Here is a 56,036-nt window from a genome sequence, read left to right as displayed (position 1 = left end):
TAAGAATTGACAGACACACACTACGCACTTAACACTACTCAGTGGAGTTCATAGCCTTATATATATTTCTTTTTTGAAGATACTCACATCCCTAAATGATTCGGTAAAAGTCATGTATGATTCATGACAGAGATTTCACAAACTTAAAGACTTAAAGTCAATGTAGCACACATAAATAATGCAGTGAACTGTGAATACAGAAAAGAATTCTGATTATGATCACATCACAAGAAGCCTGTGATGTCATTATAAGAAGCTTAGACCCACATGGAAAAAAAGAACCAATTTCCAAGATAAGAGACACTTAGAAGTATTCAGTAAGATCCACTATCCCAATACCACAGTTATAAACAATGAATATCCCTTAGTGTCCTGACTGCTAAAAGAACTACAAACTCTATCTCAAAATTATAACTACTCCCTCCTTCCCGATTGATTTGCACCACTTTCCGTATAAAGCCGTCCCAAATTACTTGCACCATTTCTATAAAAGGCATGAACCCACTATTTATTTATTATTTCTTTCACTTATGTTGAGACCACTTTACTTACTACTTCCTCAAAAAACATTAAAAAAAAGAAAACCCCAATCATATTTCAAAAAACAACAACCCACTTCACACTAACTATAATAAAAAAAACATACTCTACTATTAACTACTCTACAATAAAATTGTTCCGATCAAAGTAGTGCAAATAAATTGGGACGGAGGGAGTACAAATGGACTTTGGTGATCAAAACAAGTAAAATTTGACTATTAATGTCACATTATACCGAATTATGATACCAAATCGTCATGCTAGGTAAATCTTAAAACGTACTTGGGATGGAACTAGGGATCAAATGTCATGCTAAAACGTACTCCATCAATTTGGGACTAAGGCTTTCAGGCTTGGTTGTTGTTGTTGCAAGAATTCTAGGACTAGGGATCGAAAGTGTGAGTTTTAATCTATGCTATGTTTTCTTTCTTACTTTCTCTCTCCTTATGGATAAAGTTCTAAGATTGAAAATCTAGATTTTCCGAAACATGTAATTTGGAATTGGATTCGAGGATTTCAATTTCAAGAATTGAAACGAATTCCTTTCTCCAAACACAACCCAATAGTATTTGAAGAGATGAATGGAACATTTAGAATGTCTTAAGCTCTGTTCTCTTCACCCTATTCTTATTGCTTACTACTCCCTCCGTTTCTTTTTGTTCTTTACGTTTTCCTTTTTGGGTGTCTCAAAATGTTCGTTACATTTCTTTTTATATTATCACATAAATGCTATTCTATCAAAATTTGTGTCCAATAATTATTTTAACCAATTAAATTCATTGGGTCATTTAATATTTCTCACTTTTTCATTGGGACATTAATTTTTTTCATTTTCCCAATATCAGAATTTTAAAGTGAAAATATTATAACGGATTTTTCATGAAATGACCCCGAGGTTTGCAATAATTCACCAAATACCCCTAATGTTTCCCGAATGCACCAAATACCCCCGAGGTTTAAAACAATATCTTCAAATACCCTTATTGACCGTTTTCCGTCTATTCTGTTAACTTTTCCGTTAACCTAACTCTATTTTTATTTTTTTTTCTATTTCCCTTTTCTTTCTTCTCTTCATTTCTTTTTTTTATTCTTTATTCTTTCCTCTTCACAGGGAAGTCTCTCTCCTCTTCTTCACCATTACCATTATCTGAGAATCACCCCCACCACCACCACCACCCTCTTCCACTATCCACCATTGAAATTGGCTTCTTTATAGAGGCCCAATTATCAACCTCATCAGCCTTTGAAATCCGCTCTTTTCCGTCTCCAATCATCATCGAACCCACGACGTTGGCTTTTACGATCCGAAAGATGAGAAACTCTGGGTGTTTGTTTCGGCGGCGGTAGCGGTTGCAGTGGCTGATTTGCTCTCTCCTTCTTCTCGTTCTTCGGTGGCCCATGAGTTGACACCACCCCAAGGCATCGGCGGCCCAAGAGCCGACACCACCCCAATGCCCAAGAGCCGACACCGCCATCTCCTTCAAATCGATCCACATACCCGTTTATTATTTGAGAGTTTTGTGATTGTGAAATTGATTTTTGGGAATGAAATTTTTTTCGAGGGTTTGTTGATTTGGGTATTAAATTCTCAATCAATTTTTTTCGAGGGTTTGGTGATTTGGGTATTAAATTCTCAATTGATTTGGGAATTAAACTCTCAATTAAATCGTTATGAGGGTTTTGAGTATTATCTAAATTCAATTGATTTCAGAAGAATTGGGGTGAAATCACAACATTAATAGTAAACTAGGGAGGATTAAAAGCTTTGGAAATTTGAAGAAGAAGAAGACAGAAATTTTGAAGATGAAGAATTGGGGTGAAATTTTGAAGATGAAGAATTGGGGTGAAATTTTGAAGATGAAGAACAACTTCCATGGATGTGAGGAGAGAGAAATTAAGAGTGAATTCCAAGGGGAAGCAGGAGAAAAAGGACGACCACGAAGATCCAAAGAAAAAGAGTAAAAAGGAAAAAAAAGTTTTGGGTTATTTTTTTTTAAAAATAATAGTAGTTAATTAATTTTTTTTGGGTTTAATTAATAAAATTAAGTGTTAATATTAGGATTAGTAGAGAAAATGGTTGAGTAAGGGTAAAAAAGTAAATTCATGCTAACGGAGACTTAACGGAATAGATGGAAAACGGTCAATAAGGGTATTTGATGATATTGTTTTAAACCTCGGGGTTATTTGATGCATTCGGGAAACATTAGGAGTATTTGGTGAATTATTGCAAACCTCGGGGTCATTTCATGAAAAATCCGATATTATAAATAAACGTAATTTGCCTTGTTTAAATAAAAAAAAAACAAATAGAGGAATCTCAATGCACAATTGCACATTAATTAGTCGTTAATAACGTGTAAAAAGACAAACGTAAAGAACAAAAAGAAACGGAGGGAGCAATTTTTCTTAAAGTCAGACCACAACAGAAAAATTCAAATCAGACCATACCAAGAAAGGCAAAAGACTCGCATAAAACAACCAGACCAGGAAGAGACCATGCCAGTAAAATTTAAACAAGACCAGACCAAAGACCAAAAACTAGTAAAATCAGACCACACGAGGTGAAGAGAATAGAGCCTTAGTATCTTTATTCACTTCTTAGAAGTACTTAAACTCTTGCTTTCGGTGAGGAGGAGAAGAGAACAGAGCCTTAGTAACCTATGCCATACAGAACCAAACATGCATTTTGATAGCAAAGGTAATTTTACATAAGTTGACGTCAGAGTAACTTATAGAAAACCACCAAGAACAACAACAAATTCACAACAGAAATATCTTCATTTAACCTCAGTCACAAACCTATGATCAGTGGCAGTGTATAGCCTACATGCTCTCAACCATTTAAAAGAACATAGTGGGAAATTCTTCAACAAACAACGTAAGCTTGTCTCCTACATGCCTCACTTCAGGAAAAAGCCACAACGCATGACAATATACACACAGAACAGAACAAAACAAAGCAAATAAAGAAAAAAAAGGTAAAGAGGTGGTGAAAGGGAAATGAAAAGCAAAGAAATTGATTGGGTAACGAGAGAGGTAGGGCGGGAGAAAGACTGAGAAAAGGAAGTCATCTAATAAGTGGGACTAAAAGGGTAAAGATGTACAAGCCAGAAGCCATCATTAATTCACATGGGAATCAACGGTAAGGGCATTGATGGGTAAATACGTTTGTCCATGTATCGGATTCAACCATTCAAAAAACTTAGAATGCTATGATTGCAATTAGGAAGAAGACTGGGAGATTGGAAAAAGAATCTTCAAGGGGACGGGGGAAAAACTCAGGGTCAAACATGAAGGTTCAATCCAGCAAAAGGAAAACTGCATTGAAATCAGTTTTTAGCACAAGCTGTGTATGCCATTTAGCTCGAGAGAAATACTTTTCGTATCGCTAGGGATCACAACTGGTTACCTCGGTAATTTTTATTTTTCTGAAGCCACTATACTTATCAAGAAAGTCATTACGACTACATTCATTTGTCGGATTTTTGTTGGCTGCCTAATAACAGCTCTCTCAATTTCTCAAGATCACCACAATGGCTTTGACTTTTGATCAATGTCCTTCCTAGATGCATATTTAGCTGCGAGTACACATTTATCCTTTATGTTGAACCATTGTATAATTGAATACATTAAGCATTTTCTTCAGTCCATAATATGAAGTATCAAATGCCCAAACAGTCAAACACTCAAACACTTTTGACAGATTTCAGAGAATTGTAGTTGTCTAGTTGAAAAAGATCCCAAGTAACATAGGGATGGCCAAAGAGAAGTTGGTAATGTGGAGCTTGACATCAAAAACAAGCAACTATTCACTTCTCACTTTCTCCTTCGCATGCCAAAATGTAGTGATAAAAACGAAGAATTCAGGGGCGTGAAAAGGGACATCATGGAATTACAAAGTTATCAGGGAAGAAAAGGAGGGGAGGGGGGGTGTTGGTGGAAGAATTGTCTTGAGGGAAATCAATAATCAGTTACTGTAATATGTTGAGCTCTGATTACACAGATCTGCATAAGCCATTTGGATTAAGAGAAACACCAGGGTTTTTCAAGTAAGGGGTATAATGTCACTATACCTATCAAAAGGATCATTCAAAATTCAGAGTATAGTAACCTGAAGATGTATCCCCTTGGCTGCTCATCAAAACTTCTATTGGAATTGTAACTAGTTTTTTTTATATAATCAATTTGAGTTGACAAGCACACATTTTTTTTCTTTGTTCTAGCACGCAACACTCAGATGCTCTTATTGCTCTCCATAAAATTGGGTTACTCACTTACTCTAACTTGTGTTAGCTTGGTTGCCTAATGCAATGAGTGAACTGATTGCTATTGAGCTAATGTTCAACATCTCTTACCAATCAACTTCTAAAGTGTACACACACGGATCCGCCACCACCGCCATCCCCTTCTCCCCTGCCGCACTTATCCATTCCTATCAATAATCAAACTTGTAAGGTTGAGTACATCTTAACCTCCTGACCCCTACCAACCTTGAACTCCTATCAATTGAACTTCTCCCTTTGTCCGAAAATATAAGCTTAGTACTACTCCCTCGCTAAAATTACAATTCGGCATTATTTATAATCTCAATAATTATAAAAATAATCAAATCCACAAAAGCATAATCAAACACCTGTAATGCCCAATTTTATTATTAGCTAAACTAAGTATGAGGATGAAAATAGAATAACTAAAAATCATGACAACTAATCAAACAGTAATAAGAATACATGATAATTAACCAACAAAATAGTAAATTGTTGAACTCACAAGAACATGGAAGATGATGACAATGAAAGCAGCCAAAACCGCCTGAGCACCACCGTGGATCAATATAGGCCCCCAAACAAGGACGATGACAGCCCAATAAGAGAGGGCAATGATAGCTAAAACCATAAAGATCATCAAGTAACCCAAGTAGCGGAGCCCCGAACAACACTTAAACGGGTTGATATCCATTCTTCGTCGGAGCATCCGAGTTTGTGGGAGTGAGAGAAGTGGCGGGGATTTAGTCCTTCTGTGTGGAAACAGCGATTTACAGAAGTCGGAAGCCAGATTTTTGTCTTTGAAGATTTGATGAATTTTAGTTTCAGATGGAAGTTGTTCTTCGATTTGCGAAAATAAAAGGATAATCTTGGGTGGATTTGTGAAGAATTGAATCTTAGAAATTCCGAAAGGGGGAAAAATTAGGTTTATATTGGGAATTTTTTTGGTAATCAATTGCGGACGAATAAACTAACCCATGAGTAGTTGAAATCAAAAATCGGGATTATAGAGCCTATAGCCTAGTGATTAGTAGTAGTAACCATATGATTCTATACCGTCACATCACGCAACTCTACCATAGTGTAGGGAAGTCTTAATTTATACTGGGTATATCATTGAAATGGTATACTAATATTCTGCATTTTTATTTAATACCAAAACACATAGTTTAGTATTAAAAAAGTAATTGTATTTTCTCATTTAATACCAAACAACATAGTTTGGTAACATGGTTTCATTTTTATTTGTTTTCAAACAACATAGTTTGGTACTCACAAGTCAAATATAAATGTTATTTATCGTGGGCCAGACTCAATTTATTACATGAAATTACCATTTAGCCCTTAATATACCAACTGAAGTTACTATTTGACCCTTAATATACCATTTTAATGGTATACCTAGTATAGATTCAGAAAACCTTGTAATGGCCCAATGGTAAGGATTGCGGGTCTATATGAATGTGTGTGATATTATACGTTCGGATCCCTCTTTTTCCAATAGTTTATACTCTAATTACGGATGGAAATATTCAGTGGACGATCCATTAACCCGGTCACCCGCTATAATTAAACAGGTGAAAACCCGATTTAAATGGATGAAAAGCAGGTGATGGGTGAAGAGGGTGATGGATACGGGTTGGATGCGGGTGATGTTTTTTCATCCATCACCCGTTTATCACCCTTTAATTTTAAATATATTATTTATATTTATATTTAAACATAAGATGTGTTGATAAATCTATTATTTTTTAAAGTTAGTGCTTGTTTAATTTTTTTTGGTTATAAGTTATGTGTGTTAATAAGTAATTATATGTTTCAAAAATAAAAGTAGGTATATAACCTTTTTCTTTTGGTTAACTATTATGCATATTATTAGGTAGTTAATTTTTAATAGTTACTGATTTTCACCCGAATATCACCCGATCCACCCGGTTCACCCACGGGTGATGGATGGACGGAATGCGGGTGATGAGTAAAGCGGGTGACGGGTGGACGGGGTGGAGCGAATGGATGCGGGTGATGCTCCACCCGATCAAAATTAAATCCCACCTATTTCCATCCCTAACTCCAATGCTCTGTAATGTTCGATCTTGGCCTCTTGTGGCTTATTTGCAACCAAAAAAACAACATCAAACTCTTTTTAGGAAAAATTACTTTAAATAATCCAACTTTTCGACGATTTTTCGTTAATAATCCAACCTTTAGATTATTATCTAATAATCCAACATTTGCATCCCATTAACTTTCAATGTACCCGAATGACAGAAACCTGGCAAAAAGGTCAACTTTTTAAAAAGAATTTTTTTTTAAAAAAAAAAAAACATTTTCCCTCCTCCTTCTCTCTCCTCCCTCCCAGCCTTCTATGGTCTCTCCTCCTACCCCCTCTAAGCCCTACCAAAAAAACTATCACCATCAAATTCAACTATCATGGCACCTAATTCAACCAAAACCATAATGGAATTAAAAGGGCATAAGCTAGGTTGAAGTTTTTCGTCGGGTAGATGATAAACCATGGTTTTGAGTGGTATAGATAAGGGTCTTTGAGGAAGAAAGAGAAAGAGGAATATAAGCGTCGAAATCCAACTGGAAAGATGAATAAAAAAGTCAAAAAATTGGGTTAATTGGGAATGATCTTGTTGGTTCTATTTGTTTTGGGGGTTTTTTTTCCTCTCAAAATCCCTATCATCTTATTCAACAAAACTCATTCAATTTCCAGGCTATTCAACATGTAATTTAACTACCGCTCAAATTATGTCAACTAAAGTCGTGCAGTTTCTGGTGGCACGGGTCGTGCATCAGCTGTTACCCAAACTCAGATCGTGCTCGTGCACAAAGTGCATGGGACGTGTAGAGCTAAAGAGCCTCGTGCGATATTTGACGGTAACCCCACCTTTTGGGCACACGTTCCCCTTAGTTTAAATAGAACGCTACCCCTCAAGTGTAAGGTGCGGAGTGTGTCTTTAGGTTTATTTCTAATAGTTTAGTTATCACTCTTAGTGACACACTCTCACCAACCTTTAATACTTTCTAGTTTAGTTCAATTGCTTAAATGTCGGTAATTTCTGAATTCGTTGAGCAAGGTCTCCATTTTCATTTGAATTAACTATTTTAGCTTTCATGTTTCATATATTTCTTTACATATTTTATGTCCTTGCATTAGTTTTAATTTCTGAGTTTTTAGTTCATGATTGTTGGTTGAAGTTCTTTACCCAAAGTGGTATGTTCTTAGAGTCCACCCCCAAGTTCATAAGTTAGGTTGAGTTTTTCACCCAAAATACTAAAATCATGTTTTCATGTGTAGTTTACTTAAATCTACTTGGTTTAAGTGTAGCTATGTGTGAGTAGTTAGCTTGGGCTTAGGGGTTGGGTGACCCCTAGTAGAATTATGGCATGATTGGTGTTTCTCTCTACTTGTGTGTGTTAGTTTGGTGTTCATTTGGCTTTGCTAGTTGTTGTTGGATTATGTCCTTGCTTGAGATGTGTGTGTGAGCATGTTAGGTGCCTTACACCCTTGCTTGCTAGATACCTTAGTTTGATTGTAGCTTGCATGATATACGCCTCAGGATATAAGGTGAACTAACAGAGTCTTATAGGAACTTATAGGACCTTATTGGAACTTATAGGAACTTATTGGACCTTATAGGAACTTATATGACCTTATTGGACCTTATAAGACCTTATAAGACCTTATTAAACCTTATTAGACTTTACTTAAAGTTTATTAGATTATTATTAGACTTTCAACCATTAGAATATTGAAAATAATTATCCAAAATTAATATTTTGATGATTGAAGCAATCAATTGGTAAGATATATAAGTATCATTATTATTAAGAAACAAAACATGTTACCTGTAAATATTTACAAGCGGTGATGCAAAACTTTGTGATTACTACTACGTACATGTTATTTGTTGTATGTCTCGCCAAAAAGATCGTCAATTGATTTGTAATGTACACGTAATATTTAAAAGTAAGTTTTTCCCTTAAAGTTATATTGATAACAATTAATAATAACATATTAATTAATACTTACAAATAATTTATAATTATTAACTTCAATTGATCACAAAGAATTTTAATATAATAACATAAATATGATGTACCTTGCTTGTTTGTTGCCTTGTTTCAAACCCCGATAAGAGCGATTCATGTGCTATACTTTTTCTCTTAGATAGGCATTGAGCACGAAGCCGTTGACACCGGAAACGCTCCCTATTGACACGGAAAAGCGCCTGTTCTTCGTGTCAACTTTAGGAGCGCGGGTATAGTGTGTGTTGAGCCTCATTTCTATTTACCTAGTTGTCACTGTGACCACCGAGAACCAAGTAGGAAATATGAAACACAACGCTAGACTCTTAAACCACACCGTGACCATCGAGTGGGAATGGTTTGTAGTAGTGTACAATGCTCCCTAGACTAACTTATAATTCGCAAAATGTCCATGCTTGAGTAGAGTAGATATACCTTCACTTGCCATAGCTATACTAGGTGGAATCCCTCTTCTCTAGTCCTATCCCTCTTATATTGTTTACACCCCTCATTTGTACGATTAGTGACAAGTTTTGCAAAACTCAACATTGATTGTTGTGACCATGTAAAGTGTCTAGTGAATGCATGTCTCTTACTAGTGTAGAAAACGCTTAATTTCCAAGAGTTCGACCTCTTACTTACCCCTTTACTACTATACAATGTGTAGTACCATAGGATTGAGTCGAGTGGAGTATTATCACTAGTGTGACCTCCTAGTGCTTAACGACCGCTGGGAGGGCATCAATGTCTGGTAACACTTCTCTTTATCCCAAGAGAGAACTCGTGACAAAAGTCTTAAGAAATTAACACAATAATTTCTCAACCACATGAACCATGCTAAATAGAGATATTTATATGCAAAGAATAACCAACGACTACTTTTACAAACACAAAAACTAATCGTTTTACTTACCCAAAAAAAAATAGTCGGTGAACATCAAAATGGGTACTTTAAACATATGGGTATTTTGTGAATTAAGTTTCCAAATAGGGGTATTTAGTGAAATAAGTTTAAAAATATGGGTATTTGGTGAATTTAAAATTTGGGCTAACGGAGCACTAACGACACGTTAAAAGTAAGGGTATTTGGAGTATTAAGTTTTGTTTTTGGGGTATTTTATTTATTATTGAAAGTAGAGGGGCATATGGTGAATTACGCCAAAACTCAGAGGTATTTCATGAAAAAACCGTAGAATATAATCGTTGATAACTAAACTTCATATAATAGTTTGTTTTTTTTTTTGGTTTCGTGTGTGCCAATGAGTCACAACTCACAAGGGAAACACAAATTATAAATTGGGGGGTGGAGATTCGAACATGTAACCTGTTACGTTGTGTACACTACAACCTATGAATGTATAGACCCTCAATCTTAAATACTAACTCAATACATCATTGATAGGTACTAGCTGGTACATAATTATTATCTAGCCCCCCAAAAAAATTAAGGAAATTTTGAAAAAAATAATCCAATCGTTGGCCGCTCTTCTATTAACAGTACGATATATCGATTAATTTTAAATAATCCAAAGTTTATGGGTTATCTTCCCAAAACAGTTCATGACCTGTTGGTAACCAGATGAACAAGTCAAAACGACATGTGCCTTTATCTAATTGGTTTTTGTTCTTTTAATTTTTAAGATTTTGTTTTTAATCTTAACTTTAACTTATTTTTTTTTGAAAATCATTCTATTTCTCTCTTCCTCTCTCCTTTGTCTGACTTCTTTCTCAATCCTCCATTCCTCCTTCTCCACCCTCCTTCGATTCCCCTTCATCTCCTCTTTCATCTCCTCTCCTCTCCCATAGTTTCATGCAAACCCCTTCCTCATATTAGTTTATACTCTATGCAACAATGGTGAGTTTAAAAATCACCACCAACCTTCTATCTCCTCCGTCCATCTCCACCGTTACAACCACCATCTTAGACTCATACAACCACCATCTTCGACTCACCCAGTCCCTAGAACTGTCGCAATTTTCTTACCCGTATTCGATATGTCCCCTCCCTCACTCACATTCAAATCTCCATAATGTGGGTCTCCTTTAAAAATCTCAAAAAAAAATGTAATTTCTGTTGAAAATTGGAGGAGATGGAGATTTGGGGCCTTTGGGGGGAAAATTGGTTGATTTTTGGTGGTTGTCGGTAGCGGCGCAACATGAGTGAGAAATTCGGGGATAGGTGGTGCGAAAAATCAAGGAGGGAGTTGGCTGGAGATGGTTTTAGGTTTTGGCAAGGGAGGTTGTTGCGCGCGTCGCACGGTGGGTGGGAAATTTGGGGAAATTGGTTTGGTGGTTACAGGTGGCGGCGCAGCTGGAGTGAGAAATTTGGGCATATCGAAGAGGGGGTTTGCTGGAGGGTGGTTTTAAGTTGTGGCAGAGGAGGTGATTGAGGTGGGTTCAATATGGTAGGACACCGAATGAGAAGCAGGAGGGAAGGGGGAGTATCTGGGTGGTTGCTTGCAATGGGTTTGGTGTTGATGGTTGCAGGTGGCGTAGAACCTAGAGAAAGATTGAGAAGGGGAAGCAAGAAGAGAAGGAGATTTTTTTTTTAATATGAAAATAGATATTAAAACCAATATATAAGCGACATGTGGCATTATTAATCTTAAAAAAAACTTGACCTGCTACTAAGGTTGTAGGTAAGATGAACTGTTTTGGGAAGAAATCCCCTAAACTTTGGATTATTTAGAATTAATCGATATGCCGTACTGTTAACAGAAGAGCGGCCAAATGTTGGATTATTTTTTACAAATTGTCCAAAATTTAATTATATAGGCGTGTTGTATTCTTTTAATTAACTCGGAATAATTACATGTTGGTGATTTTGATTTTCAAGTACTCATATAAACGTATATACTACTACGTACATATTAGTAATAAGCTACTACTAATAATAAAGCGGGACGAATAGTAATTTTTGGCAAGGAATAAGGATGCAAAAACACTTTGTAATGAGATAAAAATGCTCAAGCTCAAAGGGATATCAGATACTTATTAAATCATAGGCTTACATCAGACATTCAAACTACATATACTCGATCTTACGTATCAACTATCGAAAAATTGCAAATTCGATATTATTTGTGAAATTAAGAAATGCTATAGTCGAAGCGCATGGATAAGAAGATGATCGAGAAGCTTTGTAATCTCATAATCCAGAGCCAATGGCACGCCGTCGATGCGATTAATACCTACAAACTCCACCGGCATAAGGGTTTTGGGGATCCAACAAAAAGCAGATCATATTGTCACAACAACCATAAGCTCCAGGTATTCCACAAGTTCCCCCAACCGCCGTACATAAAAACCTAGTATTATCTCCAATGTATTGGGCCAATGTTGGACCTGTAATCATCAACAAATTACCACTAATGTTTAAGCTATAAATAATAAGGTAGTCCTTAAGAAATGAAGGAAACCATTTTTTTTATATCTACAGTAAATATATATTTCCTTTTATCTTGTAAATTAAAAATTGAAAAATAGAAGTTACAATCTAATTGGATACAAGAAACTTACTACACGTTGTTAGAAAAACTGCCAATATGACGCTAATGATGAAGAAGGTGGTGGAAATTTTCGCCATATGCTTAAAATTTGATAGTAAAATATTTAAACAAATTATTTAACGAAGAAAAATGTATTCTTTGTGATTACAAGTGTTGGTATGAACTATGAAAATTGCAACCTCATTTCACACTCATTTATAAAAACTAACTGTGACTTAATTTAGTAACCTATCTCATAAGTATTCTATTATAAGTGAATGTTTCCCCCTTTAATTGCTTACTAGTTCAACCCATTAGTTTCGCATTACCACATTTATTAAGTCTTAATAGCTCTATTCCTTGAGCTAATTCAAGTATGAAGTAGGAAGTAGAATTTTAGCAATATAGAAGTTAAATTAGTTGGATCAAGATTACAAATCAAGCATTTAAAGCTTGTTCTGGCTTGGTGATGTCCATGATCTGGTGGAAGTTCAATGGACAAATTTATGAATTATACTTTATAAATAATGGTCGTTTCAATTATTATCAACAATTTTTGTGTAAGATCGACTGACATAAAAAACCTCTTTGATGGCATCCTTAATGACAACATGTTATTGGGACACACGTTTGTGCATACATCCTGATATCATGTTGACATTGGCATTTTTTTTATAAAAAAGTTCATTGATTTTTTAAATTTGTTTCGTTATAACTTTTTGTGTTTGTTATTTTAGTACTAACTAAAGTAATGTAAAACATAAGCAATGCACCCTAGCTATGATGGTTGTTATATTCCAAGGCTCACAAAAGTGACAATATAACGTGATTCTTTTTGACTCAAACGTACGAGACTATAATGAATATAGTAGACAAATGATAAGTAACGGGACAAATTCTCGGGGATCAAACGTTTTATATACTATCTACAAACATGAAACTAAAAGTACACTTCATTTCAAATAAATAACAGGTTGACTGGGGGTTTTTGCAAAACTTGCCACTAATCGCACACAGTGGTGGAGCCACGAGGATGCAACGGTGGTCAACTGACCACCCAAAAAGTCTTAAAAATTTATGAAAAATATTACTTGATGTGGCCTAATTGAAAAATTCCACCCTGAACCTACCAAAGAACGACACATGGCCTTTACATGCTAGGAAAGACCACACCCACGTAATAAACCTTTTCTAAAAAGTAGCAACGGGGGCCTTAAGACTATCGTTGGCAAGCCCACAATGAAAAGGCACACTAAGCCCTTTTATCCCAAAGTAGACCAGATAAGGACACATGTCCTTATCTCTGAGGTCAGTCAATCATATAGCTAAGGTTTTGGGACCAATTCCCAAAACCCTGGGTATATATATAGTTCAGATCCCAAGGTAAAGGGGCATTTAGTTCATTCCGACTTACCTTAAACTATTCTGCTTTACCTTCTCTCTACAAATTACTTCTCTCTCTAACCTATACTTACTTAGGCATCGGAGGGAATATTCCTACGGGAATATTCTTGTTTTGCAGGTTGCAGGAAATTGTGTCAGCGCATACTTGATACCTCCGAGGAAAGAGTGACACTTCAGCACCAACAAAGTTCCCACAACATTTGGCGCTGTCTGTGGAGAGGTATAGTATCATGGAGGAACTGCAATCTGACGGTGAGGGGCATCATGGCAACTCAGGAGAAAGGCATCCGCGGGAGAGGAGTCAACACCATATAGAAGAGGCTAATCGGATTGCCAATGCAGGGAGTACTCCCCGCTAGGGGTGTTCAAAAATACCCGACCCGTTGACCCGTTGACCCGACAAAAATAAACCGGGTAATTTTCTTATTTTTCTGAAATTAACGGGTCGGGTACCCAACCCGGGAGTTTATCCAGGGATCCGGGTCGGGGCATGGGCCATTACTTTACTGAAACGGGTACCCGGTTACCCGCTAATTTGTTTTTCTAAAAAAGATGTTGAGACAGTTAGCTATACTCGGTAGGGTTTATTTTCATTTCCTTTCTTTTAGCCAGCCGCACAAACTCACTGACTCACCCAAACTCCTCTCTAAACTCATGTCTCTCTCATTCTTCCTCTCCTTCTCTTCCAATTCTCATACACACTCAATTTCACTCACAAACTAGATCATCGAATACATCGTACAACACCACCACCACATGTTCCGTCAGCTCCACCACTCCACCACACAAATGCATCAACCCCCTCCGCCGCTCCACTGCACCAGCCCCACCGCGCCGCCGCACTCCCATTTATTGTTTCTTAATCAATGGTTGGTTTCCTTCTGTTTATTTTCTCATGTTCTTTTTCAAATTATATGGGGCTATATCTTAGTTGGAGGGATGTTCTCTAATTCTAGTACTAGTTCTTTGTTTGTAAAAAAATTTGTTGCATATTCAAAATACAGAGAAAAGTTATCTCAATGTGAAGAATTTGACTTAGTTCTCTTCAAATTTTGATGAGAAAATGTACTAATGTCTCAGATTCGTAGTTAATGGGCTTATTTTAAAGTTTCGAACATAATTCCGTAGAAATTAAATGGAAGCGAATTAAATCCGGGTACCCTGTTACTTGACCCGGGAATTCGGGTACCCGAAAAGCGGGTACCCGATTTTCGCGGGTCGGGTCATGGGCCTCTTTTTTCACTACCCGACAAAGCGGGTACCCGGTCTTTCGGGTACCCGAAAAGGCGGGTACCCGGTAATGTACACCCCTACTCCCCGCCGCGTCCAGGAAGTCGAAGTAACTATTGAAGAGGAACCGGACGTCGGGGCACCTCCTCCTGGTGGACAACTAAGCCCTAGCATAAAAGACACGGTACTTGATGAAAATCTAGATCTGCCGGTTTCAGTAGGAGCGCTGCGAGAAATTCTGGTCGGATTCTAGCAAAAGATGAACCAAACCTTTCAACTACATATGAGCACCACGCTGCCAGATGAAATACGGAGGAATATGTTGATCTACAATACTGAAAAGACGGCCCCACACGGACCCTTCAGCCTCGGCGTCAACTGGATAAGCAGAATGTTGCTTAGGACTAATGTCTGGAGAACAGGAGAAAGTTCTTGTAACACCCCGTATTTTAAGCCCATTTTTATTATTCTGTAATTACAATTGTTAACGTAATTACGTCCTAAATTTTTTCGATCTATTTTACTTATCCTATTATGTCTATCTTTTTAGTGTAACATAATATCAATTATTTATGCCCAATTTATTTTTCATACGATGAGTATGAGTTTGCTCCTTAGTCCGTTTTATTTCCCAAAATCTGATTTGTTTCTATCCTAAGTTCATAAAATTACCAATTTGCCATTATTCAATTGAAGAATCAAAGACACAAATAGACACTTTTGTGTTGTCTAACTTCTTTCTTCCTCCTCATACATGTCAATGGAGGAGTTTGCCACCCAAAATTTTGACTTCTCTTTGTCTCACATTTCAGTCATGTACATTGCAAATCCCATTTTTTTCTTCCTCTTGTATGCGTGGCAAAACTAGAAACTTTAATTGATAAATGTCTTATTATTTCTTATACTTCTATGACTCACCAAGTCTCACAAATCCTATAAATTAGAAACCAATCAGTCATCTTCAACCTCAAAACAACCCATCTTCAATTTTTTTGAGTTTATTATCAATTTTAATAGGGTATTTTACCATTTCTTTTCTCCTCCATTTTCGTGAACTATGGCTGCCATAGCCAAGTATTATAAGCTTTCTCTGCCACTGTTCTCATAAGAACACTAATTAAAAACCCAAAAATTTCAAACCCGAAATCCGAATTGTTTAATTTTCTCTCACCTCTGTTTCACCACCGCGGCACCGCCGTCGAGCCACCACCATCTACCGGCGAACCTTTCTTGCCGCCACCCTTTTCGGCCTCCCTGTTATGTGCCATCGAGATAATAAAGCTGCTATGGCTTCCTCTCTTTTTTTCGTTGTTTCTCTGTTACTGCTTATGCCTCTTTTATGTCAAACCAACCAAATTAAAGGGGAAGAGAAGCTGCTACTTATTACTTGGATTAATATTGGAAGTGGGCCAACGGATAAAGTAGGAGTTAATTTTCTTTGTGGGCTTTGACCAAAGTTAAGAGGAAAGCTACATAAGTGCTCCATAACTCCTACATTGTTAGTGATATTGGAGATTATTAAAAACTTTTATTAACCAAATGATTAACTTTTACTATTGTTTATCTTGAGGTTTATTAAGGTTATGGCCAAAGGAGACTATTAATACAAAGAGCTTATGGATGTAGCTTATTGGAAGTCCAAATAAGGTGGTTAAATGAGAAGCTATAGAGGTAATTTTTATGTCCAACATTTATATGTATGCCCGTATGTGTTAAAATATGTGATTATGTGACTATCATGTGACTTATGTGCTAAATGATATGATGTACTCCCTCCGTCCCAAATTAGTTGTTACACTTACCTTTGCACAAAGTTTTAGGTGATAAGTGGTTGTTTGGTTATCAATTGTTATTTTATTGAAAAAGTAGATGTGATAGGATTTAGTGGTGTATTTTTTTTAAATTTAGTGGGAAGAGAGAGACAATATAATAATTGTGGGGTCATTTCTAATTTAGAAGTGTACGTAACAACTAATTTGGGACGGACGAAAAAGGAAAGTGTAAGAACTAATCTGGGACGGAGGGAGTATGATTTAAAGTTTACGAGTATGATTACGATAATATGTTATTATTTATTATTTTATGATGTTAATGACGTTGTTCGGAAATAATTATGATACTTATAAAGTTATTTTAAAGAAAGACGATGTTGTTTTTGTCGGCATGGAAAAGTGAACTGAACTAGTAAATGGGCAAGTTACAGGTGGAGGCAAGTTAAAGTCAAAGTTAAAGTTAAATGGGAACTAGTTCCCCCCTGCATGATGAAAGAAAAGTCCGACAAAGCCTGTACTTGCCAATGAGCTGTAAAGAAAATATTTCCTTGCCGACACATATTTTCAAGATAACGAGATTAAGTTATTTCCGAACAATAAATGCTAATATATGATCTGTGTCAAATGATTTTCGAAAATAAAACCGTTTTGACGGGCTGGAGTAATATTACTGAATTTTCCACTCATTTTTTGAAATATTCTGTGTTTTTCTTGTTTTCTATTTATATGACGATGTACAAGTTCGATTAAGGAGCTCGAGTTGCTCAAGTCAAAGTTACTACTGTAGCCAGTACTTTATTATGGAGATTTTGAGACAAGAAATTATTTATTATGGAAATCCTATTACTGGGTTTTTTATTATGAGAATATAGAATTATATTTATTTTGGGAATATTGTATTATTTGAAGAATGTTATTGAGGATTATTTTATTTGTGGGCCCATACCCACAGGTCCCAATATTATTTTATGCCTAATTCCGCTGCTAATGATCAGTTAAGTACCTTTATTATCGATAATTAAGGTACCGAAAAGTCGGGGCGTAACAGTTCTCGTCCAATAACTAGCAGGGGAGCTAGTCCTTTGGCAGAACGTCCGGTCGGGGTCCGTGGAAATCGATCCCCTAGCACGGCGAGAACAACTAGCTCGGCCAGTTTCCTGAGTAAATCCATCAACCACTATGCACCCGTCAGCAAGGCGGCAAGAGCACTATGAGGCCGAGTCGGAATTATCGGACACCAAGTCAACCCCTGTCATAGAACACCATCATTTTTACCCCTCCACTCGAGGGCAAACTCATATAACCTCTCCTAGAGTCGGGGTGCGCCACCGAATGACTTCCAGCCATCGCGAACCTACTTATCACATTCAGCAAGGATTGGATTACCTGACGCTAAGGCGCATGAGCACTCCTTTCTGCGAGGCTATAATGAACACTCCCAAAGAGCCTAAGGTTAAGACTCCTACCATTGAGGCTTATGATGACACCTCTGACCCGGATATGCACTTAGTTGCATGCATACCGTCACCATATGTACGTATAAGGGACCAATGAGGCTACATGGTGCAAATACTTTCCGGCCACCCTTAAGGTGTCGCATCCAAATGGTTCGAACGGTTGCCAACAGGATCAATTGCCTCCTTCAATTAGCTAGAGACACTATTTTCCACTAGGCTTATGGCATACAAGGAAGAAAGGAAAACGAGTATGCATCTAGGCCACATTTAGCAGGGGAAGGACGAATCTTTGTGAAGCTATGTCAAATGCTTCAACTTAGAAGCAGGACAAATTCCAGATTTGCCCGATGGCGTCTCCTTCGATGTGGGTTGTTATTTTAGAAAATGTATCAATCCAAAAAGTAATAGTATCACTTAAATTTGCCACAATAAATAACATATAGTAGTGATTATAATCGATACGATAGGTATCTAATAGCATCAATTGCATTCGCTACTATAACTACCAACAACATCGATTCATTTGCAACTAAAACTAATGTATTTGGTATGTGAAATTAGGGAATTATAGTAGCGATTATAATCGCTACAATAATCGATACTATTATATATAGTATTTCGTATCGATTGTTTTGCCCTACCCCATTGAATGTAATAATCGCTACTAAAGGCTACAGCAACGGTGGCTACCGCCTCGAATAGCTAACTGTTGAGGAGTGTTTTCGTAGCGAATATAATCGCTACAAAAGTCCAAAATAATCACCACGAAAGCCCTTTTTTTTCTTGTAGTGGTTGTGTACACTACAACCTATACATATATAGGCCCTCAATCTTAAATACTAACTGAATACATCATTGGTAGGTACTAGCTGGTACATAATTATTATCTAGCCCACCAAAACATTAAGGAAATTTTGAAAAAAAATAATCCAACCTTTGGCCGCTCTTCTATTAACAGTACGACATATCGATTAATTCTAAATAATCCAAAGTTTATGGGTTATCTTCCCAAAACAGTCCATGACCTGTTGGTAAGCTGATGAACAAGTCAAAACGACATGTGCCTTTGTCTAATTGGTTTTTATTCTTTTAATTTTTAATTTTTAAGATTTTGTTTTTAATTTTAATTTTAATTTTAATTTTAACTTTAACTTAATTTTTTTTTTTTGAAAATCATTCTATTTCTCTCTTCCTCTCTCCTTTGTCTGACTTCTTTCTCAATCCTCCATTCCTTCTTCTTCACCCTCCTTTGATTCTCCTTCATCTCCTCTTTCATCTCCTCTCCTCTCCCATAGTTCCATGAAAACCCCTTCCTCATATCAATTTATATTCTATGCAACAATAGTGAGTTTAAAAATCACCACCAACCTTCTCCCTCCCCTGTCCATCTCCACCGTTACAACCACCATCTTCGACTCATACAACCACCATCTTCGACTCACCCACTCCCTAGAATTGCCGCAATTTTCTTACCCGTTTTCGATATGTTCCCTCCCTCACTCACATTCATATATCCATAATTTGGGTCTCCTTTAAAAATTTCAAAAAAAAAAAAATATAATTTATGTTGAAAATTGGAGGAGATGGGGATTTGAGGCCTTTCGGGGAAAAATTGGTTGATTTTTAGTGGTTGTCGGTGGGTGGCGGCGCAACAGGAGTGAGAAATTTGGGGCTAGGTGGGGCGAATAATCGAGGAGGGAGTTGGCTGGAGGTGGTTTTAGGTTTTGGCAGGGGAGGTTGTTGCGCGCGTTGCGCGGTGGGTGGAAAATTGGGGGAAATTGGTTTGGTGGTTACAGGTGGCGGCGCAGTTGGAGTGAGAAATTTGGGCATATCGAAGAGGGGGTTGGCTGGAGGGTGGTTTTATGTTGTGGCAGGGGAGGTGATTGAGGTGGGTTCAATATGGTAGGACAACAAATGTGAAGCAGGAAGGAAGGGGGAGTAGCTGGGTGGTTGCTTGCAATGGGTTTGGTGTTCATGGTTGCAGGTGGCGATACAGTGGTGGTTATGGTGGATTCTAGTGAAGAAGAAAAAGATTGAGAAGGGGAAGCAAGAAGGGAAGGAGATTTTTTTTTAATATGAAAATAGATATTAAAACCAATATATAAGGGACATGTGGCATTCTTAATCTTAAAAAAACTTGACCTGCTACGAAGGTTGTAGGTAAAATGAATTGTTTTGGGAAGAAATTCCCTAAACTTTGGATTATTTAGAATTAATCGATATGTCGTACTGTTAATAGAAGAGCGGCCACAGGTTGAATTACTTTTTACAAATTTTCCAAAATTTAATTATATAAAGTAGCGTGTTGTATTCTTTTAATTAACTCGGAATAATTACATGTTGGTGATTTTGATTTTCAAGTACTCGTACAGTCGTATATACTACTACGTACGTACTAGTAATAAGCTACTACTAATAATAAAGCGGGACAGATAGTAATTTTTGGCAAGGAATAAGGATGTGAAAACACTTTGTAATGAGATAAAAATGCTCAACCTCAAAGGGATACCAGATACTTATTAAATCATAGGCTTACATCAGACATTCAAACTACATATACTCAATCTTACGAATCAACTATCGAAAAATTGCAAATTCGATATTATTTGTGAAATTAAGAAGTGCTATAGTCGAAGTGCATGGATAAGAAGATGATCGAGAAGTTTTGTAATCTCGTAATCTAGAACCAATGGGACGCCGTCGATGCAATTAATACCTACAAACTCCACCAGCATAAGGGTTTTGGGGATCCAACAAAAAGCAGATCATATTGTCACAACAACCATAAGCTCCAGGTATTCCACAAGTTCCACCAACCGCCGTACATAAAAACCTAGTATTATCTCCAATGTATTGGGCCAATGTTGGACCTGTAATCATAAACAAATCACCACTCATGTTTAAGCTATAAATAATAAGGTAGTCCTGAAGAAATGAAGGAAACCATTTTTTTTATATCTACAGTAAATATATATTTTCTTTTATCTTGTAAATTGAAAAATAGAAGTTGCAATCTAATTGGACACAAGAAACTTACTACACGTTGTTAGAAAAACTGCCAATATTCAGCTAATGATGAAGAAGGTGGTGGAAATTCTCGCCATTTGCTTAAAATTTGATAGTAAAATATTTAAACAAATTATTTAACGAAGAAACTGTAGAAAAATGTATTCTTTGTGATTATAAGTGTTGATATGAACTATGAAAATTGCAACCTCATTTCGCACTCATTTATAGAAACTAACGTAACTTAATTTAGTAACATATCAAATAAGTATTCTATTATAAGTAAATATTTTCCCCTTTAATTTCTTACTAGTTCAACCCCTTAGTTTCGCATTACCACATTTATTAAGTCTATAATAGCTCTATTTCTTGAGCTAATTCAAGTTGAAGTAGGAAGTAGAATTTTAGCAATATAGAAGTTAAATTAGTTGGATCAATATTACAAATTAAGCATTTAAAGCTTGTTCTGGCTTGGTGATGGTCCATGATCCGGTGGAAGTTCATTGGACAAATTTATGAATTATATTTTATAAACAGTGGTCGTTTCAATTATCAATAACTTTTGTGTAAGATCGACTGACACAAAAAACCGCTTTGATGGCATCCTTGATGACAACCTGTTGGGACACGTGTTTGTGTAGACATCCTGATATCATGTTGACATTGGATTTTTTTTTTTTTAAAGTTTATTAATTTTTTAAAATTGTTTTTCTATAACTTTTTGTGTTTGTTTTTTCAAGTACTAACTAAAGTAATGTAAAACATAAGCGATGCACCCTAGCTATGATGGTCATTATATTCCAAGGCAAAAGTGACAATATAACGTGATTCTTTCTGACTCAACCTTATGACACTATAATGAATATAGTAGACAAATGATAAGTAAGGGGTCAAACTCTCGGGAATCAAACGTTTTCTATATATACTATCTAGAAACATGCAACTACAAGTACACTTCATTTCGGGGTTTTCGCAAAACTTGTCACTAATCGCACGCAGTGGTGGAGCCACGTGGGTGCAAAGGTAAAGTTTTAAAATTTTATTAAAAATATTACTAATTTAGTTGTTGACTGTACATTTGTAGTTACTGATTGTATAGTTTTAGCCGTTGACAGTATATTCTATGATTGATGATATATTATTAAAATGCAATATTGTTTTCTGGAAAATTTGTTAGAAATGACCTTTTAAAACACAAAAATTGTGACAAAGAACCTTTTAAAAAAAGTTGTGACATAGAGCCCAATTCGTTTTTTTTGTTGTGAATAAGGACCAAAGACTATTTTCCAGTGGTCAACGCCAATTTTCCGGCGTTGACCGACGCGTGGCGTGCACGTGTTCCTTTTTTAACATTTTTTAATGATTCCCTCCATTTACCCCCCTATTTGATCAACCTAACTTACTAAGATTAAAAAAAAAAATCGATACTCTCTCCTCAAGGCTGTGCTGCATCGCCATTTTCTTCCTCCTTCAATCCACGAATTTCCTCTCTGCAGTTCAAATCAAACAAATTCGAGCAACCCCTTTTCTTTTCGTGCAATTTCGTACAAGGTAACAGTAAAAGCCGCAACTTTTTGCTCAATTTTCCCCAATTTTTTGTACTCTTGAAATTAGGGTTCTTGAGCGAAAATGACAGAGGAGAGAGAATTCGTACCTTAATCAATGATGAGATGCTTTAAATTCGACTTCAACAACCCTTGTTCATTGTGCAGAGCATCGAGGAGAGAGAAAAATGAAGTTTTTTTTAAGTTACTGGGTAGTTGGGTCAAATAGGGGGGGGGGATGGGAGGAAATCATTTTAAAAAAAAAATTGTTAAAAAAGGAACACGTGCAGGCCACACACCGGTCAACGCCGGAAATTTGGCTTTGACCACCGAAAAATAGTCTTTGGTCCTTATTCACAACAAAATTTTTTTTTTTTGTGTTTTAAAAGGTCATTTCTGACAATTTTTTGTAAGTGGTTGATTGTATATTTGTAATTGTTGATTATGTATTAATCTATATTATTAAAGCAGAGTGGTGACTGGTGAGGAATGTGGGGGCTCCAAAACTCCCATCCTCATCTCTCATGCTTTGTTATTTAAGGAAACTTAGTAAATAAAATAATTTAATAAATCAGCAAAATTACCCCTCACATAATTAATGGGGAGCCTAAATTGGAAATAACCACAATAAAAGGAAATTAAAGGAAATGAAAGAATAAGGAAACAATTTAGAACAATGATTCACTTTCAAATTCCATGACAAATTTATGGTACAAAATGAAAACGTTACATATTTTAGCTTCTATAAGAAAAAAAATTAACATATTTTAGCCATGAAAGATCGAATTCTACATAGGTACACAATACGAAAATAAAATGGAAATATCATAACTTTGGCAGAATTATACATTGAAAATCAAATTACACAAAATTACTTCTAAGCCTACATGCACAATTGTACAAATTATCAATAGCTCTACATTTTCTACTTGCCGCTACATTTTAATTTCCCTACCATTGTAATATGCATGTCTATATTCTACCAAATCTCATGCCGGCCATTCTAAACAAATTAAATTGGCAAACTCCAACAAAAAGGGAAAAAAAAAATAACACATAAGAATATGAAGAAAAATATATCAACTAAGGATTAGATCAATTAAAAATAAATTTACATCTAAAGAAAATTAAAGCAGAATAAGAGGAACTAGATTTGAGAAGTTATTAAATCTTGAGAAATGACGTTTGTCGAAAGCAAATCGCCTTTTCAACCATCTAAACAGAATTGAAGCATAAAATGAACTAAACTGAACTGAATTTATTGAACCTGAACTAAATTAAACTTATTAAAATTAAATTAAACTGAACTGATATTATAAAAATTTGAACTGCATTGAAATCTTGAAGAAAAAAAAAAGTCCAAAAGAACACGGTGTTAGTACCCCCAATTTCATTTCTTCAATTTCATAACTACTGTACTAGACTACTAGCCAGAACAACTTCATAGTTGATACTTGATAGTACCCTCAATTTAATTTTTTCAATCAAAAGAGACAAGTGAGACAACAAAATGAGACCGTGCACTGTACGAACCAGAACAACTTGAAATAAAACAAATAAAAAGTAAAATGGGAAAGCACGTGCCAAGACCCTCCCGGCAAAACAGACAGGATTAGTACAATTAAAATACTGTTAACACACCTGATACTTAAAACCCACAGACTTTTTATTTTTATTTTTATTTTTATTTTTATTTTTTGGTCCTATATTCGAGAATCCTCGACGATACCTTCTCTTCCCCTCCAAATTCAAAAATTTTGTTTCACATTTCTCTCCCTCTCACAGGTATCTAATCTACTTCGTCTTCGATTTTATTAATCTCCGTATTTTTTGTTCATTCAATTCTGAACTAATTTTGTGTAAATTTAGGGTTAGGGTTTAATTTATTTCCCCCAATTAAGTTTGCAGAAACTGCGAAATTAAGAAGTGGAGAATTTTTAATAAAAATGCAGCAGCCAACTCCTTCAATGATGTCTGTTATGCCTGCGTTTCCTCCAGCTAATATCACTACTGAGCAGATTCAAAAGGTTCTTTTCCCTCTCTTTTTTCTAGAAAGTTCTGTGTTTATTTTCTAAAAATAAGATTATGATCTGCGATTAATTCATTTAGTATTTGCTTATTTTGATTTAGGAGTAATTAAATTATTGATTACTTTGATGGGTTTCCATTTTTTGATTTTTAAAAATCCGTTCGAATAATAGTGGCAAGATTATGGCATTTTAGTGCAAGTTGAATAACTTCTCGAAATGCTCTAGATCAATTTTGGTGGTACTTTCAAATTTGGTTATTGTGAATTTGTGACTGGGTGTTTAGATATTACTATTCTTGGTGCCCCTAATTGTAGTATTGATGTTGGGCTTAATAATTGTTGTCCTGGCGGTTATGCTAGTGAACCTTGAATATGGTGTTTAGATGTTATGTAGTGAATGTTAATGGTTTCTGTGATTTGATGACTACAGTGATAGGGAGTACAGTATTGCTACCTTCCTGTACTTCACAAGTGTCAGCTTCTGTGGGTAGCTCACAATTGTCGACAATCAAGTGATCAACTTGTTATATTTGGTCTTAACATGCCAATTATTGCCAAATCATTGATATGACCTTCTAACTATAGGATGTTAGGCACATTACTCTAGGATTTTCTAAATTGCAATAAACCGACCATGGTTGTGGCTTTTGGGTCAGAGAATGTGAGTGTCGATGGTAAATACGGCAATCAGCGGTCTTCACTTGCTCATACTAAAGCTGGCCGACATTATCCACTAGAAAAGGAGTGGGTTTTCGGTGTTATGGCTACCTGAAAGACTTAGGACAGGAATTGGAAAAAGGATAAGGAGCTTTAGGCAATCATAGTTTCATTGACTTTTGGCTGGACACAATGAGTGATGGCTGGTTGGCTGACTGTTTTTCCAGGGGAGGTCCAAGCTGAAGGACGAGCGATGGCTGGTTGGAACCATTGTTATATGGGAGTTAGAAAATGAAGGGATCATCACTCAGTAAACATACATGTTCGCTGATGCAGGAAGTATGAGGCTTTACCTGAATAGGGGTTTGGTGGTTGGTACTATAGGAGAATATGTGTTCGGTAGCGGGAGGACAGAGTATAGTACCGAATGATAAATCTATTGAGATATTAGAAAATCCAGTTAGCAACTTCACTAGCATTTCTGAATTCTGAGTTTATAGTATAGGACCGAATGATAAACCTATTGGAGAACAGAGATATGTCTATCGCTCTAGAATTTTATGGAAATGTTGCATTAAATGTGTGTGCCCCCATGTCCAAATCATCTCAACCTTTGTATTGAATACAGAGCAAAATATCCCAAGAACACGAAGGGTTTGTGACATGCAAAAGTTCAGCAAAACTAAGATGCTAATTTTATAATTATTTTGTACCATAGTTACACACCATTAAGTTTATAAGAAGGTGCATAATTATTGAAATATGTGAATGAATACAAGTCAAAGACTTCTTGGTTTAGTGTTTTAAAAGATTGCGAGGTTGAAATTTGTGCTTTTTACGTGTGTTTCAAGTCTTGCAAACGGTAATCGAATCTGGCTCGCAATCTTTGGGGCTAGCCAATCCCTTACAATGTTTTAGGATATAATTAATATCTTTGCTTTTGTTTGGAAATGTTTTCTGCTCTACTTAAATGGTCTGCGATTCTACGACGTGCTTAGAAGATGTGATCGATGTGCCTTCACATTTCTTGTGTGGTTAGAATTATCTAGTCAAGGGGTTTATTATTTTCGCATATATTCTTGCAGGGAATCATGATTTACTTCTGCTTTAGGTTTTCCTGCTTTTCCAGGTTTCTTATGTTTTAGATCTATTTAGAGGAACAGGACATTATCTTTTATAAAACATTACTTAAGTATGTGTTAATGTAGGTCAAGCTCCAGCTCCTATCTACCCATTGATGTGCCTTGTCATCCGACTCTAGTTAAATCAGCACTCGGGCTTTACTACAGTTTCTTTTTTGAATTTTAGCTGAGCTTTTACACTGCATAGCCATTACATGACCAAAATCAATATGAGTACTCTTTGTGTCAGTTCTGAACTTCTGATTATGAGTGCATGCTATATCAGTCAACTGAGTGTCTAATTGTATAAGTTGACAGCTTCAGGAATAGGCCAATTTTCAGGGAAAATCACCTTCTCAATTGCACTTGGTTTTCTTCCTTCCACGCGGCTTTCTATATGAAGTTTGTGGACCCTTCTTACCTTTGTCACACATAGTTCCTTGTACGCACAGCTTCTCTTCTAGTTAGAGGAACCTGGATTGTCAAACTAAATTAAATATTTTCTTGTATTGTATTTTAGCTTTTTGTGTTCATTTTGATATAGGCAATGCTAATGAATCCTTCGTTCAGAATCTAGAAGCTCTTCTTACTTGATGATTCTTTGCGCTGCATTTACATTGTGTTCTATTTCTATTGGACTGAAATTTACCACTTGGATTCAGTTTTTCCACTTATGTTTTGTGCTGTATCATTGGACAGTTGTGCTTGATTTATATCATGAATAAAAGTAGTGTATGCTCTGTAAACTCAGCCTTCAACGAATAAAAGCAGATCTATACCCATGTCGGAATTCTGTCAACTATTACCTGGGAAAACTATGTTGTGTATGTTTAAATTGTTTATCATCATGGAACTTTGTAATGATTGTTGTGCATTAGGCTTCTTTTCTCCTTTCATGCGCCTGACATGGATTCCGTCTGTTTGTCAAGTACTTCCAACATCTGGAGCACAAAAAGTACAAGTATAAAAATTCTACTCCGTTATCACCTTTCTTCTCTTTCAGACTACAGCTACCCTTCTCCCCCCTCAATAATTTTTTTTTTTTTGGGAAAAAGGAGGTTCTTCCATGATCAGCCTGATTGAATGGAACAGTTCACATGTCCGCTTTGGATCATCACGACCTGTCATAATCTTGAAATTCATTTTGTATGTTTGACCTTGACGGATTGACAGTTATGTAACCTTATCTGGGTTTTGTGTATGATCGGGCTGCTTCACTACATGGCAGCATAGAGAAATTAGACTGACTCTACTGGTGACTGTTTAAGATTTTATTTATTTGGGTATAAGTATCATTTGCAATCTCCCGTGTAATATGGGACATTTTATACAAGTCACGTGCATTTTTCTTTCCCGAGTTCTGATCTTATGTTTATATTCTATTGCAGTATCTTGATGAGAACAAAAAGTTGATCCTGGCTATATTGGATAATCAAAACCTTGGGAAGCTAGCTGAGTGTGCTCAGTAAGTTGCTGCTTAAGTTTTGTGCTGCCTGCTGTTCTATCTGTTTCTTTCCTGCTATTCTGGTGAAACCATTTGACAGTTTTTTTATTAGTTGGATTTGGATCTGTTTGAACAGCTTTTGCTTTTCAGAAACATATGAACTGGTAATTACGCACCTTACATCCATGTGGTTGCTTCTCTACATTTACCTTTTCTCAATCCTTGTCAATAATGGTTCCTTCCTGCATGCTGTTAACAGTTTGGCCCCTTTCTCCCCCCCCCCCCCCCTCCCCCTTTCCTTCTGAATCACTCTCCGTTATATGGGTAATAACTCCAGGGTAATGAGCCCTAGTACCAGGGGCATTATAACAATAAGCCATCAAAAAGACATAAAGTGGTTTCTTTGAGTTCAGAGATACTAGCCAACCGTTCATACAAAAATTATATAATCAGCTATCAAGCTATTGTTGCTCTTTTGAGCGGGTAGCTCATGGAAAAAAAAGTGAAAAGGTAAAATATATAAAATTATATATTAAATAAAAAATTATAGGGAGGTACAAGGTATTGTAACATATCTATGGAAAACTTTGTAGTTTAAAAGCATTGTAGCTAGAAATTTGATGTGGCAAATTATGCTACACCACCTTGTAGCTAACCAATGGAGTTGCTCTAAGTAGTCTGCATAACTGCATAAGGCCATGCCCAGATGCTTGCTTTATATTAGCATGTGATGGCATAAGCATAAGGCCCAAAGAAGTTAACATATACCTCGGGGGCCTAAAGCGATTCATACTTCAGCAGATTGTTACTAGGAATGATTGCCACTATCTCGTAACTTCTTCAGTCTTAGGCAATGCTGTTTTTACCTATCCAACTAATCTTTTATTTGTTCTGCAGATATCAAGCACAGCTTCAGAAAAACTTGATGTATCTGGCTGCAATAGCTGATGCTCAGCCTCAGGTGGCTGCAGTACCTGCCCAAGTATGCTTGCTTACATCATCACTTTACTGACCATATGCCAATGCTGTAATCTTTGTGCTTATGCATAGAACGTTACCTGCAGGTGGCCCCACATCCTGCTATGCAACAAGGAGCATACTACATGCAGCAGCAAGCGGCTGCTGCAATGGCTCAACAGCAAGGTGTTTTCCCTCCTAGGATGCCCGCACAGTTCACAAATCCACTTCATGAGCAACAACTTCAGCAACAACATCAGCAACAACCTCATGTACACCACCAGCAGCAGGCCAACCCTGGGCAAATGAACTTTAGACCCGCGGGACCTAGTGATGGGATACATCCCATGCAACCTGAAGCGATGCATGGGGGTGGTAACGGTGGTGGGCCACCTGTGTCAAGTGACACACGTGGTGGAAACAAGCAAGATGGCCCTGAGGTAGGGTCCACAGGGGACGGACAAGGAAATCTGGGTGGGGGTGCCGGACGCGATAGTGAAGGGGAACCATGACAATGCCTTAACAACTTTTAGGCATATGAATGTTGATAAGTAGGGATATGTGTGTCTCCACACAAGAAGACGATGGTCGATGGCGGTGGTCTAGCCTCATCTTTGGTAAGCTTGAAATAGGAAGTGTAATTTTCTTGTTTGTTTGTTTGTTAATTTAGCCAAAGTTAGTGAAAGATGTAGTGTTTCTGTTATGGTTGTTAATTTGTTATGTCCTATAACATGTTGGCAAAAATTAAAGTCCAGCATTACCAAATCATGCCAAGTATGATTCTAGACCACCTTTATCTATGGAATAGATTGATGTTTGATCTTCCTTAGGGTTGTGCCGCGGGTGTGGATTTGCAGCTGTGCCAGAAAAGTCATCTTGAAGTAAACTGCCTTCTCTCCCTCTCTTTTACTCACTCGTATCATTTAACACGATGTTAACCTATGTTATAGCATGTTTAATGCGTCTGTGTTGGGTTAAATGGGATGGTGAAAGGTTTCGAGGAAATAGAAGGGGTGTAAATGATTATACAATTAGGTTACAACTTACAAGTAGTATTCTACAATTTGGTGAACTGATAGAACTAGTATTGTCCTGTTGGGAAAACTTGTACTCCGTACTGAGTAGGAATTGATGGTCATTTGGTGAGAAATTAAGAAGGAATTATTCATTTACAAGCAATGAAGAAAAAAGTTCGGGGAGTATTATTAAAGGAAAAGAAGAGGACTTCGAAATGTGCATATTTTTAAAAGCAACAAAAGGTTAAAGAGAGACGTGTAATTGTAATTCAAAGTGGCTCTGGTTTCTGTGAGGGCCTTTTCCTAATTTCCTGTTATCTGGATATACAGGAAATAATAATTATTAATAATATTATTAAAGGGTAAAGTCAGTACGAAGTAGTAAAGAAGAAGCGGTTGCGCTTGATTTTTTCAATTCAAGATACGTAGAGAGGTAGAATCTTCATATACTTCCTCCGTTCTGGAATGGTCGCACCGTTTAGACTGAAAATACATGCCCATGCACCACTTTGACCACCAATATCTTTAACTACTCCGTACATATTATAAAAACTTATAAGATATTAGTATTTTGAATATATATATTAAGATAAAGTCAACAATATACTATATATTAATATTTGTTTTCATAAACTAGAAATAAAATAGGGTCAAAGTGAATTATGTGAATAGTGTAAAAAGTTAAAATTGTCTAAGTATTCCGAGACGAAGGGAGTATTGAATAACTGAATAAAAAGTCTAATTAGTAGAATCTGTTCATATACTTCTCTTTAAAGCTTTTGTGTCAAATGAGGCTTATGGTACGTTATATTCAACGTATAAGATTTGAACTTATCAGAACTTATAAAACCTTATTTAACTTTTATGATTTTTTAAATTATTTAAACTCAAATTAAGTTATTAGACCTAAAATTTATGGAGTATTTAAATAAAGTGTTATGAATTGGAAAATACACAACCTAATGGCTTAGACGGAAGGCATTAGTTTAAAAGCTAATCTACAAAGTCATACCAATGTTAGTAACCACAAAATTAAACAATACTAGGACATTGTTTTAGTACTAATGCAGGCCACGAAGTTGGATTTGAGGCTGTATAAACAAAATTAAACAATTAATGTTTTTATTTTTCTTTGACATTAGCTAAATAATTAATGTTGATTAAACCAGAAACTCGATAAGTTAAAGGCTAACATGGGTTAACACGACGTGCAAGAGATATGAAGAATATGAGGTTTCTGAAAATGTTATTAAAATCGGAACAAATCATTGAGTAATACCAACTAAACAATTGACTCTACCCACGAGAAAATAATAATCAAGAATTAATGTCATGCAAGCAACGAATGGTCCAATGACACTTTTCCGCAATAAACCCAACTTAATTCCTACGTTAATTATTGGTAATTTTGACTCCGCTTAATTCCTTATACTATCAAAGATTCAAAGTAGGAAAAATTGATATTATCGGTCTTAACTATGGCCTATTTACTTTAAAAGGTCCAAACTTTTAATTATCTCAGAGTGGTCCCAACTATAAAGGGTCCTTTTAAAAAATAGTCCCTTAGTTAAAATTAAGTGCTATGTAACTTAATTAAGACTCATATCTCTCATCCAATAATCATGTTTTTAAATTAAATTAAGTTAATGGAATAGTATGATATGCTTAAATCAATTTAATTAACAGGTTAATTAAGCTAAAGGACCATTCTCGGAAAACACACCTCAAAGTTGAGACCACACTAGAATAATCAAAAGTTGTGACCTTTTAAAGTGAAGTGACCATAGTTGGGACTGTCAGTATCAATTTTTCCTTCAAAGTACGTAGTACGAAATATTTGTCTTAGCAATTTCGAAACTTTTTGTTTTGGATATGGATGCATAATATTGTAAATTTTAAATATCACATATAAATGCTTCCTTTTTATCAGTAAGGTAAAAAAAGGTAATTAAAATATATAAAATGTTACCAAAAGCATGATAAAAGTTACGGAATGTTCCGATTTATAATAAATTTGTTGTATACAAAGTGCGTATAAGACATTTTAGACATTTTAAATATTGAACGAACAGATAAATTTTACGGAATAATGCATTGAAATTAAACTTATTGGAAAATTGGAATTGTTCCACTTAGGAAGTTCAAACCAATATCTCTGAACATTTCCAACATCAACTTCTTTGTATTATCACCTTTAAAATTCAACTAGTAACATACGGCCGAGTACTTCGTTAAATGTTTTTTTTTTTTTTTTTTTTTGTGTGTGACAAACCTTTCTCTAGAATTAGCTTAAACCAAATTTATCAGTTTTTGGTATTTTTTTTTAGTTCAAGCACAAGTATAAGTTTTGGGTACTTTTATCTAGGATTAGCTTAAGCAAACTTATCAATACATTTTTTTAGTTTTTTGTTCTGTCCTATGCTTCAGCTTCTACCAATCATACATTATTATTCATATTATTTTTATTATTAATAATACCTTAATAATAATAATATTACTATTAATATTGTTATGGTAATAATAATTATTATAATAATATTTATATTAATATTGTTATGGCAATAATAATAATACCAAATTAATTAATTAATCTCACCTTAAAATACCAATATCTACGTATTGTATACTTGAGTTTCACTTCCCCACCCTCCCATTCCATAAAAAAGCTCGTTCCCTCTTTTTTCCTTCGTCTTCCCCTACTTTCTCTCTCTTCGACAATACTACCAAGCGCCATGAAAGACGATCAAGATCATCATCACCAGCAGCATCATCATCCTTTCCACCATAGAAGATTCTGGAAACTTTCCGGAAATTATCTACGTAACCCAAAGCCCGCGGCGTATCTTATCCTCCTTATCTTAACGTACGCACTTGGCTATTTTACCGCCTCACCTTCTCTCTCCTCCAATCAAATTACTACTACTGCTGCTACTTCTTCATCGACTCCAACTGTATCCACAACCTTAACGACTTGTAACTGCCCTCCGGCCGCGTCGCCACCGATTCTCGACAAGAACAACGATCACAATCGGTTTGGACCGGAGTGTGCGAACCCGATTCCACCTGAGTTAACCCGGTCCACTATTTTGAACCGAGTTTTCAACGGGACCTCCCCGTACGATAACTTCCCTCCGCCCCACTTGGCGAATTTACTACTTCCCAAGAGAGTCAAAGGGTGGGGATCAAACGGTGCCGTTTTCGAGAACCTTATCAACAAAGTTCGCCCAAAGGTGATCATCGAAGTCGGAACATTCTTAGGCGCGTCAGCAACCCACATGGCCGGGTTGACTCGTCAACTCGGTCTCGACACGCAAATTCTCTGCCTCGACGATTTTAGGGGTTGGCTTGGGTTTCGAGACCGAACCGAATACGTCCCCATCCAAAACGGCGACGTATTGCTGATGGCTCAATTCCTCCAAAATGTTGTGTACTACAACGCGACCGAGTCGATACTGCCGATTCCGTTCTCGACTGGGTCAACTCTGCAGAAACTTTGCGAGATGGGGGTAATGGCGGATTTGATAGAGGTGGATGCGGGTCACGACTTTCATTCGGCTTGGTCGGATATAAACTGGGCCCACAAGCTGCTTAGGCCAGGTGGGGTGATGTTTGGGCATGATTATCATACAAAGTATGATAATAGAGGTGTTAGGAGAGCCGTTGATTTGTTTGCTAAGGTTCATGGGTTTAAGGTTAAGGTTGATGGTCAACACTGGGTCATTGAATGACTCAAGCACCTCCATCTTGTACTCGGGAGATTGGTGTACCTGGATACAAAATAGATTACAATACACAGACATTATGCAAATAGTGTGAGATACATCACATTTAACAGTTAGCTCAAATGTTTACAATTAGATCAATGTTTCTATACGGTTACGTTGTAGGAAATTAAGAAATGAAATTAAAGGATAAGATATTTTTGAATTCTTTTGTATTCTCATTCATCTGTGGTTGGAAAAATAATTGAAGTCGACACATCAATATAAGTTAAGGCGGAATATTAGTTGCATCCATGTGACTTGGATTGAATTCTTGTATACTAATAGTTGGGTGCATATTTCATGTTAGTCAGACCAGTTACGTATGTCAATTCTTTAATCACTCTCAAACATAACGTAATTAATCGAGTTTGACCTTTTCACTTCCGAGTCACAACGTGGGTTTCACATTGGATTTTGTGATTACATTCTCTTTACCTAAAATGAATGGGCCAGCTACAAATTTCATACTTCGTATATTATTGTTTTGTTATATGCGCAAGTTTAGTTGGACAACTTTTGCCAATTAACGAATCTAATCTATGATGTTCTTTTTCCACAACTCAATGAAGTTGGTTTCTTTATTTCTAATGAGTATGCATCAAAGAGTAGGCCCTAACAAAACCATAGGTCTGTCACATAAATTTGAGCCCATTAATATAATTTAAACCATGGCCCATGATTATGCAATCATTTACTAAAAAACTGGGGTTACATTCGGCCCAAACAATCAGCTAACTACAAACTTCTATTTCCGCATTTGTTATATTTCTCCCTCATTTTGCCCGATATATTTATCAATACATCATTTGTATTAAATATCTCTAATTTTATATTTGTAACAGTTATAAAAAGTTGAAAATATGTATTTTGATAATCCAACAACATTTTACATAATAACATTTGATTATTATATATTAATATATTCATAGTACCAAATACGAAGTAATGCAAGTAAAAAAAAGAGAGTAAATAGTTACTTTTACAAATATTTCCCTGCATACCATTCTCTTTTACAAAAAAGGAACAGCTAATTCAATAATTAGTGGTTCTATGGTTAAAAAATACGGAGTATAAACATGCGCACTTTAACAGTTGTAGGAATTTTGTTGTTTAAGGGGTGTAAATGGGAGACTTGTTAATCTTTTGGCTTATAGCGGAAAATTGTTCTATTATACCTGTGTAATACATAGGAGTAGCAGAGTAATTTCAATGGTTATAAAAGAAAACTGTTCACAAAAAAAAAACATGTGAGCATGTAGCCCACAATTGGTATAACAATGACATAAATCACTGTTAAAAGCCCTGTAGCTATTTTGGGCAGATAACTCAATAAATTAATTGTTTAAATTAAATGTTATAGGGAGCTACGAGATATTGTAGTCCATCAATGCAAAAATTTGTAGCTTAAATTATTTGTAACTAGAAATCTGATGTGGAAAACTTAGTCACAACACCTTGTAGCTTACCCTTGGAGTTGCTCTAAAGTAGTAGAAATTTGTTCTATTACACTTGCGTAATACATATTGATAAGAATCCAATAATATCTCAAACAATAATATTTTGATAACTATAATAGTGAGTATTTACCGTTAAATTTTGACTAAAGCCTATTCAAAAAAATATATATATATACGGATAGAGTAATAACAATTTATTGTAAACATGTTTTATACGCTAAGATTACATTAAATCATTTATGAAGTAATAATTTACAAGAAAGTGATTTTATTTCTCATGGAACAATCAAATAAGGAATGATTTACAAGAAACTCATTAAGTTCGTTTTGTGCCTTTTGGATATTGTATTGTATACTTTGTATCAAGGTTGTTAGGATTGGAATCCCACTCCGGATCAGTAAGGAGAATATGATCGAACTGGTAGAATCAGATAGTAAGATCCTACAAAATTGTATAAAGCAGTAAATAATGCTAAATGAATAAATACACATCTTTAAAACAATATGGGTGCTAATTCATATTTTTTTCTCGGATAATATAGATATTACGAAGCCATTATGGCTTCGTAATAGTTATATATATAATAGAGAAGATAAATATTTTTGTTTATGAAATTGATTTATCATTTTTTGGGCTTAAAAGAGAAAGTTAGTTGCTTTAGGGATCATTGTAATAAGTAAAAAGCTATGATCTACCGATCCTAATCATGCACGATCCTGACCTATCCTGCACCAATTTAAGTGAAACTAGGATCGTCTGATCCTACTCCGATCCCATTGATACTATACAATCCCTCTGATTTTGCTACAATACTGACCGATTCTGCTACGATCCCACCATCTCTGCGTTCCTGCTTGCGACCTATATCGTTTTGCGAAAATTGGATCGTAGATATATTATACGATCCAACAATGCTTTGTATGGTCAATCTCATGTCAAATCTAAGTTGGTCATATTTTCATTGGATAATGGTTATTATACAAGACATTGCATTAGTTGTATCAATGCGATTAAATGATTGAGTAACCTAGTCTATTCAAATTTAATCAGTTTAGATAAGTAAATTTCAATTTAATTCAGTTAAATCACACAAAGCCTTTAAAATTTACTCTTTACAGACAAAGGTGCTTATTGTTCTAATTTGGAAATTCACAAAGGTCCACGAATCTAATGCATTGTCCAAAGAGATGGGGATAAATTTGTTAGGATTAATACGAGATAACAATCTAGACAAACCACACACAATATAAATAACGTGGTATAACCACGTCCCAACTTGTATTATTAATCAAAATCGTTATTAACAATACAATCAATCAACTTCATATGTGTTTCTCTTAAACTATGCTCAAGCTCAGGATCTCAAGCATATGAATCATAATGGTATATAAATCCCTATTTATATACTCCAACTTCCTAACCCTAGTCCTAGTATTAGGAAACACAATATTGTTAGAATATTACAATTTAGGAGAAACCAATATACTAACGAATCTATCCCTAAAATACAACTCGTAAAATAGGAATATTATAACGTAATATATCTCCTAAATAAATATCTAGTAATATACCATAAATGAAACTCATTGCCATATTGGGTTCATATTAACAATTTCTCCCCTTCGACCCAATAAGGTTCCACAACCGATTTAACTCCATTGAAACACCGTCGTCCATCCGACAATGCCTCCCCTCGAACAAGAACAACTCCATCTAACACAAATATATTTCTTTTATTCTTCCAACCTTTGAGTATCACCGAACCCTTTTTAGTGACCTCCAAACTATTGTTGTTCACCATAACAGTACAACCCAAACCATCTAATCTTTCCAATGAAATTATATTCCTTTCTAGCTTTGGTACGTACCTCACTTCAGCAAACTTCCGAACACGACCATTGCAAAATTTTACCGCAACCTCACCAATGCCTTCAACTTTTACCTTCTTACCATTCGGTAAAGTGACCATCTTCCCTTCACACTCTTTATAGGATGAGAACCATTCCCTCCTAACACATATGTGATGAGAACTTCCCGAGTCAAGCACCCAACCGTCTTTTGGGCCCTTATCTTCTTGAACCAAAAGAGCATCACCAACATCATCATCATCTCCTTCCGCATACGAAACACGTCCCTTCTCGCGAGTTTTCTTCAACTCTTTCAAGTCTTCTTTTGCCTTGGGACACATAGTTTGTATATGACCCAACTCTCCACAATAGAAACACTTAATATTAGGGTTATGTTTCTTACCAAATTTCTTTCTCTTGTCACGTGCATGTACCACGAATGCTCCTCCATCTAATGAGTCACCCGATCCTTGCTTATCAATTTTTCGTTCTCTAGAAGAACAACAATAGTCTCTTCCAAAGCCAACTTCGTTTTCCCCACCAACAAAGAAGTTATCGCTGTATTATACTTCTTTGGTAGAGACACAAGTAGAAGAATATCTTTGTCCTCATCCTTAATTTTTCATCCAAAGTATTCAGTTGGTTGATCAAGCCATTGAAAAGATTCAGTTAAATCTCCATCTTCTTCCATCTCGAGTCCGAACAAATCTTTCTTGAGAAATAACTTGTTGGCCAAAGACTTGGACTGATATGTCTTTGTCGACTTGTCCCACAAACCTTTAGGGTTATCTTCCTCAAGAACATCATACTTAATTTCCGGTGCAGGGGCCAACCGGATTGTCGATGCCGCACGTAACTTCATGTCTTCCCACTTTGCCTTTTCTATTTCGGTAGGCTTCTTGTTTTCAAGGGTTCCATACAACCCTTGTTGGATTAGGAGATCTTTCACCGTGCTCTTCCATAAGGCAAAATTGTTTCTTCCATTGAACAATTGAATCTCGAACCTTCCACCAAATTTCTCCATCACGAACCTTAGCTCTGATACCACTTGTTAGCAATAGTACGAGATAACAATCTAGACAAAGAACACACAATAAAAATAACGTGGTATAACCACGTCCCAACTTGTATTATTAATCAAAATCGTTATTATCAATACAATCAATCAACCTCACCGGTGTTTCTCTCAAACTATACTCAAGCTCAGGATCTCAACCATATGAATCATAATGGTATATAAATCCCTTTATATACCCCAACTTCCTAACCCTAGTCCTAGTATTAGGAAACACAATATTGCTAGAATATTACAATTTAGGAGAAACCAATATACTAACAAATCTATCCCTAAATACAACTCGTAAAATAGGAATACAATAACGTAATATATCTCCTAAATAAATATCTATTAATATATCATAACTGAAACTCATTGTCGTATTGGGTTTAATATTAACAAAATTGATGGCTAATTGGATAATTATAGAAATTAGGGTCTTTTCATGAAATATCCCCCATTTTTGAAGGAATTCACCAAATGTACGTCCTTAACTTTCCATAATACATAAAAATACTCTATTTCAATACTTAATATACCAAATATCCTTGATGAAGTCATCAACCTTAAACAACCCAATTAACCCTCGTGTTAACCCAGTTCTTCACAATTAATCCACTAAACTCCTAATTAATCCACTTTTTTCTTTTCTCTCTCCCCCCCTTCTTCTTCCAGTTTGGGCTTCTGATTTTCCACCTTCACCGTCGTCGATTCCCTTTCTCTCTCCTCAACCTCTACGGTTGTCGTTTAGTATTTCTATTTCTGAACTATTTCCGTCAACACCGTCGCAAACAAACGCACAAACAAATCGAATCAAACATTTAGATCTTAAAATGTTAGAATCTGGAGAGAGATTTAGATCTTAAAATGTGGAGTCTGCGTTGATTTTTGCTGAATTGAACTTGAAGATTTAATGGATATGAGGCTTACTAGTGAGGAAGTCACCCTTCCAGATCAATTGGATGGTAGGTTCTAGAAATTAGATCACTGATCAATTTGGGGTTTTGCGTTCCATTAATCTTAGTTAAATGATGAAAGAAATTCAAAAAATTTACCAATTAAAGGAGCATCAATGATGGGTGATGAAACGGTATCGGCGAAGGGCCATACCAGGTTGGTCGTGGAAGGGGATATATGAGGTGGCCGCAGCATGCAACACCTTCGCATGCGACACAATAGAGAAGATACAAGTGGGATGCTAGATGCTTCCTTCTTGTTTTCATCACCCATCCTCGTCGGCCCTTCGCCGCCACCGTGTTGGGTTTGGGCGTAGTGCTCTTCCATGAAGGAAAGGGAATGAGGAACGGGATGAGAAAAAGGAAAAAAAATGGTCAATTAGAGGGTATGGGTGGGTTAATTATATGTTAATTGGGTTGATTAAGAGTTGATGACGTCATCTATAGGGTATTTGGTGTATTAAGTATTGATATTTGGGTAATTTTATGTATTATGGAAAGTTGAAAACATTTGGTAAATTTATTCAAAACTCGGAGATATTTCATGAAAAGACAGTAAAATTTACCACCAATCAAAGCTATACTTTACTGTATGTTTCTCCCCTTTAGCATCTCTTTTATGTTTCTCCACTTCAAATCCTGTTTTTGTTTTTATTAATAACCCTGATTTTTAAAAGATTGTTCCATTTTTTTTTTTTTTTTTTTGGCAAGGCAAATAAGATATTTTTATTGATCACCAAAACACAATTTTACAACCAAGCTTTCCTAAGCAAAGGCAAGCAAACAAACAGGCTTAGCAAGCCTAACACGACTTAGAGAAACAGACTAAAAACAAAATCTGCTATCACAAAGCACTAAACCACTCAACATCAGAAGCTTTAACTTTCTTCCCAATCAGCTGTTGAATTCGACCTTTGGTGTCCATCTTGACTTGCTTAACTGTTTGCAACACAGTAGGCACCACAGCATCCCACACTGCATGATTCCTAGCTCTCCATAGGTGATAAATTAGGCCTGCATATGCAGCATAGATCACCTGTTTTCTGAACTTGCTTGTGCCTTGTCTTCTCAGCCAAATCAGCGTTCTATGGAGATCACCCCTATGGTCAGAAAGGCCTAACCATTGGAACACCATAGCCTTGCAACTAGCACTATAAGCACACCCAAAGTACAGATGAGTAATTGTTTCTTCTGAGCAACAACAAACAGCACACTGACTGTCATTACCAATGCCAACCTTAACCAATCTAGCCCTTGTCTTCAATCTGTCTTGGCTAGCTAACCACATAGTGAACCTATGTCTGGGAACACTGTATCTGTTCCACACCTGTTTAGCCCAGTGGGTTTTGGTTTGAACCTCACTCAGGTTTTGATACATTCCCTTAATGGCATACTTGCTGACAGTGAGCCAATCATGGGATTGGAGTTTCCCATTGAACATGTTCTTTACTTTAGAAACAATTTTCACAGCCCAACTTGCAGTGATTGGGGCTGTGTACTGAACCCAATTTCTATCTTTCACATACATGGCATGTACCCACTTAACCCACAGATTATCCTCTTTCTTAGAGATTGCCCAAGCTTGTTTGCCAATAGCTGCTTGGTTCCATAGAACCAGATTTCTAAAACCTAGACCCCCCTCACTTTTTGCACAACACAACTTGTCCCAAGCTACAGCACCTGGTCTGTTGTCAGCATAAGTCCCAAACCACAGATAGGATCTGCATATTGCATTAATTTTCTTTAGAACAGCCCCTGGAAAAAGGAAGATTTGAGACCAATAAACACTGATACTCATTAGAACAGAATTGACAAGCTGCATTCTACCAGCAAAAGAGATATGCCTGGAGCTCCATATCTTAATTCTTGCCACCATTTTGTCAATGAGAACATCACACTCAGCCCCTCTCAATTTCTTAGCACTGATGGGAACACCCAGATAGGTGAAAGGAATAGACCCCACATTGAAACCTGAAAGCTTCACTATGTTATCTTGGAGTTGAGAGTTCATCCCACAGCAGAAAATAGAGGACTTTTTTGGATTGACTTGCAAGCCTGTGGTACTAGAGAAACAATTAAAACCATCCAACATGAGCTGAACAACTGCAGGGGTGCCCTTGCAGAACATTAGCAAATCATCTGCAAAACACAAATGGTTGAGTCTCATGCTTCTGCATCTTGGGTGATAATGGAAATCAGGATGATTCCCTACAGCTTTCATAGCTCTGGAGAAGTACTCCATGCACAAAGTAAACAACAAAGGAGAGAGAGGGTCCCCTTGTCTAAGGCCTCTCTGGGGTTGAATTAACTTACTAGGAGCACCATTGATCATTAAAGAGTATTGAGTTGTGGAAAGACAAGTCATGATCAAGCCAATAAAGTGAGTAGGAAAACCCAGTTCAGTCATCATCTCTTTGATAAAATCCCATGCTACTGTATCATAAGCTTTCCTGAGGTCAAGTTTCATGAGGCATCCCAGTTGTTTCTGACTTTTTCTGTAGATTTTCACAATATCTTGACAGACAAGAACATTGTGAAGGATTGATCTTCCAGCAACAAAAGCCCCTTGATTGTGTGAGATAATATCAGGAAGCACAGCATTAAGCTTTTCACACATAAGTTTTGAGATACACTTATAAATCACAGAGCAACAGGCAATGGGTCTGAAATCCCCCACAGTACTAGGAACAGACACTTTTGGAACCAGAGTGATGCTTGTAACATTGATCTCCTTGAGCATTTTCCCTGTAGAGAAGAAGTCATTAATGGCTCTGGTGATGTCATCTTTCACCACAGGCCAAGCAGTTTTGAAGAATAAACTGCTATAGCCATCCATTCCTGGTGCCTTGTCATTTGGAATGGAATCAAGAACCCTCTTGATATCAACATGAGTGAACCTGCATTGTAGACTTTCCTTGTGAGCATCAGTTAATCTTGGGCCAGTGTCTATAATTACAGAGTTGACAGGAGTTCTTTGTTCAGAACTTTGACCAAACAGATCACCATAGTACTGAGTGAAAGCATGGTGTATGCCTTTTTCATCTCTAATCCAATCACCCTTTTCAGTTTGGATAGAGTTAATCTTGTTTCTTTTCCTCCTGTGTTTGATACTTTGATGGAAAGCCCTAGTGTTTTCATCCCCTACTTTCAACCAGTGAATTTTAGCTGTCTGCTGTAAATAAGAAAGATAGTTCTTGTGGGCACTAGCATAGTGAGTAGCCACTTGTTTTTCTGCAGTAGCTAGGGTGACATTGTAGGGGTCCAAATGGAGAGCCTGCTGTGCTTGCAACAGTTCATGGTGGAGTCTAATCTTTTCAGTTTCAAGGTTGTTAAAACCTTGACCATTAAGAGCTTTCAGTACTGGCTTCAACCACTTGAGTTTCTGAACAATTCTAAACATATGGCAACCATAGACATATTTGCCCCAAGTTGATTCAACTAACTCCATGAAGTTAGTAGCATTGACCCACATATTGAAGAATCTAAAAGGTCTCTTCACACAGCCAGCCTTATAACACCTGAGAATCATTGGGCAATGATCAAAAGTGGCTTCATCTAAGTAGGCAGCCTCAGCAGTTTCAAAAATATCACTCCATTTTGTGTTGCTTAGAACTCTATCAATCCTGGAGAACACTCTATTTGCTCCCTCCTGTTTATTATTCCAAGTAAAATGCCTTCCCACAGTTTTGATGACAGATAAATTACACAAGCTCATGCAGTTACTCATGGGTTGAATTTCATTGAGTCTGACTGTTGATCCAATTCTGTCTTCCAGTTCCATGACTGCATTAAAGTCTCCCATCACAACCCAAGGGTCATTGCACATGCTTGCAATACTCTTAAGGCTGTCCCATAGAGGCTCCCTATCTTTGGGAAAGTTAAACCCATATACAAAAGTGCCATAGAAACCCACACCAGACCCTTTAGTGACTATATGACAATGAATCAACTGGTTGCTCATATGTATGATATCCACTTCAAAAGAATCAGGATCCCATGCAATCAGAATCCTACCATTTTGATGACAGCTGATATTCGTGGTGAAGCACCAGTTGGGGCAAAGATTTAAATACAGGGCACCCAACTTAGCAGCCTTCACCCTAGTTTCCAAGAGGCTAAACAGTTTCACTTGGTGGGTAGCTATAAGCTTCCTCACCTCATTCTGCTTATCTATTCTGTTTAGACCTCTCACATTCCAACAAAGAACACTATCCATTAGGCTGAAGGGACGTCAATCCCTTGCCTAATTCAACACTCTCATCATCTGACTCATCATACTCAGTGTCAGTATCATTCTCAACATCAGTTTCACCCTTCTCTGCAGAGAGCAAGTGAAAAGAGTTCCTAGTAACCACAGGTTTAAGTTGTTGCCCCCTGTGTTTGCTGAAACCTACAGCCTGAGTGAACCCCTCCAAGACATTGGTTTCCACAATCACCTCATTTACTGGTTGATCATTAGTAGGCTTCCTAACAGTGTGAACAACAGGTGCCACCTGCTTAGGAACCCACATTTTCTTGGTTTTCTTGGTTCCTTTGTTTTTGCATTGCACTTGAGTGTGACCAATACCCTTGCAAACAGAACAACTGACAGGTAGCCAATCATACTCCACAGTTTGAGCAACTGTGGACCCTTCTTCATTCACAAAATATATTGTGTTAGGGTAGGTTTGTTCTAAAGTAACTTCCACCAACACTTTAGCAAACATCAGTTTATCACGATTCTTTGTAGCTTGATCTACCTTAATTGCACTACCTACTTGACCAGCAATTTTGAATAAGCTTTTCTCCCCCCAGTATTTCACATTCAACCCAGGCAACTTGATCCATAGGGGTAACTTTTTAACAGGTTCTTTAGCATAATTGATTTCTGGTGTCCAAGCTTTGATAACCAAGGGTTTGGAATCAAAGAATTGAGGGCCTCCATTCAAAACCTTGTGACAATTCTCCATTGTAAGAAAACGGACCAAGAAAATCCCCTTCCCCACCAATGAGACCTTGTCCACCCCTAGTTTCCCCCATACTCGATGCACATACCCTTCCATAACATTTTGTGGTGGATTAGCCCCCAAAATGTAACAAACCAGGGCTGAATTCCAGTATTGCACCTCTTCTTCAATGTCCTCCAAATCAATTTGAACAGGGGTAACCACATCATCATGATTAATCAATGGAGCAGGCATACTATTGTTCTCATTATCATTCAAACCAATCACAGTGTTCATAGTATTAGTCATATTCAAAACAGGGGAAGGGTGTGATCGAAAGTGGGTTCGCACATCCTTACCTTGACTAAGACCATTGATCCACGCGTTAAAATCCGAACGAACCTGTGATCGTTGCTGTAGCGCAGCCAAACTAGAACGTGGAGTGTAAATTGTTGGTTCAATCGCAATCTCATCATCTGGGTATTCCGCAGAAATTTCAGAAATGTTGTCATCACCCACCATTGTTGTGTTCATGGAGTTCTTCGAGCTTGCACGTGTTAATGGCTTGTTAGTGTTGGTTCCAGGTTGCGCATTCGTAACCTTTGGAGGTCTGCCTCGAGGTCTAGCCATGGCGGTCGAGGAGAGAGAATCTCCCGAAAACCTCTCGAGCAAGCAACACTTTTCGATTGTTCCATTTTTGTTTGTCTTTAAAAAAAAAAAAAAAAATGAGTCATCCAGTGCTCCTTGGATGTACAGCAGCGCCTTTGCATCCTTCTTTCGATTCTCTCGCAATCGTTGATCGGGCTCCGCCGGTGCTTCATCCGGCTCGGTATACCCTGTTGCCACCATATCCTAGGATTTGAATAGAGTTTGCATCTTCAAACTCCATAGATGATATTTGTCCCCCTTAAAAGTTGGAATGAGGGGTTGAGTTGAAGTATTTACGCCATTCGTTGCCATCAATTTCAATTGGATTCACTCACAGTGTATCACTCTCGTACTTGGGGATTCTTTTTGTGTGAAGAAGATGGGTTTCTCTCTCCTACTTTACTCTTTCCCTTTTCTCCTTTTTTTTTTTTAGTTGAGGACCCAACCTGACTTAGAGAAACAAAGGGCTGCACGTGCCTTCTTTCTCTAATGCTCTGATACCAAATTTGTTGTAAAGTAAAAGGCAAAAGTTAGCAGAATGCTTTTTTGATATATTTAACTCAATAATGAACTAGCCATTATATAGGCTTACAATAACAAACTTAAACTGAAAAATAGGAAATGCTAGTACTTAGTGGGTAATCATGGGCCACGATTTACTCCACTAAATATTCTGATTAACAACTTCTAAGTAGTCCTAAGATACTACTTTATTTTAGGAGATTAATATGCCACTAAGGCACTAACAACTAACCACTTAGTCCACTAATTTTGGGGCATTAACAAACAATTTTGTACCGACTAAAAGTTACAGTGTACTACGAAGTAAATTTATGCAATTTTTTTCTACTTTAAATTTAACCTATTCAATCAATACAAGCCTTAATAATTAAAGTGAAATAATATTAATAAACGCAATGTCACTCGGATTGCTAATTATGCCATCATCGGAGAAATATGGTAGAAAATATCAATTTATAAGTTTGAGAATTTATTTTTTACTATTGTCAATTGATTTTAGTGCAAAACATGCTCCCTTTATTGTCATATACTTTGCATATGGTTTTAGAAATAGTTGATTTTAGCAAGACACCTGAATGGTTTTTTTTTACTAACCCCATTCATACTTGTATACTTGTACTGCAACACTCTATTCGGTTCAATTTTTATTTTTTATTTATTATACTTGACATTCAGTTCTTCCAAAGAAAAATAAAATTTAAATAACACTACAAGAAATTGTACCATCAACGACGTGAAATCCCGTCGGAAAGGCCAATAATTGTTGATTAACGACGGGGTTTCCCGCCGCGAACCCGTCATAAAAGGGGGTCGTCGTTAATAGAAAATCCCGTCGTTAATCCGTCGTAAAAGACATTTGCGACGGTTGATCCCGTCTTTGTTTGGTTGTTAGCCCCGTCGCAAAAGGCTTTTGCGACGGGATTTTTGACCCGTCGTAATTAGGTTGTCGTTAAAGATAAATTCTTGTAGTGTAATACTCCAATTCATACACAAACAAATTCATACTTCCCCCGTTCTTTTTTAATTGTACCGTCTTGTTTTTCATCTTTGCCAGTGCATAATTTTAACCCTTTGTATTTCAAATTATAGATATATAAAAATTATAAAAATTAAATTTGATATCGTGATACTAAAAATTCAGAAAAATCTAACAAGATCCCACATAACAATAGTTCCCGTTACATATACGCCATCAAATAATCCCCTCCCCTCCCCCCCCCCCTCTACTTTAATTTTTTATTAGAGTTTATTTTCTTGGTCGTTGTAAATCGGAAATAAATTAGCCCTTTCTCTACATTTAATTCAACTAAATGTCTCTTAAATTCAATATGCACCATATGGGCGGAGTTCATTCTTGTTCGTTAGTCTCTCTATGATGAATTTATTTTTAGTATGTTTGGTTTGTCGTTTCTCATAGTCGATTTATGTAGAATTGGTTCGTTGAAGTTTTATGCTGATCACAACAAATATTAATTTCCCGAGTACATTCAGATGAATCAAGTGGAAATCATCCTCGCAGCTACAAGTGTTCAACAATTCGTTAGATCTTTTCTTTGGAAAGATTGTATGTTCCAACGTTATGTACGGAGACGTTCTACAATGCAAAATCTATTCAACAACCGCAGTTTTGATGAAGAAAACCTTTATTTTATTCAACTTCTCATGTATTTGTTAGATCTATATTTCTCTTGTAAATGTCGTATGACTCTTTATTCTTCACTCTGTATTTTATTATGAAGGAGAGTTGAATCTAATAAAAATAATGAAATAAGTGGTGGAGGGAGTATTAAGTAAATAGAAAAAAAAAAGATGGAAACAATATTTTAATCAAAGGAGAGAGGGAGTTTATTGTAGTGGTGGTCCATAGAAGAAATTAGATATATTAAATAATTAGAAGGTGTGGTAAAAAAGTTATGGAGTACTAAAAATGGAAGTGTGATTCCTAATAAAATACAGCTAGAAAGGGTAAGTGTGACTCCTTAGTACGAAGGAGTAATTAATTAATTTTTCCTTAAAAAAAGTCACTAAATAGAGTCAAACAAAAATTTATAAATAAAAGCCAAAGTCAAAACGTTATACGGAGTAACTGTTAGAGAACGGAGGACTATATAGAGTACTCCCTTTGTTATTTTTTACTTGTATCATTTAGACTAGCACACTTGCCAATGCATCATTTTAACTATGAGTAAACTATACTGGAGGTCCCTAAACTTTGGCAAAAGGAGCAGTTAAGTCCCTCAAGTTTCAAAAGGAGCATTTTAGTCCCTCAAAATGGATGGAATCAGCTACTTTTGTTAACACCGTTTCATTTTCTGTTAAGTTCAATAAAATAATAATAAAACCGCTTTAAAGAAAAGGAAAATTAATTTACACGTGTATAAATAAATGAAAACAGCTGATTTTAATTATGACTTAGCTTTTTCAACTTACTTAGCTTTTTCATATGGTTTTTTCTCCATTTACACATTTCACCCTTTATATTCCCCTTTTCTAGGTTTTTCCACAACTCTTCCTAATCAAATCGAATTTAGTGAGTAACCCAAGCAAATTTACTCCAAATTTTCAGCAATTATCGCCATAAACTTCAGCTAATTGTTGTTCTTCCACAACTCTAAAGTTTCAAATTCCCTTCTCCCAGATGTCTGCTACTACCACTAGTTCTTCTTCTACCTTTTTTCTCTCTCTTTCTCTCTCCTCTTTTATTATGGATTCTCTTCAATCTGCTTCTCTTTCTTAATTCCTGGATTTCTCCAACAATTCCATTGTAATTTCACATTTGTCATTGCCCTCAAAGCTTAAGCCTAAAAAACGGAGACAAGGCAAACCCACAATAGAAATAAATTTGCAAAATTAAACAGATTATATTGAAGGGTGTGATGCCAACACTCAGAGGCTCATTATCTTTTTCTCCTACCAATCTATGATACCAAATGTGATAGCAAGTATTAGCTCCTTATATACAGCCCATAAGGGTGTTGTATTATCCTAAAATTAAGTACGACATATTGACATGGTGGAGATGCAAATCCTTACGGCCTTACAAAGCTCCCAAAACACACCTTAGTTGTAAAGTATCACATTTTACACTAACTCTAAGACAAATTGACACTTATTAGACTGTAGAAAAACGGAAGTACCTAATATTGCCTCATTAGTCGTAGGCTCGTTAGATTTCATGTATGAGTTGCTGACTTGCTGATTAAACATGAGATTGAAGATGATGATGATGCATGGAGTTTATGGGTTTGAGCTCGGATGAATTTTACCGGAAATGTAAGTTACTTGGGTGTGCACACAAGGTGGTTGATAAATTGTCTCTGAGAAATGTTGTTGATTAACCTATGCTTGTTGGGTGTGTTAATTTGGGGGATTTTATTAGTAGGAAGCGTTGATCCTTTATTTTATTTTATTTTATTAAGTGTTGAATAATTTGGGTACAAATGGCCTTGTTAAATACTTTGAACTGCTAGTTTTTTGTAAAAAGCTAACTTAAAAGGTTTCCCTTTATTTAATTATTGTTAATATGTAAAAGTAACTGTTATTTTGTCCTTTTCTGCCATTTATATTAATTTGCCTTTATTTTTAATTCATTTAACAGACGTTAGTAACAGAAGTCAAAAAGCAGCGGTTTCCATCCATTTTGAGGGACCTAAATGCTCCTTTTGAAACTTGAGGGACCTAACTGCTCCTTTTGGCAAAGTTTAGGGACCTCCAGACCTATTTACTCTTTTAACTATTGAATTATCTATAATTTTTTATTTTTAAAAAATTATAAAAGTTATATTATTAATGTTATGAAAAATGTATTGTGACTTATCCAACAATATTTAACCTAATTAATACTTTAACATTTAATTGTTATTACACAAAATATTTAAGGCAAACTTAATACTACGTATATGAATAATAACAAAGTCTAACGTAATGCAAGTAATAAAAGGAAGTGAGTACTTTAGTATGAAATTCTACATTATTAAGGCAGCACAAGACAACAAAAGAGATATTGAAGATTCTTTGATGGTGAATGAGTGATATTAAAATTTGGACCCACAATGATGAGACATAGTCAATAATCAATATATTGATTGATTTGATTCCAAAAACCTTAAACAGAGGATGTCTCATTATTGTTTTGGTGAAGATGACAAAGGCATGAATTATACATAGAAAAATATATCCTTTACATCACATGGGTAAATTAGCAAACTTGAAAAACAGATTCATGGAACACTTCCACTTTCCTATCAAAATCAAGGATAACAACATAAAATAACATGTGACCGTATCAACTAAGTCAAATTTCACTCGGTAGTTTTATTAGTTTATTATTGCTCCCTTTGTTCTTGAATAAATATAACCGTTTAATTTTAGTTTGATTCACATACGAGTATTAATTTTAATTTTTTTTTTTTTTTTGGAACTAATATATATACTTCTTCTGTTTTTTTACTCATATTATATGGGTAGGATACAAAGATTTAGAAAAATTGTAAATATTAAAATTGTCCATATGATAACATACAGATGAGAGGAAAAAAAGTCAGGATACAATGATACGTAGATGTGAAATGTAAAGGGTAAAGAGGGTATTTAACGTGTGAACACAGCAAAAAGGACGTGAATGTTATTGCTATAAAAGAAAAACGATACAGGTAAAGTCAATGGAGGAAGTACATAAAAAGAATGTTATTGCATAATATGTTGTAGTACTCGCAATATATATTTTCATAACATTAATTATATATATATTATATCCGTTTCACTAAGTTTTTTACGCTTTGAAAAATGTGTCCAATAATAAAAACTTTGACCATAAATTCTCACTACTATATCTATCAAAAATTATCATGAGATATTTTGTTAGATCCGTGTCAAGATATATTTTATAAATATCAAATTTTTATAATTTTTTGTCGTACAGAATTGGACTTATTAACAGTCAAACATTACACCGGAGCCCGTGCAAATAATGTGTAATTTTTTTAAAAAATAGAGGTAGTATATGTATATACTTCGTATATAAGTACGAAGATTAACTAAACCGGGATTAAAGATATTGTCATATTAATCATAAAAGTACACATTGGTACCTGCACCAAAACGGATACGGACACGGACACGGACACAATACGGGTACGGAGATACGCCGTCTTAAAAATGACGGACACGGGGGACACGAGAAATAATAATATTAAAATAATATAATATATCAAAGAAAATTAAAATCATTAATAAAATAATATGCAAAAAGTAATTAAATTTATTAACGACATTCAAATAAGAAAATAGAACTATAGTACATAAAATGACACGATAATCTTCTTCTCTCACATCCCTCATTTTTGTTCTTCCCTTGTGAAATATTAATTAATATTGAAATATGGGTTCAAGACGTGCCCATCGTGTATCCGGTCTTGTGTCTTATGTCCTAATTTTTCAAAAAAAAATCGGACACGTGATTTCGCCTGTCCAAGGCGTGTTGGTGTCCAATACGTGTCGGGCACGGGACACGGCAGCCCAATAGCGTGTCCATGCTTCCCAAATTGGTACATGGGTGAGTCAAATTGTTACACTTATCGAGAAACATAGATAGAGACATAGAGTAATAACACGGGATGCTAAGGTGATCTTGGGGGTCCTACTAACATCATAAAGAAAAGTCAAAACACATACACTAACCATATTATCATAACATAAACGAGGATTAATTCCATTAAAGTACGATACATAGTACAAAATGTCAAATTATATACAGTCCTCACAATATCATCGATCTTGAAAGTAACTAGCTAGAAAAAAACTTGTTTGAGCGAAGAAAATATTCTGGGAATTTAAGTACAAATTTTGAAGTTTTATTAAAACAAATTTGAGCACGAGGTGCATTGCATGTACGTAATTTTTTATTATTAGTCTAATAATGTCATGTTCTATATATATATATATATATATATATATATATATATATATATATATATATATATATATATATATATATATATATATATATATATATATATATATATATATCTTGTTCATGATAATGATGCAACACGGTAATTAATTAAATGCATGATTGTATAACGTAAAGCAATCATGCATATATTCACTACCACTTTTTACAGAATTTCAGAATTGAATCCTGTACTCCCATATGCTACTCGCGGGATTATAATGTCCGAACAAGTAATGTTCCTAAAAGTAAAAAATAAAAAATCATGTCAGAACAAATGAAAAATTCTAGCTTCTATTTTTGATCTTATTCTTATTTTCTGAAATTCATTGCATTCATCCGAGTTATTATCAGAAACTTATGGTATTCATTTGAGAAGTGTTTTAGCTTTTCTGTATAAACTATCTGAGAAGTTATTTAATATAGAATATTGTATGTTGTAGAGTTATGTTATATCCGAGTTATATGATATAATAGAAGTTTATAATTTTATATGACTTAGGAAATTTACAAAGTTATGATAACTAGTTTGTAATATAAATAGAGCCGTATGTCCACGAACAACACAACGCAATATTTTCCCTCAATATAAACTTAAAACTTGTTTGGTTGACAACATATAAAACATGGATTAACTCAGATCACTGACTTAGGTTTAGATGTAACTCCAATTATCAACTAGATCAAAATATACAAAGAGCTAGTAGTATTGTAGTAGTACTATAAAATGCTATTACATGTAGGAAAATAAACTTACGGAGAGAAACTATTAACAATTGGTGTTAAGGAGCGTATTGTATACTCTGTAGAAGTTATTTCCTCCGTTCTTATTTATATGATATAATTTGACTTCGGCAATATTCGTAAATTCTACTTTGACTAGATTTTGTTACTTATGCAGTTATGCATAAGATAAAATATAGTCATGTGAGATCTTTCTAGAATCATCTTGATAAAAATTTACAAAATATTAATTTTGTATTATTTTACAAAATTAAATATATTAATGGTAAAAATGTGCATTGGAAAATGTGATTAAAGAATCGTGTCAACTAAATAAGAATGGAGGAAAGACCCCGTCAAAACTGTAGCAGATCGAAAGACTCCATCATTGAATGATGTATCAAACAACGATGTGAAAGAGAGTTTTTCATTGTCAGATCTCATCCACAACGATCGTTGTTTTGTCGGATTAAAATTCTATTTGATCCAAATTATTTTGTATTTGTTTGTTTGATTTATATTGTCGTATGACTATTTTATTAATGAACTAATTTTAGCTTTTAAAAAATAGAATGGAGGAATATAATAATTTTTTAAAAAAGATTTGTTTTGTCATTCAAAGATTTGCACAAAATCGTGAAAGATATTTCAACGGATTTTAATAAATTGAATTTAACTATCTTGATCGAGTAAAACATTTGCTAGCTGCTTGGTCATACTCTGCTACTGCTATAAGGAAGTGCATTGTTTGTAAAGCGTTTATACATAACAAAATTTCCCTTTTAAATAATTTTATATTGTTTGGGTTGGCGAGGAATGCAAAATTAATTTTCCATAACTCTATCAGAGGTGAAAAACTGTTTCCATTTAATAGGAAAAGAAACCACTTTTTCTCATGACCTCCCCCTTCCTTCTTCCCATCAATCTTCATCCATCTTCTCTCATTTTTTAAATTTTTTTATGAACTTTTTACAAGGAACCAAACAAAGGAATTTGGAATTGGATTTTCTTTGAAAAATGTTTCTCATGAAACATCCCTATTCAATGGAAATATTTTATTTCAAACTAAACGGAGCCTAAAACAAGAACATCGGAATTATGTTTCATATAAGGGATCACGAATCTTTGATTTCACTCATTTTAAAACTCATTTAATATTTTCTAAAATTGACATGTTCATATTTTCCTAGATTGAACTAATCGGTAAGGATGCGGATGTCAACTAGTTTAGTTGGTATAATCTTATAGGGTGATATCTAAGACATGGGTTTGAATCTATCTCATCTACTCTATTTTGTGAATTGCCCTTTGCGGCTCTTTGTGCAATATTAAAAACTAATCGGTACGGGTTAAAATAAACCAGATTAAGTTCAAACACAATTATAACTCATTATCATCTTACACGATGCAACATTCTCAATCTTATGCCTTGAGAGGACTCAAACCTCGACGTTCTTAATTTAGGATGAGATTTGTGAGTCAGTTATCTTAAATATACCAGACTTAATTAATAATCAGAATATCTATACTATATATTAAAAGGCATTTAAAAAAAAGTTTATGTGACACGTGGCGCTCTTCTTATGGGTGGTTTGCTCCATGTAATCTTCATATACATTAAAAAAATTATCAAATATGGTTTGCATAAGGTTTGAACCCTTGACCTTGAGATTAAACAATAAAGCCTTTACCATTGAGTTATTACATGTGTTCATGTTATCATTGCAAAAAAACAATATATATATATATATATAAATAAATGTGAATGTCCCTAATGTAGTAACCCGGAGCATCGCCCGGGCCCAAAAACTAGTGAATAATTGAATCATGTGGAGTACATTAGTTTTGGTTATTTCATCTGATCTTAATATATACGGAGTAGATTATTTACAGCCTCGAGCTAAGATATTGATGGTGTACTACATTGATTGAGACTAAATGTAATCCTCAATGCAGCTAGATGACATCGACATGTTGCCCACATTGAACCCAATTTATTACACAGGTACAATTAGTAGACATGACATGAATTTGTACATACCTTCACCAAATAAAAAATGTCCGTTTTTTTTAACGTGGCACACGTAACTTTTCACTTACCAATAAGAAGATAAGCCTTTAAAACATTGTTCCCACAAACACATAAATACCAACAAATACCTCCTTACCTCTCATTCTTCTACGGTTGACCTAGTGGTTGAACGTCCTCTTTTTACCTCTTTAAATCTGTTATAGGAGTTCGATTCTTACCCCTTACTATAAATCATAATAGTAACACTAATGATACTTGTACAAGAGAATTAGAGAAACAAACGTCTATAATTAAAAAAACATTATTGGTCTAACCTACTAATGATAGCAGATTTGATAACAGCGTCATTCTTCAACTCATATGGAACATTAACAATCACAACATCTTGAACCATCGTCTCTTCAACAGTCGAAACACTCGCATGATGAACTTCTAATTTCAGTTGTTTAAGTACACCCATTAACCTTGCTGCTGGATGATTAACTTTCTCACATTGAACCCTAATCATCGCCTCGTTTCCTAAAACCCTAACTTCAACCTCAAGTGGGACCCTACAATTAACAACACCATTATTATTGTTATTACTAATCACACTTTGGTTATCATAATTGCAATCGTTGTAGCTAGGGACTTTTACTACTCTGAGTTGTGACTCTAGGTTATTGATTTTATCCTTTAATTCATTTATGTAATCCACGGCATCGGCGAGTAAGGATGCTTTATCCATCCTAGTAACCGTTGGAACCACCGACCGGAGCGCGTAAAACCGGCTATTCATTTTCTCTCTCCTCTGCCGCTCGGCTTCCACGTGGTTCACACCTGCGGCCTGGCCTTCACGTGCCGTGCCAGGCCTCCTTCCCCTCTTCTTCACCGCCCTTTGCTGGCTCATGGGCTCGTCCGAGTCATAATCCTCAAACGAACCCATTGAGCTGGGTTGAGCTTGGTCGGTACTGATTGTACCGACCAAGCCCGAGTCATAAAAAGAAATAACACCACCACTAACACCAACACCATCACCACCACCACCACCAACATTACCACCAATGCTAAACTCGGGCTTCATTGGGCCCATATCAAGGTTAGATAAAGGCCCAAACAGAGAATGGGCCTGCTGTATTAAAGCCCAATTCTCCTTAATCACCTCCGCCGAGCCCAACTCAAGAACCCCATTAGGAACGGGTATGCACACAAGGGTTTGAAGGCCGTGAGAGTGGGCTTCCTTGGCCCGTTCACAGTTATAGAAACGGAGTGAATGGGCCCCACTCAACCAAACCAAAGAACCAGTAGTAAAAGCCTTAGCTAGAGTACCTGCTGATGTGGCACTCCCACTCCCACCTGAATGACTTGATCTTTGCTTGAAGGGGTAAACCTTTGAAGGTGACGTCATGTAAAACCACTCAGCATCAGTAGTGACAACATCATCCATAGAAGACATGCCTTCATCAAAGTCAACGTGAAGGTCAAAACCCGAGAAGTTGGGCTTCTTCTTGGGCTTAGGTAACGGGGTTTTGATACCCTGGAAATGGCCCTCTCCCCAAACAAGGGAAAGTGAACAACTAGCGTTGTCAATTTTATTTGTACAAGTTTGCCAAAAAATGGCATAATTCCACCAGTGTTGCTGGTTTTGCAGTAAAAACTGAAGTTTTTGTTGACTTGTTACTGGAGATGCTGAAATCAAAGAAGAGGAGGAAGATGAGGAAATCATCATGTTTTCATCCATTCGCTTAGTTAATCTTTGTACTAATTTTTAAAATGGAACTTTATTTTTTCCTTTTTTCCGTTTTGGGAATATTTTAGGAGAAAAAATTATGGTTTTGTAAAGGAAAGAAAAATGTGGGTTGAGCAAGAGAGGTGGTTTTTAGGCTATTTAAACAAAAAAGTAATAATTGTGGGGACCCTATTTTAGAGAAAAGGAGAATTGTTAGATGAAATAGTTTACTCCTTTGAGAACTTTCCTACTACAGGAATATTTTTCACTTCCTAAAAATAAAACCTTTTTGTGTTTATAAATTTACGAAGTACACTTTTTTGTAATTTCTACTCAATTTTTGATAGTTTTTAATATGTTTTGATTAATATTTATATTAGATTGGCCTCCGTATAATATATACGAATTTTCTAAAATTATTTGACTGTTTTTTTGTAAAGTGTAATATGTTTGACTGAAATATTCTCTCCTTAAAGTTATT

The 56,036-nt window shown here is 35.8% G+C and overlaps 4 protein-coding genes and 2 long non-coding RNA genes across 8 annotated transcripts in view; 2 read left to right on the top strand and 4 right to left on the bottom strand.

Moving 5' to 3' along the window:
- LOC110786753 (probable protein S-acyltransferase 12) overlaps positions 1-5,833 on the bottom strand; it is an 8,792-nt gene extending 2,959 nt beyond the window's left edge. The window contains exon 1 of the mRNA XM_021991332.2: positions 5,311-5,833. Within this exon, the coding sequence (XP_021847024.1) occupies positions 5,311-5,514 (204 nt within the window). The 5' untranslated portion in view covers positions 5,515-5,833. The remainder of the gene's footprint in view (positions 1-5,310) is intronic.
- A 5,970-nt stretch (positions 5,834-11,803) lies between these two features.
- LOC130467167 (uncharacterized) lies at positions 11,804-12,526 on the bottom strand. Its single transcript, XR_008927326.1, has 2 exons — positions 12,360-12,526; positions 11,804-12,185 (listed from the first exon to the last, which is right to left on the bottom strand). It is a non-coding gene; the product is annotated as an uncharacterized lncRNA (long non-coding RNA).
- Positions 12,527-20,668: 8,142 nt separating this feature from the next.
- LOC130467166 (uncharacterized) lies at positions 20,669-21,400 on the bottom strand. Its single transcript, XR_008927325.1, has 2 exons — positions 21,229-21,400; positions 20,669-21,061 (listed from the first exon to the last, which is right to left on the bottom strand). It is a non-coding gene; the product is annotated as an uncharacterized lncRNA (long non-coding RNA).
- Positions 21,401-24,372: 2,972 nt separating this feature from the next.
- Positions 24,373-29,774, top strand: LOC110786734 (GRF1-interacting factor 2). 3 transcript variants are annotated; one of them, XM_021991310.2, is made up of 5 exons: positions 24,373-24,526; positions 24,643-24,768; positions 27,937-28,013; positions 28,890-28,974; positions 29,057-29,774. In XM_021991310.2, the coding sequence occupies exons 2-5, from the start codon at positions 24,688-24,690 to the stop codon at positions 29,459-29,461; spliced, it is 648 nt and encodes a 215-aa protein (XP_021847002.1). In that variant the 5' UTR covers positions 24,373-24,526; positions 24,643-24,687; the 3' UTR covers positions 29,462-29,774. The 3 variants fall into 3 exon arrangements, with proteins under 3 accessions (XP_021847002.1, XP_021847015.1, XP_021847008.1); XM_021991323.2 differs by having other exon boundaries at positions 24,387-24,526; positions 24,650-24,768; XM_021991316.2 differs by lacking the exon at positions 24,373-24,526 and having other exon boundaries at positions 24,621-24,768.
- Positions 29,775-29,915: 141 nt separating this feature from the next.
- LOC110785115 (uncharacterized) lies at positions 29,916-33,931 on the top strand. Its single transcript, XM_056837714.1, has one exon. It carries the CDS (start codon positions 32,698-32,700, stop codon positions 33,691-33,693), a length of 996 nt encoding a protein of 331 aa, XP_056693692.1. The 5' UTR covers positions 29,916-32,697; the 3' UTR covers positions 33,694-33,931.
- Positions 33,932-53,836: 19,905 nt separating this feature from the next.
- On the bottom strand, positions 53,837-55,717 carry LOC110785106 (transcription factor MYC2-like). The gene has a single exon (XM_021989550.2). It carries the CDS (start codon positions 55,565-55,567, stop codon positions 54,149-54,151), a length of 1,419 nt encoding a protein of 472 aa, XP_021845242.2. The 5' UTR covers positions 55,568-55,717; the 3' UTR covers positions 53,837-54,148.
- Between the last annotated feature and the right edge of the window lie 319 nt (positions 55,718-56,036).

This window comes from Spinacia oleracea, chromosome 2, assembly GCF_020520425.1.
Source record: "Spinacia oleracea cultivar Varoflay chromosome 2, BTI_SOV_V1, whole genome shotgun sequence".
Classification (NCBI taxonomy): domain Eukaryota; kingdom Viridiplantae; phylum Streptophyta; class Magnoliopsida; order Caryophyllales; family Amaranthaceae; genus Spinacia; species Spinacia oleracea.
Note: the sequence above shows the minus strand (reverse complement) of the source record. Positions and strands in the feature narration are given on the sequence as shown.

Coding starts and splice junctions, on each gene's coding strand:
- LOC110786734 (XM_021991310.2), top strand. CDS start 24,688: ATGCAGCAGCCAACTCCTTCAATGATGTCTGTTATGCCTGCGTTTCCT. Junction 24,769..27,936: donor CTACTGAGCAGATTCAAAAG/GTTCTTTTCCCT, acceptor ATTCTATTGCAG/TATCTTGATGAGAACAAAAA. Junction 28,014..28,889: donor AAGCTAGCTGAGTGTGCTCA/GTAAGTTGCTGC, acceptor TTTGTTCTGCAG/ATATCAAGCACAGCTTCAGA.
- LOC110785115 (XM_056837714.1), top strand. CDS start 32,698: ATGAAAGACGATCAAGATCATCATCACCAGCAGCATCATCATCCTTTC.
- LOC110785106 (XM_021989550.2), bottom strand. CDS start 55,567: ATGGATGAAAACATGATGATTTCCTCATCTTCCTCCTCTTCTTTGATT.